General features: G+C 33.0%; 1 protein-coding gene across 1 annotated transcript; it reads left to right on the plus strand.

The window, feature by feature from the left end:
- Positions 1–35,342: 35,342 nt before the first annotated feature.
- LOC149899906 (uncharacterized) lies at positions 35,343–36,536 on the plus strand. The gene has a single exon (XM_090113281.1). It carries the CDS (start codon positions 35,522–35,524, stop codon positions 36,374–36,376), a length of 855 nt encoding a protein of 284 aa, XP_089969407.1. The 5' UTR covers positions 35,343–35,521; the 3' UTR covers positions 36,377–36,536.
- The last annotated feature ends 35,553 nt before the right edge of the window (positions 36,537–72,089 follow it).

Genomic DNA, 72,089 nt, shown 5'->3' on the forward strand with positions numbered 1-72,089 from the left:
CACGATTTAATAGCATCTACATTAATAATGGCGGTCGTTTAAGTTACCTAAATAATTGAACAACAATAGATTTCCCAATTATACTTGTAGAATTTCGTTTCGTTAGTAGTGCTTTAGTATTACTTTTACAATATTATTGTGTTAAGCCACTTTATATTGAATACTGAATATGAATTTGTGTTAATATCTTTTAAAATACAATCGAAGAATCTATTTAATTCGTTCTAACAATTTATTGCACGAATAAATATTAAAACATGCTAGTCATAGACAGCGTTTTAAAATTTAAATTTTGAAAAGCACTCAATTAATTAACACTAAGAAAGAGCCTTAGTGAATAACAGTGACGCTATTTGAGCACTATGGACTCATTTACATAGATTTTATTTCAGTTCCTAAACTGTAAAGTAGATTGTTTAAAACAGTCGTCGACTGAAACGTATTGTAAGTTTAAAGTGTGAAATAGGGTAAACTAACCTGTATGTGGCATTACACGACTCGACAAAAAAATTTTCGTTCTTTGTCCTAAAGTTTATACTATTATTTTCCAGTTAGTTATGCACAAAAACGAAAAGAAAATACCTTTTTGCGGTATAAAGTTTGCTTTTGTGATAGTTATAATAATAATACTCATTTTTCAATTTTTTCATAAATTTTAATTGATTTTAATATTTTTAAAAAGACCGCGCGGTGAGAGTGGGGTATTAACGTTTACACTGTGCCGCTAGATGGCACCCGAGTGATAAACAACCATCAGGCCCAGAATAACTTAAAATGTCGTCACGAAAGTGCAAATACGATGCTGATGCATTTTGTGGTCAATTTATTAAAGTTCGAGACGTGAAATATGAACTAAAGACATCCCCCGTTCTCTGTGAAGCCTATGAAGCATATTTTGACTGTCCTGTACGGAATCAAGATAAGCCATGGGCTCCACATGTTGCTTGTAGATATTGTAAAAGGTGTTTGGAAGGTAATGCAAATTACAAATTACAAATTTTAAGGCCATGGGCTGCAGGATGTCATTAAAAGTACATATGCTGCATGCTCATTTGGATAAATTTAAAAACAATATGGGAGCCTATTCCGAAGAGCAAGGAGAACGTTTCCATCAGGACATCATGAATTTTGAACAACGCTATCAAGGCCAATACAATAAAAACATGATGGGCGACTATATTTGGGGTTTATTGAGAGAAAGTAGCTATGAACATAAAAGAAAAAGTAAAAGTGTGCACTTTTAAGTTATTTTCCACTTTTCTGTAAGCTAATTTGATAGTAAAACTTAATAAAAATAATAAACATTTTTATTTCAATAGTTTTATTTTCAATCAAAAAATTAAAATCCGAGATTTTTAAAAATTTCCTTCAATCAGTCTTCTAAGCACAAAAGCAAAGTTTTTCATGCCATATATTTTTTTTCCGTCTAATTACGACCTAAACTACGAAATTTAATGCTTTGCAATCAAAGTCAAATTTCATGGTGACCCGTTGTTATAAATGGTTACTATTATTTAAAATATATTATGAGAACAAAATAAATTTTGTACAATGTGTATGTTACTTTTAGTAAAGTTTTTCGTGTGGACATCAAATCTGTTTATATTGTCGAAGTTTTAGATATGAACCGGTTTAATTGATATCAATACAAAAAAATATTTCGTAGTTTTACTGTACCTTCTGTTGTTAAAATACAAAGTTAATGTGCTCTAAATTTGAAGCTACAAAGCTATGGTGTTGTTTTCTTGAACAGTATGCAAAACGGTTGGTTTTGTAAATGGTTGCTCGTTAAGTTTAATTCTCTTGCAGAAATGCGAATTCCGCTTAAAATTATAGGCGGAGTCCATTAGTATTGTGACTTTAGTACAATATTGTATATTAAGAATAAAAACATAGTTACTTATTGTATTTTTGCTATATATTGTTAGTAATAAATTTTATATAAAATTACCACAATTAAATTAAATTATCTGCACTATAACTATATTTTAAGTAACCAAAATAATGTCATCATCTATCTCAATGCTCTATTTTCCTAACTTATGTTATGCCTTAGTTTTTCTAAATTAGTATTAGTATTTCAGTTATTTTAGAATAATTTTGTTCACAAATATTTGGATTCACAATAATTGATGTAACATCATTTAAAGGCTTGTAAGTATTATATAGCTTTACATAGTGTGCGCTTTGTTCCTCAAGAATAAGGATAATAACGAAATTGATCAGATTATAACAAAGTGAACATCAGAGACCAAGATGTTGGCGTTAAACATGGCCACAATAAGAGCGTTTACCCTAGCAGCATTTCTTCCCAAGTATAGCATAATGAAGTGTCGCAGAACAACCATTAATCGCGAACGCAGGTGCGACGAGAAATTTATTTCATGTGAAATGTTTCTTGTGCCAAATTGTTTGCATGCACTTTTCCATTTACATACGTTTAGTTTGTAATGTATTGAGTTGTTAGTTTGTCTTGCATTTGTGATACTGCTGTATGGAGCGGGACTTTGTCGAATTTCGTTTGTGTATTGGTAATGTTTGAGGAATAAATCTCGAGTCATTATTTATATTTATTTATTTTAAACAATTACATGACAGAGATCCATTAATGTGACTTATAGTTAGTAAATATTAAAAATACTAATTATCAGTTGACGGTGCAACTTATGCGTAGAGAGTATTTACCCACAAAGTGTCCCATGAAGGATGACATATTATATCTCTCCGAAATTACCATCATGTATAATATTTAGACTGTTTAATATAATTTCCATGTATTGATGATGATTTAGAACTATTGTATGTAGGTAGTCTAGAGACAAACATTTAAAGTTTTGCTTCGTACAGATTTTAGCACGTGTCTCTAATTCAAGACACGAGTGAACTTCTATAAATAAATTCGCAGAAAACACACTCAGCTGACCGGACGGATAAATTCGATTAAGCCCTGACATTTTAACCGGCTCGTGTTGTCAAGTTCTTCATTGTTTTTGTTTAATTATTATCTTTGGAACACTTCGTTCTTGTAATGTGGAATCTTACATGTAACTCGCACGTTAATATTATATTACTGTAGAAATGTACGAAATTAACACTCTAGGAGTTGATTTTTGAATAATTGTCTTATCTTCTCGACGTAATAATATTATGATCATTTTTATATAAGATATCTACCAGCATAAATACCTAAATATACTACTTACATGTAGCATTTTCAAAACCAATAAAATTTCACCCAAAAAAGAAGATTACCTTGCTAAGTGATTACCCCTCCATCATGTTTTAATTTCTCTCCAATCGCGCTGGTAATTACTGTAGCAAGCCCGTACATCCTGTCAAGCATTACTCTCAAAAACGCCATCAAAGTATGTCGTTACCATACAATCTCCGCTAAAGTACCTGACTTCTCACATCAAAAAGCCTTGATGAAGCCGGCATTAGCTCTAAATGAGCGTACGGAGCCTATTTACCTCCAACCATTATATATTTAACCCTCCCTCCCAGCACATTAAATATTGGGGTAATCGGTAGACGGGAGCAAACGGAGGTTGATATAATCTGGTTCCGTATACTCTGAAACTTAGACATTAGTAGGATACAGTTCTTTCTTTAGATATATAGCTATGTTCGCGACTAGTACTTGCTTTTTCATACTTTCGCTTTGAATACTTCTGCAACTTTCGTATTCTTTTTTTTTGTATTGTCGATAGGGAAGCGCTTGACCACAATCTCGCCTGATGTTAAGCTGAGATGTGGTCTAAGATGGAACGCGCTTCCCTAGAAGGTACCTGTTCACTCTACGTTTGAAGACCCCCATATTGTACTCGTCGGGGAACACTTCTTTCTCTATTTGTACTTTCCAGTAACTACAGTTACGATAGAAATAGATAAATGAATATATAGAAAGTACGAGTACCTATTAATCTTTTGTAAGTCATTTTTGTTACATGCGTGCCGCCTAAACTTGATTGGTAACACGCATAGGTAGTAAAATACAATTGTATAAGTTCCTAGCGCAATGAAACGCCATAATCTAGCACGTCATTATAATGAAATTTTTATACTCGACCCTAAAAGGTTTACAAAAGCATAATGCTACCTCTTTCGGCCGCCACTGAGTAAATTAAGACAAGTGGAACGCATTTAGCCCCGGAATAATTACATAAAGCCGAGGTGCTCCTGAATATTAGAAAATTTTAAAAATTTAAAACATTCTTGAAGCAGAATTTTAACTTAAACATGGAGTACCGACTACGGTATTATTGCGGCTTTCTTTCAACTTTCCTATGAATTTTATGAGCTATTCTATTTAACTTTAGCACAATGAAAACAAATAGTTAAGTAGCACTGTGGGTGTAATTAAATCTAAAGTTTTTACTGGATTTCTCGAATAGCCTTTTCGGATGAGAACAATAATTATTTGAATACACTGGTGTATTTGTAGCATGTTTTTATGAAGAAATTAAAATGAATTTTGTTGAACGGTTTTATAATAATATATTTTGATCGTGTTTCCTGGTATTCAATAACATATTTACTTATGATAATGTCATACTCGGTGTGGTCGTTATCCAATGAAAATAGAAACAAAACATACCCACAACCTTTTTCTATCGAACAGTATTATCCTACAAGGACATATTATTTTATATAACATTTCGCAAGTGTGTGCTATATTCGTATAGTGTATTCATTTACTAGCTGTGCCCTGCGGTTTTACCCGCATTGCTCCGCTCCTGTTGCTTTTAGCGTGATGGTCTTCCTCGATAAATGGGCTATCTAATATCTATCTCTGTCTAACACCGAATTTTTTAAATCGGATCGTTCCTGAGATTAGCGCGTCCAAACAAACAAACTCTTCAGCTTTATAATATTAGTATAGATTATGAAGAATAAAGTTACTAAGTACAAAATTCATATAATTTAACGATACTTTATGTAATTTAAATTTAAAAAAGCTCAAGAAACATATAATTTTACTTCAATCCACTTATCATTAAAAATAACAAGAGAAAAAGTGACGCCAATATAAAATATTTGACAAACATATCACTTAATTTTAATTGGATTCGAAGTTAAGTTTGGGAGTTATATACCTTGAATATTATAATAAATAAAAATATGTTTATTCTGTGTCACTTTGTCCGTTTATTACCTGCGTATAATTTATCAATCATTATAAATAATTGAAACTTGACTATCACTTAACAATTTATAAAGTACTAGCTGTGCCCCGCGGTTTTACCGGCCTTGCTCCGCTCCTGTGGGTCTTAGCGTGATGATATATAGCCTGTTGCCTTCCTCGATAAAGGGGCTATCTAACACCGAAATAATTTTTCAAATCGGACCAGTAGTTCCTCAGATAAGCGCGTTCAAACAAACAAACTCTTCGGATTTATAATATTAGTATAGATTCATAGGAACTTACCCTAAATAATAAACAACCAAATCACATAGCCTGTAAATCGCAAATTAATTTGATACATCAATAATTAACTCAACTCAAACTCAGGTAAGCGTATTTAAGGCTCGTCTTTCTACATTTCCTAAATCTAAATACAGTTACATTTTCAGTAGCAAGGAAGGCTCTCGAAATAAATTTGGCACGCTCGCTTTGACATGTGCACGGCATTACATGCCTTTTGGAAACGAAATATGATACAAAGAGCAAAGAAATTCATTGGCGTTCCTGGCAAGCTTTGATGGACTTGAGTGGAACGTGTTTTGTGTAGATTGATTAGCTAATTATTAAAAAAGAAAGAAAGAAAACGTTTATTCAATGGCACATACAAACTTATATGGTATTAAATTACAATTATAATTATTACAATAGTAATAATATTACTATTATAATCGTAATACATAGTATTATTACGATAGCTTATGAATTATTGTAATAACGTTGAATATATTTTCTTGTGACAAGTTTAGGTAGCAAGAAAGCAAGGAATATTCTTGGTTTTTATAGAGCAACAAAGAAATAGTTTTAACATAATATAATATTTAGAAAGGACTAGTTTTTATATCATATCTGACGTATTATTGTAAATTGCATTGTTCCAAGTAATCAAAGTAATAGAAATGTGTACAGCGTAGGTATCTTGGTTCTTTTCTTATCCATGTTACAAGTAGAGCAGTAGAGCAAAAATTATGTAGATCGCTTGACAAATATTGGTATAAGTATTATAATATAAAACTTATTATTACTGCGAAATTATAACTACGTTATAGTTGATATTAATATTTTATCGCTAGCGCGTGTTGGAATGCAACAGCACCACTAATCTCCATGAAAGAAAACATTTTGGTTTAAGTATTCGCAGATAAGACTTTAATGCAAACTAATAACAACGAGTTAAGCGGGAAATTATTAAATATAAAAAAAAACTGGTTAAAAGCTAATTTTAAACATTTACCTAAATAGTAAGTAGGTATTGAAACCCACAGTTTTTTACAAACCAAACAAATTGATACAATGTCCAAATTCAAAGACAATTTTGTTGGAACGTATGGTAAGAAACACATTCCTTATTGCATGTAATTTGATTCAGTCTGCAATACTTTAGGCGCAGTTTCCTGTGGCGGAAGAGCTGTCGGAATAGGGAATATATTTTATAAAATTGTAATTTTGCCAGTCTATTCTAACCTTTAAAGTATATTTGTGGGATAAGAAATGAAACCTAGCATAATCGATGACTGGTAAGTTGTACAATAAATGTAATAAAACAAAGTCTGTCAGTCTGTTCCCGAAAAACTCATAAACTACTGCACTTATATTCATTTTCTATGCGTCAATTCGTTATCTATATTTATGTAAAGCTATTTGATTAGATTACGACAAACAAATAACTTGATCAGTTACATAATATTTCTTAAGTAAAAAATCGATATTATGGTTATGGTCTATAGGTACTAATATAAAATACCTACTATCTAACATCTGGATCACTCTATCTACAAGATTACTGCCCCAAGCAGTGCAGACGAATTTTCCTGTAAAAATACAGTACCAAAGTTAATGTAAAGATACCGATCTGTTCCCATGTTGGTAAGTAAATATATTTGATTGAATCCAGACCTCGAGGATGCAAGGACGCTTGTAAATGTTTGTTGTCGAAACTTTACTTATACAAGCAAGTTTGTATTGGATTTCTTTTATTTTGCTTACCTCTGGGTGCATGGATTTTCATTTAAAATGTTGAATTATGAATAGAATATGTGCATAATAAAAGTGTAAGGTTTTATGTGTTGTTTGTTTTAAAACTGTTAGTTCTTATATCTGTTTTACGAAAATATTGTTTACCTCTTAATATTTTGTTAAAATATACTTACCTTCTTACCTTACTCCTTCCATAATAATATTGTCATAATATAATATCATCCTACATATTATTTTCGCTCGATTTTCTGAGATTTCAATGTATAATATTCCCACATGTAATACAATAATTATGTTAACAACTTTAATATAAAAGATATGGCAACTAATTTATTGCCAATATCCGTAATTGAAGCCAATGAAATTCCTTAAATCGTATCTATGCCTGAAATCTTATACCCTCAGTACTGTTATCCACACTCATCATCATCATCATCATCATCAGCCCATATATGTTCCCACTGTAGGGACACGGGCCTCCTATGAGGGTACAGGCCATAATCCACCACGCTGGCCAAGTTCGGGTTGGCGGATGACACATATCGTCGAACTTTTGATTCTTCGACATGTCGGTTTCCTCACGATGTTTTCCTTCACCGTTAGAGCATGAGTGGTGATGTTACAACATGCGCAGATAAATTGAAAAATCAATTTATTTCCTGCGCGCTCGCCCGGTCTCGAACCCCGGACTTATCGATTCGAAGTCCGAGGTCTCACCACTGAGCCACCACTGCTCTCACTGTTATCCACACTAATTTAGCAATATTATACTAATTCTGCGTATTTTCTAAGCTTACAGTAACAGGCAAGCATCCACGGTCGTATATTTTTATTCGTCGTATATTTTCTACTTTACAATTAATGTCTAAATATTTTGCTTATACTTAATCAAGTCAAGCACGACGTTTCAGTGCATACTCATTAAAATACCCGGCATTAAACGGATCAAAGCGAAAACGCCTTAAACACAAGCGAATTTAAACTTTTAAAATCTATTACCGTGGGAGCGTCAAGTCGGCTTATCGTGTTCCAACATAATCCGGTAAAGTTGCAAGTTTTCAATAGGTCAGTGATCAATATTCAGCGTGTCGGCTTGTCACGTTGAGGCACGCTGATAAATGGTCCCGTCAGTCACGAGACAACGAATTAACGAAGATGCTGGATAATGTAAATACGAAGAATTTGGTTGGATTTGGGCGGATTTTTAATGTAGTGGAGGTTAACAGGGGTGTTTTTTAATGGTTCTGTATTTTACGTACGATAGATTTGGTGTGACAGTGATTGATAAAACAAAAATTATTAATTATTAGTTTGAGATTGTACGTAGTTTTCTGTAATTGAGATTCATGTAAATAGTAAATTGGAATTCCAATTTTTACATTTACAATTCGTGCTTTCATATTTTCAATTTTTTTCATCGAAACACATCCCTAAAGTATTAGATCGATTCGAAAATCCACTGAAAAGCTTATCATATAAACTATCAACTATCCACAACCAAATCTTAAAAAACCATACTATCTATAAACATAGCAAGATTTCAAGAAAGAATACCAGTATCAAGAACGACGTCAAGTGTTGATCATAACTAAGACGTTCCGTGTCCAAAACAATAACAAACAAACAGTCAAAAGAGTGCTGCAATTATACAGCTCTTTGCGAACTCGTTATTGTCGAGTGTACACTGCGGGACAACTTTTACGGGACAACTTTTAATTTTTAATGAAACTTTTTTATTGATAGCGGTTGTGTTGATCTTTATCATTTTATGGCTTAAATTGTTGAGGGTTTAGTGTTTAAGTTGGATGAAAGTGAATTGGCGAATAAATTAATTAATGTACAAGAAGTTAACGAAATTTTACGATTTGTATTATTTTATCTTTTTGCTATTAAATATCAGAAGAAATACATAGTATACCACCATCTATAATTGATATTCAAGCAATTTTTAAACATTAGAATTTGCATTTCCCTTACAAATTTATATAAAGGGAACCCTATTTTTTCGTTCATTATACGGATTATCACCAGCACGTATATCTAATGATTTCTGCATCGTACTAATTTAAATAACAAAACAAACAATTATAAAAAATGATCCAATCGTCTATTCTTTTACAATAGATAACAAAAAATAAAAGATATTTCATTTCAGTTTGACAAAATATAAATGTATGTAGTACTCTATTATAAACACCATAAATTAGACACGTATCCTTCTCTCTATCCAGCAGTGTACCATCCGAGCCGTTGGAAAGGCGTCACTCGTTTCCTAATTGCATTTCAACTATCTCTGCAAGATTAATTCTGTTGCAATTTACACTAGCGAGCCATAATCCGGCTCTACGTTTGCGTTTCTTAATGAGGACTCGCTCGTTCTTAATTATCAATTATTGTTGTAAGTTGTTAACGTGTATTTAATATGATGCTTTTGTGCGTGGATAGTTAAGCGTTTGTATTGTTTCAAGGATGCGCATAGTTCTATCTAGTCGAATGTTTCAGGAGGCTGCATAGTACTCAGGTAATATATGACTTGTGAACTAAATTTCATACAGATCGGGTCAATTCTGTTTCAGTGTGAAAGAGAAACAAACATTCATCGAATTATTATTGAAAATTTATCACATTATGTTAATAGAATAGTAATAGTAGTAGATAATATGATAAAACCAAATTTGGGGTAAATTTTTATAAGCTGTATTGTAATGAATATTATATCAATGAAAAACAATCAAGAGAATGTGCCTCTTACAGAACCACATTACAAACTATGGCCTATTAAAGTAACCCACGCATATTGCAGCCCAACTCAAAATTAAACCAATTGCACAGTTATGATTTAGGGTTCCACGGGCTTCGTGTTTCGCATTGCAAGGAATTATTTGATTAGCGTCATGTGCGTGGAATGATATCAAAGATTTAACGTCCGAGGCGCGCCCGATGGCTGAAGTTTGTTACGCGGGGGCTGCATACATTTGTGCTGGTAGGAGAAGAAGCGTTAACTCGTGTCGTTAGAGTTTTGAAGTGAAACTTCTATAGGCGCGTTGAGAGTAAAATTTCTAGGTCATGGCAATACCGTCACGTCATGTAGTAAGGCGACGATATTGGTATCTTTGAATCTTGTCAAAAGAAGTTTCACTTCTGACACGTGTGTTCAGCACACACGCTCTTTTTTTTCAATAAATTGATAGCTTGAATTATCATTGGCTCTATATTTAAAGTAAAATTTCACAAACATATCGAAAATCATCTTTTCACATATTGAAACAATTATGAGTTCAGTGCTCAAATAAAAATGTGTTCATAACAGCTTGCTTTACTATACAAAAATCGCATCTATACTAAGATACTTACCTGATTCATATCATTTATTTGTTAATGCTGCAAAAATTCAAATTCATATTATATTTATTTGCAAGAATGTAGTTACAAAAAATGCAATGTTTATGTTAAAAATTATTTTTACTCTTATTGCTTAGTGTTACTAATGTCGAATTTTCACAACCACATGAAATAAGGCGGTGTAATTGATAACCAAAATGTCTGAATAATTAGTTTCCAAATTTCCCGGAAACAACCGTTCAAGACCACATCAGTTATTGATACTGAGAAATGCTTCTAATTCATAATTAATTATTAGTTTGCACATGCTTGCTATATTATACAAGAGAGATCATAGCTTGAAAATTGCGGTTTTGTAATCATCAAGGTTAAGTCGAGGTTAATATGCGATGTATTAAATTCCTAGAAATATAAGATTCTAAGAAAAACCGTTCGAATAAAGATATCTATGCAAGCCTACGATCATGATCAAGTGTTTCTATATTAATTTTTTTTTATGAAATTAAATCGTATAATAAAGTTAAATTGTAGCAAATTGTCTTATTTTATAACCTGTCTTTCATAATATTAAAATAACTATTATTTCTAAAACACTCTTCTTCTTGCTTAAGCTGAAAAGCTTACCAGCCTTTCTGACGGATTTGGATAGTTTAAACCTATTTTTAAAAGTATTTGAATGAATATTTATCGCTTTACACAACATATACATTTCCATGGTTTAGACACCTATTATCTGATTCCCATATCATTGAGATTTGACAACGTAGTCGCGGACAGGGCCACAATCACAAAACTGCCACAGATTTTGATTTGCAATTGTTTCCCGGAACAAAGGCTAGCATCTAAACAGCTCGACACAAAGGGTCGTCAGAGCGACCGCGGCGAGGTCTATCGAGTCCCCGTCAACGCTTACGTATTGAGCGCTCCACATACATATTCATGGCGTTGTAATTTGTGTCTTTGCTAGTTTGCCAGATTAATATTCTGATTAGGGGATTTCACAATTGTAATGTCCCAGTTAGCGTTAATTCAATTTCTAGATTGAATTACAAATGATAATGATTGTTAAGTTTAACGGGTATCCAATTTGGCATCGATCCAAGCTCTCGAATCATCTGCGGAATACCAAATTTATATTGATCTTGGTAACGTTAAAAATTTAACTGCGATCCGCCTTTGAATTTGGGTCGCTCATTGTTTGGATTGTCTCATAATAAATATTTTAATGCAAACAAAAATTAACACTGTTTTGTGAGACTTTCTCGTGTTCCGAAAATATCTTGCTTCTACAGTGAATATACCTAATTAGAAGCTCCTGATGCGGTTGCAGGCCCTAAAATACAAATGTGACAAATATAAAATCAAACAAATTAAACATTCCTAGTCATATTAGACTGTTTACTGAATTTTTATCCCATACCTTGAATAATTTTGTTCACTACCATTTATTGTTATATCTATAAATAGAAAAATATACTTCTCGATAGTCCAAACAAGTGTATGTGATTAACCCAATAGCGAGGAACAATAAGGTATTGTAACAAAGAGTCGCTCGGAGACGATGTGGGAACAATTTACTGGATAATAGAAAGAATTTGCGCAGTCCGTGAGCTATATTTGCTTTTTCTAATAGTTTCTCATCAGCTTTTATTGGAGATAATTGTTCTGGACAAGTGGACAGTGACATGAAAAATCTTATATATAGAAAGATATCAAAATTAATAGAAAAATGATTTGATTACTGGCTATTACTTTGTTTCACATATGGAAATGGTATTCTATCCGCAATAACATTGATTAGATAGTTTTGCAACAAAATGAATCTGTTTATGTTCTAATTAACTACGTCTATAAATTAATGTAAAGTTATAATTGACATCATTCTTTTCATAAACGCTAAGAAAATTGAGTGTCTAAATTTAACATACCTACTATAAAATATATTTCTTAATCCTCAAACCACAATTGAAAAGCACATTCCAATTAAACACAAAATAAAGCGACTTGCGAATTCATTAGACCGCTCCGTGAAATGTTTTAGAAAAAATACATTAACAAGAACTAAGAAAAAGAATGTAAATCGAAAGAAAATTATAAGCAAGTCGCTACAAAGGTTCCTTTGTAAACCAAAGAATATTCCGCAGTAAAGGCGTGATTAAGCTTAAGAAATAAAAGGCAAGGCTTATCTTATGCTTTAACGGGCTATTGAGGACCGGACTCGACTACTTTTTGTGGGATTTCGAGTGACTAGGTCTGTAAATTGAGGTCTGTGAGTTGAGAAATTTTTTGACCAAATTGAGCTGTGACGTCATTTTGATGGATGGGTTATACGAGTCTGTTTTTTTTCGGGGATGCTGTATTGTAATGTTTTTTACGTATATTATATTAATTGATAATAAGTATTGTAAGTTGCCTGATAGAGATAAGGTGGTCGTTTAAGTACCTATGATAGTATTTATTTAACTTGTGTTCTCAATAATAATATGTGAGGAGAGGAAAGTTAAACAGACAATAATTTATTATCACTAATTTATTGTAAAATAAATATTTAACTAAGGCATGTCTGTTTTTGTTTTCTTTGTATCGGTCTAAATATTATGAAACGATTTTAATAATATTAAAGCGAGTTATAGAACGATTTAAAACAGTTTGAATTGGTAAAGTTTATAAAACCTCAGTTTATTAATAAACTATATATTAAATACTATATTTCAAACTACTTTTCATACAACATTAGTTGTCAGTAATTATAATTTATAATTAATATTGACTACTACGACATTTGGCGTCTGTTGCTGTCGGAGGCAAAGACCCACTTTGGGGTCACTGCGCAAGATAGTAAGTAAGTAAGTACTACGACATTATTTTAATGTTAAACCATTAACGCATAAATGTATTAAACATCTTAATATATCTAGAGTATGTTCATTATATAGTTATTATAAGTAAGAGGGTTTAATGGCAAGTGTCAACTTCAGCCATTTATGCTTATTAAGACGAGGTTTCAACTAGCAGTGTGTAGTGAAATACATAATTATAGTAGCTATTATTTAGATTTAGAATATGTATTATTATAATTTACTAGAATTAAACAATTAATAATCTTTAACATTGTGTCGGATTTTAGCTAGTTCTATTCCCGGTCGAAGCAAGTGAATTTTCGAAAATATTTGAATCCAGTTCTATTTATTTTTAAAAATAAAACAATTTTTCCTATCAACAGAATCTGCTATCTGCAGTATTTAAAGTACTTTTCTTCCAGGGCCTATCGAAAAATTCCACACTGTATATAAAAAAAATATTTATCGTCAAATAAATATTAAGCTTCAAATTGTTGTTAAATATTTTATAACTTTTTAAAGAGATTAAGGATTTATTCTAGAACATTGTGGATTTTGCAGTTGAAAGAGTCATGTCTATTTTGCATTTTTGATTGCGTTGCTAAAGAAATCTTACAACTCGGAGGATAATTTTAACTACAGAAATATTTAAATTGTTAATTATTTATTAGTGTTATTTATATCAATGAATGTACAGAATATAATATAGTTATATACCATGAAGATTCGTAGCATGAAATATTTGTTTGTTGTATTATGTTTATAATTATATAAGCTACTGGATTTACGCCTCGGTTTCGCCCGCGATTTTTTTAATATGCAGAAATTTTCCTTGACAACTGCGCTATCCATTAGTGAAAACATAATGAAAATCGGTGCAGTCGTTTTTAAGGTTACCATGAACACACAGATGTGGCAGAGGACTATTTATGTATTCACTTGACTTTTGAATCGCACTGTGTTCAGTGTTCTATTTTATATTATGTAAATTATATATCTATATTTTTATCTGCGCGTAACAAGTTCGTAAATTCGCATAAAAAATCATAAATTTACTGAAAAATGTAACCATTTCCGTAAATGTAAAATCCATTAACATCAAAATAAGAAAATAATTACGTTTTTCAACAAAATTTACCCTTAAATTGTTCAACTATAATCCAAATGAAACGAATTGACCATCTTATACCGGGTACGGTCAAGGATACAAACGAATTATTATCAATTCGCGCCCGGATAACCCGGGTAATTAATTTATAGCTGTTTACAAATACGAGCTGCCCTAATTTATCGGTTTTATTTGCTTCGGATAATATTCGCTGAAATATGGACCTTTATAATGTTCGGGTATTTTGTTGAACATTTTCAGTGATATTTTTGTCGAATTCATTTTGTTAGGGACGCTGTTTTATATGCGGACGGTATTTTTAATGTTTTATAAGAACCATTGATGCACTAATAATAATTAGTAAAAGTACAAAGTAGAGTGTAACTTTTATTTATATAATGGATATTATCATCAGTTCGTATTGTATCAAAGCCTTCATAAAGTTTTAAGTTTATACTTATAAACTATGAGATTTTATATTACTTGAATTAGCACAATAAAGATCAGTATAAATATATATATTGTATGATCACAAAACTACATTCAAAGTATTTTATTAAAATCCTATCATATTATAAATCCAACCCATAATCCAATTAACAACAACCAATAACAAATAAACAGTAAATTTAAACTATCCCAATCCCATTAAGCCCGATTGTTTACGATTAAAACATAAACATGCGAACTTAGGATGCGGTATGAGAATATATCAAATGTTTAATATAGCTCAGTCGTTAGCTACACCGGTCGACAAGCTGCTGTATTATGAAGCCCACATAATCATCTTATATTATCTGGGTGAATTTAAATTTGATAGGAAATAAGGTATCCTACTAATATTATAAATCAATAAATAATATCCTACTAATATTATAAATTGCGAAGTGAGGAATGTATGTATGATTCGCGCAAATGCAACTGAACCGATTACAATGAAATTTAGCACACATATAGAGGATAACTTGGATTAACACATAGGATAGGTTTTATCCCGGAAATCCCACGGGAACGGGAACTATGCAGGTTTTTCTATGAAAACGCGGGTGAAGCCACGGGCGGAAAGCTAGTACCTATTCTATAAGGAACTAATTATAATACGATTAATTACGGACCAAATCCACCTTAATAAGTTTAATTTCTGAAGTCAATTTACCTTGTTCTTGTTTAAATCAAACAAAAATACAAACGTATAATGCGTGCGTTTAAGTTATGTAAACGAGCATAGACTTAAATTCTAGTTTAGTTTTGTATATTTCGTATTATTATCCCTACTAATATTATAAATGCGAAAGTAACTCTGTCTGTCTGTCTGTTACGCTTTCCCGCTTAAACCTCTCAACCGATTTTGATGAAATTTGGCACAGGCAATCTTTAGACCCTGAGAAAGAACATAGGCTACGTTTTATCAAAACACCACGCAGGCGAAGCCGCGGGCGGAAGCTAGTATGTATAATATAATTAATACCTTTCCTATATCATAGCTTTTTCTTCCGACACATTTATCATACCTTAAAAAAATAAAATCTTAAGTTCCCATTTATATTTCTTCTATTATACTGTAAGTACATCGTGTTATTTATTTTTAAAGCAACAAGCACAGCAAACTAGAGATAATGATGCCACGTGTATTTGCTTTACACGGAAAAGCGAGGAAATAGGAACATTGTAAGTTACGCTATTTATCTTTTTTCTAAAATAAAAATTGATAGGTTGTTAATTTCTTTCTTAACCCGCCATTGGTGACGTGAAAATGACTTACAGCGTTGGTGACCCCGGTCTCACGCACCGGGGTTTTTGACTACGAGTTTATCTGTAATTTACGGTTCATGCTACTTTTCATTGGGATAGATATAAAATTTGATCTTTTATTGTCAATAAAACATAGGTATTTAATAAATCAAATCTCTTTTATTAGCATAAGACAACATCTTTGAAATAACTAAAATTGTCAAGTATTTTAACAAAGTTTTTTTAAAACTCAAAAATAAAGCATCAATCTTAATTATTTAACAGTAAAATTAGGCTTAGTCAGTCTTATGACACTGAAAACATAAAATGAAGTAACATAAATGGTAATACTTCGACCAAAAAAAAAAAATATACAATACTAAAATCACTCATCTTCAACAGCCAAACAACTAGAGCAAGTTATTGGTATTACGTGCGATCTGGTTCGAAATTATCTGGTTCGAAGTCACTTCCAGATTCACTTTCCGATGACGTTTGTAATCTGTCCTCATCAGATACTGCTTCTTGCAAAAGAGCCTCGAGACGACACTGATTACTTTCGTAAGACATGCTGAAACAGTGTTCACAATTTGAACAAAAAACACGGAATTTCTTGTAAAATATCGATCAAATCTAGCAAAACGCTTACTAATAATAGAATTATATGATTAAACTATAAATTACAACAACAGCTTTATCAAAATAAGTAAAATAAAAAAAAATACACAATAACCATTTTACTTACTTAGTTGGTGACGCCGGTCTCACGCACCGGGTTGGGGCCAAAACTCAGTAACGTGCGCCCGCGTCGCTGTCGTGGGGTAGGGGTAGGTTAGGGGGCGCGAAATTAGGCAGCTACTCGAAACCACAGTACAATTCGATAAACGGTGACAAAAATATTTGGGTTTCTTTAACTGCCCGGTCTCACAGACATATGAGGTCACCAATGGCGGGTTAACGTTCCCGATGTAATTATTATAAATACTAAGAGATAGTCACTCAATTTTTCGTTAAAACATGTACGTTTGTGTTCCAGAACCTCTGTAATTAACGACGTAGTACAAAACTGTTTATTGGCAGGATTAATTGACAATTGCCGTTAATAAAATAAACAAGAAACCATATTATGAATTAAATTTAGAACTTCCAAGGGAACTAGAAAACGCCTTACCAATTTCCACACATATTTGTTTCTTCATGCATTTATCTTATCTAGAGGTATAGTTACTAATATTATAAAGAGGAAAGGTTTGTATGTATGTATATATGTATGTATTTATGGTTTTCACGCATAAACTACTGGAATGATTTTGATGAAATTTGAAACAGATAATCTTTTTTATATCCTGAGAAAGAACAAAGGCTACCTTTTATTGCGAAATATGTACCACGGGCGAAGCCGGGGCGGACCGCTAGTCGTATATAAACTCCATGAGATTCCACTGAAAAAATTCCCGACGATTTTCATTAAGCAACCCACGGTTCTGGCTACTTTGCGAATTCGACCCAAACTTCGATCGCTTTTATCAATATCATCTATACAATCTGACCCATTGAGAAAAAGGTTGCGGAATGAAGAAAGGGAATTTCCGAACCTTTCTTTTGTTGGATGTTTATCTTGTACGTTAAAGAACCCGACACTTACCGCGTATGAATTCACATGACGTTTTCGAGTTGAGTCGTGCATACTTCTGTTTTTCAAACCGTGTTCTTTTAATCACAGGAATAAAAGCAGCAATGTAGTGGAAACAAATTCTGTTTATAATTAATACAACGTTCGGTTCGTTGTGATCCGTTGTTGTTAATAGTGTTATTGGACCGATAAAGGTTGTGTTTTCTATTTAAGCGGGACCATGTGGTTCGATGGTTTTGGGCAGTATTACTATACCTAGTCATATTATTTCTTATGATTATATCGGTTATAGAAAATGAAATCCATTAGTATTTGAAGACGTGAAATTGTATCTGTTATTAGGTTCTCGATGATTTACAGACACATTCTTGAAATAAAATATGCAATTCAGTGCATTTGAAAACCGATCAATACTGAAAATAACACGTATTAAATCTTTATAATACAAGTAAGTATAAAAAACTTACCAAAATAACGTCTACAATATTTTCTGCAATTTTCTGTAAGTGATTTTTACAGAAATAGCCGAAAGCGGTCACTTAAGTTTTATTTGCATTAAAATAAATAGTTTTAATGTTCCGAGATGTTATCCAAGATAAGAGTCTCTACAGTAAAGGAAGAGGTCAGATCTTGAGTGCCGCTTTAAGCAGTTGGTCGAGTTTTATAAAAATATCTCTATTATTATGGAAATAGAATTCAAAATTCTATATTTAAACTAAAAATAGATACACGTGGGTGTTGCGTGTAACCTCGAATATAAGTTCTTTCGAAAATGTCGAACGAACCAAGCAAGTGTTTGCAATGTAGTAGTTAATTATTTATATTATTTGTTATGTATAATGTCTATAGTATATAAATAATATGACATTTTATTCTAAGCACTTTTATGTGCCATTGCTATATTAAAAGAAAATGAAAATCATACATTTTTATTTCAATTTGATATAAGTTAAAACCAATAACGTTTTAGGTTCTTATATCCGCCGAATCTATTGATGCAATGAACAGGTTATTAGAAAAGTCTCAGTATAGCAGAACAGACTGATTACCTGCAGAGTAGGTAAATAGATTGAGAACCGATGCATTTTCTCTTTATTCGTTATAGAGACATGAAATTTTACTTAAAATCGAAGCGAGATGTTGACGACTGGTTTATTATATTGGCTTATCCTAAAGGACAAAAGAAAACCATTTTGTTTAAAATTTAATAATAAACATTAAATATATTTTAATTTTTATCGGTATTAAAAACAAACGAAATAAAACTATCTTGATAATATATCAATACATACTCGTATTATGTCTTTATAGTACGAGATCCGGCTGCAGGATCAGTGCGTTCATCGGTTTTTTTGCTGAGAACCGAATTTTTATGTAACTATATGTATTTATAATTAGGAGAATATATATCGACTAGGTTGCCAGTCAAAATTTGGCCGCAAGCATGTTTACACTCAACCTTAAATATTCAACATCTTTAACAGCCGGCAACCCTTATTTGCGGCCGGATTTAATTAGGCAACCATATATGATAATAAATAGAAAAAAATTAGCTTTAATTTGATATATGATTCATAAATGTGCGTTATGAACGTAAAAATGAATCGAAATCATACCTGTTTGCACCAGGCTGCCAAGATGTTGCGGCCAGGTAAAAGCGGCAACCGTGATTTTTTAGAATTTTTATATCATTTGACGTGATGTAGACTACATTTTATTCAAAAAACAAGTGAACGAATTTTTTTCCCAAAAACCGATTAGAAAAATTTTAATTAAACATGCTTGCGGCCAAATTTTGACTGGCAACCTAGTCGATATATATTCTCCTAATTATAAATATACATAAAAATTCGGTTTTCAGCAAAAAACGATGAACGCACTAATCCTATATTTATAATTTTTAAAAGCCAGCAACCCTTATTTGCGGCGGGATTTAATTAGGCAACCATATATGATAATAAATAGAAAAAAATTAGCTTTAATTTGATATATGATTCATAAATGTGCGTTATGAACGTAAAAATGAATCGAAATCATACCTGTTTGCACCAGGCTGCCAAGATGTTGCGGCCAGGTGAAAAGCGGCAACCGTGATTTTTTAGAATTTTTATATCATTTGACGTGATGTAGACTACATTTTATTCAAAAAACAAGTGAACGAATTTTTTTCCCAAAAATCGATTAGAAAAATTTTAATTAAACATGCTTGCGGCCAAATTTTGACTGGCAACCTAGTCGATATATACCTATTCTCCTAATTATAAATATACATAAAAATTCGGTTTTCAGCAAAAAACCGATGAACGCACTGATCCTGCGGTGGGATCTTAGACTATTAATATAATCAACGTCGTTACTTATTTTTGTAGTGAAACTTCTTGCATTGAGAGTAAAATTTCAAGGTCGCGTCATGACAATACCGTCACGTCATGGAGTAATGTGACGATTTTGGTATCTTTGAATCTTGCCAAAAAGTTTCACTTCTAACACGTACGCTCTTTTTTAAAAAAGTCATGTTTAACTTTAAACAATCGATTTGTACCAGCTAAATCACCAACTGTTTTTTTTTCTTTTTTTTTGGAATTAGCACGCTATCTCTTATTATTTCAGATTTAAGTCAGACTGCACCCATAATGACCTTCCACAATAACAAAAAAAGACACATACATAGCTCGATAAGGTCGTGTGCTCACTCGCCGTCCCAGTGATTGATTGATGGCCTAATGTGTTCACGCCTTTAGGATATTGTTACCGATCCTTATGGCCGTGACCGATGGCTGCGGCTTTGTCATTATGTTTCTGGTATAAATCTTTTGCAGGTCCTTTTGTTGTATATATGTACCAATATGAATAACTACTGGCTTATACATGTAAACAGGATCAGTAACTTTCGCAATAAACTAATTCTGGAAATAAGTAATGACCCTTGATATGGACGATTTCGTTCTTGCACATTTTCACACATAAAGTGTCCTGTGTTAAATTCTCGGTGAATTAATACCAATGAAGTAACTTGGAAACATTTAAAATATATTTTCGATTCCATCTATTCATAGATAATTTATCTCGTTGATTACTATTAATGTCTCTATCGTATCACATAATAAGAATATCATCAATTTATCCATTATTTAATGTGTTGTAGAAACCATAATTAATAATCAATCTATATTGTTATATGTTTAAAAAACTATAACCTACGCTTATAATAAAGAAGAAAACATAAACAAATGTTAAATATAAACACAGTTAAAATTCTTCGTTCCTTTCTTTTCACAGCTTTTTGCCCAGTATATTTTTAACAAATAAATACAGCTATATTCTTCATTTCCTGATCAGTAAAGCACACGCGCAATGAAGTCGAAATGATTCGCAAAAACCGAATGCACCCGTAACTCGCAGATGGGTATAAATCTCTCGCATCCTCACTTAATAGCCAAGTCCACGCATTATTTCATCGCGAGCGGACTTTAAAATAAACTTCGTCGCAGCTGCTTTTGAAATATCACTCAACTTTACAACTTTTTTTTCCTTTCAATTCGACCTCTTTGACTGTTATACGTTTTAAACGTTGAAATTCGCCATTTTTGATTGAAACGCGGACGTTTCGTGGTCAGGTTTTTTTCGGCCTTTTGAAGCCTGCAGTTCAGCTTTCAAAGAATTTACAGCGGTTTAAAAGGTTTAATTGTGTTGGGGTTCTGCGAATTTGCTGACATTTTTGTGGTTGGTTTCGGTAAATATAGGTGTATGTGGACAGTATGATGTAGTTTGATTTTGATGACTACCTGTAAGTTGGAAAATGGATATTTTATTTCATACATTGTAGTTTTGCCATGCACCTTTACTTATTACCTACCTATAGTCCTTTAAAATATAAGGAAATAAATGCTACCTTTTTCCTATATAGATATTGTCGTATCTTTGTCAGAAAAAATCTTGTCTATGTCTAAAACCAAACCACTGCAAACATTCAATATAATATATGTATGACATTTAAAAATGTATGTTACTTTTATTAATTTCACAACATGAACAAACATCCAAGAACCTAAATTTTATTCCAAATATCAGCACAACCCATTCGCTAAGAACTACATTCGACCGTCCGGTCGCAAATGTCCCCAGCGCGCACTTAGCAGTCGCTGACATTTGGCTTAATTGTCGATTTTCTCTTACTTACTAATGCGGAACACTTAGCGCTAAGTAACTGCTTAATTACCAGACTCATGTTAGATAAACACGCTTAAGTACTTGTTGGGGATTATTGTGTTGTATGAAAAATCTATATACAACTAGCTATCCCGGAAAACGTTATTCTGCCGTTTTGTCACTTAGGGGAATGAAAAATAGATGTTGGTCGATTCTCAGACCTACCCATATTCACACAATATTTCATGAGAATGGTAACTAACATTGTGACACGAGAATTTTATATTTATAGGGATAGAGATACTATAAGTATAAAGTATAAACCTAAAGAGATTTTTTGTTTGACTGCGCTTATCTAAGGAATTATGTATTCGATTTGCAAAATTATTTCAGTATTAGATAGCTCATTTAGCGAGGAAGGCTATAAGACAACATAATATTATCACGTTAAGATTAATAGGATCGCAGCAATGCGGATAAAATGGCGGGGCACAGCTACATATTATAATCATAATACTATAAAGTTTTAAAGTTTGTTCATTTGAACACGCGAATCTCAAGAACTATACGACCGACGTGATCCTTGAGGTATATAGGCTATAATATAATTAATATACCACGAGTGAAGCTGGGGCGGACAGTGTGTCTTGCTGGATCTTCTGTATGAACTATTTTACGAACTGGTAGTATATAATTTGAATTTTATATTACATGATGATAATATGCGCATCTAAAAGAAGTCTGGTTGAATAAATAAATGGTAGAACTTTATTTGTTTTAGTTGGAGTTTTTTTTATATACATTTTTAACGTTTGTTATCAACAAAAATAGATATTTTTTCAAAATTTAAATACTGATAAAGTTATACATTTTAGCCTTTACATTTATTATTTCTTTGAATTTAGTTTAGGAGTAAGCCAAGGGCTTGAACAAATTTGATTAAGTGAACTTTCGAAAGAAATTTCTAAGAGAAAATTCATAAAAACGTACTCTTTGAGTTACTTTTAGAGATCTGTTGAATCGTCTTATTTATTAATCTACCAGCAATTCAAAGTGGCTTCTACTGAGAAAATTGACTATAAATGTAAATAAATAAGTTTTTTTTTCAACACCTAAGTATAACTATTGAAATTATTTTTTTATAAAAATCTTGCAGTACTTTGTTGTTTATATGGAAAAAAATAATAAATTTCATTTAAATTTCAGAGCTGCATAAATAAATTTTTACTTAATTATTTTTATACCATTATTATAAAGCATCATCACACAGTCCGTAAATTTTTGTGAAAGCCCTTGTTTATCATAATATGAATATTTTTACAATATTACAATAATACCCTTGTTTAAGTAATTCGTACAAAAACAACATTATAATTATTATGTCTGCTTTATTGTTATCATTGCTTTAAATATAATTATATTATGGAGAGTTTGTTTGTTTGAACTCGCTTATCTAAGGAACTACACAATTTGAAAAAAAAAATCAGTTTTAGATAGCTCATTTATCGAGGTAGGCTATAAATTCAAAATTCAAATTCAAATTCAAAAATTATTTATTGTGAGTCACAGGCTCTACCATTACGCTAAGACCAATAGGAGAGGAGCAATGCGGTTTAAATCGTTGGTTTACTAGCTAGTATGTATGTTTCTTTAAAAACAATCTTTACTATAAAATGCATTTCCATCAAGAGGTAACAATATAAAGTATACATAATTATAGTCACTAAACTAACAGGTCCATATTACAGAATCCCGCTAAGCCGAAGTACGAGCCAGATCTCTGGGAACGACGTTTACTGAGAATGTAACAATTAACAAGCAGTTCAACTGGACTTTTAACTGGCTGTGAAATGTAATGTTGATGTTTTTAAAAGCTTTTAAGAGATATTTGAAAATTCTTATTATGTAGTCTTCAGGATAAGTAATATTTGTTATCTTGTTAGGGAAGTTTTTAGGGAAGGAAGGTTGTTAAATATATAAGCAACGCTATTGTAGTGATATAAATATTAAGTAGTTTCAAAAATTCTTAGGACCGTTTTCGTGTCGATAATTAATGATTAAAGAAAGAAAAAAAAATATTAAGATCCATATTTCTTACTAGAAACAGAGTCAAAATAATTTAAGTAAAAAAATATAGGTAGTTCTTCTTCTCTTTCTTAAATGGCAATTCCCGATTCCAGTGAGGAAAGTCTTAAAAATATTATATAACATAGAATTGTAATAAATGACGAAATAACTACTTACCTACTACTTTTTGCTACTTTTTTCTTATATTGAAACAGTTATCTTATTTTTCATTTAAACTAACGACAGGTAACTATAGTAATAACTAACAATAAAATACGGAATTCTTTTAATTTTCCACCGAATATAATAAAATATTTCACATTCACAGAGAGCGCAATCACTCAAACAAATTATATCACGTATTTTGCTAAATTATTCGTATTAGAGCTTATGGCAGTAATTTGAGAATTTATTACTGAAATGGTCGCTGGGAGAAATCCACTCATAAAAGTAAATTATTAAGACAATCAACGATGCTTGAATTAACTTATAAAAATAATGATCGAATGGGATCCTCTGAGGGCGGATTTAAATAATATTGCAACTTAAAAATTGTATGTTTTATTGTTAATGTCTATTAACTTTTGTCTTCTTAGTAATTGGACAAAAAATAACGAGTTGACAAAATATATTAGGTCACTACTAGTTTTTTTCAGGCTCATAATCATTGCAATAAATGTGTCATTCATAATAATACAATACAATCAAACACTAAATATTTAAAATAAAAACCGGCCAAGTGCGAGTCGGACTCGCGCACCGAGGGTTCCGTACAAACCTGCAAGGTTTACAAAGTTCGTGTTTGATTTTGTTACAGCTTAAAGGTATTATAGACCTGAGTATTTGGTATGAATTTCAATTTAATACCTCTACGCGTTTATGAGGAAATGGGTAGTAAGTTTAAAATTATTAAAAAAAAAATATATTATGTGATGTAACTAAAAATTTATGGTTTTCGTAATTTTTCCTTTATCTATGCTATAAGACGTTGCTTCGTACCAAATTTCAAGATTCTGAGTTGACGGAAAGCACCCTGTAGGTTTTGATTCCCTTGCAAGTGTCGAAAATTTGCGGCATAAACGGCTGTATCTTTTGATTGCGTTGGCTTAGAAGTTTGATTTTTTCACAGCTTCAAGGGACAGTAGACCTGAGTAATTGATATAAATTTCAGCTTCATACCTTTACGCGTTCCTGAGAAAAAGTGTCTTGACAGACGGACGGACGGACGGACAGACGGACAACAAAGTGATCCTATAAGGGTTCCGTTTTTTCCTTTTGAGGTACGGAACCCTAAAAATAACAAAGTTATCTCGCTCGTTTATTTAATTATTATGTCTGAACTCAAAAACTGCTGCGCCGTTTTTCATTCGGTTTTCACTAATGGAGAAAGGTTTAGTACATACATAATTTGTTACGTGTTTGAAAACGGGAGTAAAGCTAGTAAATGATAAAATAATAATGAAAATAATATTTCTAGGAACTGGGATACATCTATAACTTATTTTTATAGCTCATCAGATTTTTAGAGTGGGCGTTTTCAATATCCTCTGTTTCCCTTCCGATACAAGTAAGTACCTAAATGTCGAGATGAAATTCTTGGAAAATAAAATGGCTCCTTTAATGTTTTCGATTTGAACAAATACCTGTATCTTTTTATGGTCGTAATATTACCTGAATAAATCTTTATTTTTTAGGGTTTCGTACCCAAAAGGTATGGAAACTTAAGTTGATAGATCATAATGATGATATTACTTATTATTTATTATAAATATTGCCAAAATTGGAATTATACGTCTTAATGTGTGAAACCGTATGAGTGGTATTTAATCATTTCATGTCAATATATTTTTAATTACTCACTTATAATACCACAAAAGCTTCAAAATTATCGGGTATTTTCCGATAGGTTCGTTGCAAACAAATGAAGGAGTCAAGTTTTTAGTCAAGGTTAAAAAATCAAGAGCGCGAAGCGCGAGTGATTTTTCCTGAAAAACTTGACGACTTTATTTGTTTGCAGGGAACCTTGAGCGAAATGCCAGATAATTTTGAAGCTCGTGTGGTATTCGGGAGATTATTTTTCCGTCCCAAATGTCGGCCAATAATTTCACAATTGAATTGAACCTGTCAGTTTGACGTCAACGACCAGAGAAAATTTTCAAAAAATTATCAGTATAATACCATGTAGGTCGTACCACGTGACGTCGAATGGTGCAATTCTATTGGTCGATATTTGGGTCGGAAAAATAATCAATAATATATTATTGACGTTAAAACTCAAACATCGTAATTACAACAAAAACGCCTATAAATGGTAAATATCATAATATTTGCACGAGGTTGTTGATGGAAATGCATATTTAATTGAGTAAAAACCCACAACTCGTAGTAACCAAAAATTACATAATAATGAAACTCATAATATAATGTTGCTATCTTTTAAACGACCGAGACAGTTTTTATGAAACACTCTTACATCGTTTGTGGGTTGAAACAATGCGAACACTATTAAATAATAGGGATAATACATAATATTATATAACTAGCTTTTCACCCGCAGCTTCGCCCGCGCAGTCAAAGAAAAACCCGCATGTTCCCGTTCCCGTGGGATTTCCGGGATAAAACTTATCCTGTTTCCCGGGGTAGAAAGTAGCCTATGTCCTTTCTCGGGTATCAAAATATCTCTTTACCAAATTTCATGCAAATTGGTTCAGTTGTTAAGGTGTGATTGAGTAACAGACAGACAGACAGAGTTACTTTCGCATTTATAATATTAGTATGGATTTAAAAAAAAAAACAAAGGATATCCACGACAACTTTCAAAATAATTTATTGAAATAAGTAAATCAATATCTTAAATCAAAACAACACACAACAGATTATCATATAAAATAGAGCTTTAAATAACACACAGAACCTCTTTTAGAAGAAGTCGGTTAAAAGGAGCGAAACAGTAGCTAAATTCAGTTCGCATTTATAATGTTCCCGTAGCCATTTGTCGGTTCCTTCCCGTTTGTCCGATGCCGACGCACGCCGCGGTAACAAATGAGCGAGATTCGTTCTCAGGCTGTTATGGTTCGCATACAAAGTGCTAAAAATATGCTACCCGCAGCGAATCAAATGTTTATGTAGCGTGAAATCACGGGGCGGCACGACACGGGTGCGACGACGAAGGGACGCTTAATTTATAGTGCCTAGTTCTTGTATTTATAGCGAGTAGTTCTTGTATTGATAGTGAATAAATCCTATTCATTTTCGTATGTGTAAGAATGCTCATAGTTTCATAATCCATCCATATTATATAAGAATTCATTCGCATTATTCATGATTTTCTCACATCGTTATCAAGAATGTAGATTAGATTTTATAACACCGGCGATGTGGTATATCTCTTCAAAATCAGTCTATCCAGTTGAAGATTGGCTGGAAAAAGAAGCAGAATTAATCATCTGGGTATTACATATCCACTTAAAAAAAATACGGGTTGCACTCCGGGAGTGCCGGCAGAAGTGAAAACTTGATTATTAACGTTGAGCATGTTTGATATGTTTGATATTTTGGAATGGTATCCGTCTTACGCTTTTTCGATCAGGTCAAGTGTCCTGACGCGAGTTTAAGATTTTATACCCAACGCCGCTAAAGAAGCTGTTACTCTACAAAATCTGCAATTATGTTTAATACATGAAATCTCATTGGTTCAGATAGGCTAGACAACAAGCATAAACGTGATTGTCTCGATTCAATCGGCCTAATCGAATGGTGCTCGTGTGCTCATGTTCTGATGTGATGAAGCATTGACGTGAGATAGCATTTAGCTTTGGTATAGAACACGTGTTGTGTAATGTGTTATAAATAATAATTTGTTACAATGGAAGAATTATGAAAGTACATATTTGATCATTTGGCTATGTTGTTTTCATCTAGATAACGGGTACATGGATACATGAGTAAATAGATAGTAGATATGCAAATAATAACCTTGATGTTAGCTACGCGTCCCTGTTTATAACTTTTACATTAATAATAATTTAGCTAACAAATAAAAGAGCTAAAAGATAAAGTAGATATATAAATAGTTAACATTTAAAGAAAGCAAAAAAGGCTGCCTTAAACACAGTCTTTGTCCTTCAAATTTATACCTCACGATAAATCGCATCGTGTCCGTCCCGTAACGACGTAACTCGCGTCGCTCGCGCTATAAACCCGCGTATAAATATGTAATGGCCCAGAAGCATTGTTCATTACCCACCTTGTGTTTTATGTCGGTGCCGAATAATGAAAACCCGACTTAATGCCTCATTGAACACACTTTCTAATTTACTATGAATACTAGAAAATTTACTCTTTTTTTATTATAAATAAAATAATAATTTCTTTTTTTATAATTGCTTTGAATTATGTACGTGTGAGGCCATGTGCCATTAAATAAACGTTTTTTCTTTCTTTCTTTCTTTCTTTCTTTTTATAAACTTATTTTAGTAGTAGATTGTACTAAATTTGATGGTCAAAATTCATGCAGTGGACATACCTTATACCTAATAAATTCAAATTATCTAAGTTTAAAATTAAATTTGTATCTATCATCGTGTGAAGGGAATACATACAACCCACAAGTTATTATTATATAATTATAGATTAATTATAAATTAATCATGACTAATTATATAATATATCGATTGCCTAATTCTCTCTGGATTAGTGTGATTATAGGTGTTCCAATGACTTCCTATCAAATTACATGTTCCATTATACATCTATACTAATATTATAAAGCTGAAGAGTTTGTTTGTTTGTTTGTTTGAACGCGCTAATCTCGGGAACTACTGGTCCGATTTGAAAAATTCTTTCGCTGTTAGATAGCCAATTTATCGAGGAAGGTTATAGGCTATATCATTACGCTACGACCAACAGGAGTGGAGCCACGGGGGTGAAACCGCGCGGAGCAGCTAGTATTACATAATTAGAATATTTATGTAACATTTTACTTACTCAGGAACATACATAAAAGGAATATCCCAACTAAACATTTTTATGTCAAATGTTCCAAGGCTCTTGTACTGTAAAAAATTATGAGATCAAGTGTCTATCTCTACACGTCTTAACTCACATACTAGAGTATGAAAGTTAAGGCCTTAGTTAAAAGGCGTGTCTTGCGTTTTGCGATATTTAATCATCTTAGTAAACTATAAAAAAAAACAAAATGTCATATAAATTTATAAAGAATAGAAAAAATTCGATCGTGAGGCGGGACTCGAACCCGCATCCTTTCGCGCCATTCCGGGGCGGATGCCTGACCAATTCAGCCACTCGTGACCCGCCAGAGCAATCGAATTTATTCTATTCTTTCAGTTTTATGTGTCTAAGGGACACACCGCGCACCATCTATTGGGATGATTAACAACCATCTCAACCAATATGAAACACAGTGAATACAATATTGTAACGATGGAGCACGACCTTTTTTGTTGAAATTGATATTTATTGTTTTATTGCATTCAAATGCTTTATAAAATGCAAATGCAGGCATCCGCAGTATGGATGTGCTATTTATTAAATAGGTTTGAAGTTGGTGCCGAACATTAAGCACTTAGGATTAAGCCCGTGCACCGACATCCAACCTTTTTAGTGCGTTTAGTTTTTTTTAGTGCGATTAGAGCTTTTTATGAAAATTAAGCTCTCCGTGTGATTAGAGCTTCTTGTGAAAATTAAGCTCTCCGTGCGATAAGAGCCTTTAATGAAAATTAAGCTCTGCGTGCGATTAGAGATTTTTGTGAAAATTAAGCTCTCCGTGTGATTAGAGCTTCTTGTCAAAATTAAGCTCTCTGTGTGATAAGAGCTTCTGGTGAAAATTAAGCTTTCCGCGTGATAAGAGCTTTTTGTGAAAATGAAGCTTTCCATGCGATAAGAGCTTTTTTGTGAAAATTTAGCTTTCCGTGCGAATAGAGCTTTTTGTGAAAATTAAGCTCTCCGTGCGATTAGAGCTTTTTGTGAAAATTAAGCTCTCCATGCGATTAGAGCTTTTTGTGAAAATTAAGCTCTCCGTGCGATTAGAGCTTTTTGTGAAAATTAAGCTCTCCATGCGTTTAGAGCTTTTAGTGAAAATTAAGCTCTCCGTGCGATTAGAGCTTTTTATGAAAATTAAGCTTTCCGTGCGATAAGTTTTTTGTGAAAATTAAGCTCTCCGTGCGATGAGAGCTTTTTGTGAAAATTAAGCTCTCCGTGCGATGACTTTTTTGTGAAAATTAAGCTCTCCGTGCGATTAGAGCTTTTTGTGAAAATTAAGCTCTCCATACGATGAGAGCTTTTTTGAAAATTAAGCTCTCCATGCGATTAGAGCTTTTTGTGAAAATTAAGCTCTCCGTGCGATTGGAGCTTTTTGTGAAAATTAAGCTTTCCGTGCGATTAGAGCTTAATGAGAAAAATTAAGCTCTCCGTGCGATGAGAGTTTTTTGTGAAAATAAAGCTCCATGCGATTAGAGTGTTTTTGTGAAAATTAAGCTTTCCGTGTGAATAGAGCTTTTTGTGAAAATTAAGCTCTCCATGGGATTAGAGCTCTTTGTGAAAATTGAGCTCTCCGTGCGATTAAGAGCTTTTTTGTGAAAATTTAGCTTTCCGTGTGTATGGAGTTTTTTGTGAAAATTAAGCACTCCATGCGATTAGAGCTTTTTTGTGAAAATTTAGCTTTCCGTGTGAATGGAGTTTTTTGTGAAAATTAAGCACTCCATGCGATTAGAGCTTTTTGTGAAAATTTAGCTTTCCATGCGATTAGAGTGTTTTTGTGAAAATTAAGCTTTCCGTGTGAATAGAGCTTTTTGTGAAAATTAAGCTCTCCATGGGATTAGAGCTCTTTGTGAAAATTAAGCTCTTCGTGCGATTAGAGCATTTTGTGAAAATTAAGCTTTCCGTGCGATATGAGCTTTTTGTGAAAATCAAGCTCTCCATGCGATTAGAGCTTTTAGTGAAAATTAAGCTCTCTGTGCGATTAGAGCTTTTTGTGAAAATTAAGCTCCGTGCGATGAGAGCCTTTAATTAAGCTCTCCATGCGATTAGTTTTTAGTGAATATTAAGCTTTCCGTGCGATTAGAGCTTTTTATGAAAATTAAGCTCTCCGTGTGATTAGAGCTTCTTGTCCAAATTAAGCTCACTGTGTGATTAGAGGATACAAACCAACATCACAAATCTTAGCAGATTCTAACGGTAACCTCGTAACTGATATGCCCACACTAAAAACTATGTGGCAACAATACTTTGAAGGACTCCTGAATTGCCCAGCTCCTCAGCAAAGAGTAGACGCTCCAGCCGAAATACAAGATGAAGAAACAGTTAATCCTCCAACCTTTCAAGAAGTACGGGAAGCCATTTATAAACTGAAAAATTATAAAGCCCCAGGTATTGACAAAATACCAGGGGAATTGTGGAAATACGGCGGCAAGACCACACAAATAAAACTATTTGAACTCATAGGAAAGATCTGGGATCTGGAACGACAACCAAAACAATGGAATACAGGAATCATATGCCCAATCCACAAAAAGGGAAGCCGAAAGGAATGCTGCAACTATAGAGGCATAGCGTTGTTACCATCGGCGTATAAAGTTCTGTCCTACGTGTTGCTACGGAGATTGCAGCCACTAGCAGAAAACATTCTGGGTGATTATCAGTGTGGCTTTAGGCGCAATCGTAGCACAGTAGACCAAATCTTTCTCCTAAAACAATTAATGGAGAAAAAGTGGGAATACGCACAGAGCATTCACACGGTCTTCGTAGATTTTGCTAAGGCGTATGACAGTGTAGATAGACCTGCTTTATATAATATCCTAAGAAACTTTCAGATCCCTCCAAAATTGGTCAGGCTTGTTGAAATGGCTACTAAAGAAAGTAATATAGTAGTAAGAGTTGGAGCTGAATTCACGAATGAGTTTGCTGTCATAAGCGGTCTGAAGCAAGGAGACGCTTTGTCACCTCTACTTTTCAACCTTGTACTCGAACACGTCATTAGAAAAGTCCATAACCTTAATGGTGGAGTAACTTTGAACGGACAGTACAAGGTTATCGGATATGCCGACGATCTCGCAATGGTAGGGGAAACGAAGCAGCAAGTGACGGAGGCTGTAGCATGCCTTAAAGAAGAAGCCGCTAAGATTGGGCTTAGTATTAACGAATCCAAAACGGAGTACCAGCACATGCGCCGTTATAGAAACACGAGACAAAAGCGGGAAGATCTAACTGTTGGAGACACCATTTTTAAGGGCGTAGCTACATTCAAGTATCTTGGATGTCCTGTAACAGACACTAATAGTAGAGAAGAGGAGATCGAACTTCGTGTCCAAAACACTCTTCGGTGTAACGCAGGACTTCATAAGATACTTGGGTCCAAATTATTGAGCAGACGTACAAGGTTTCGAATCTATAAAACCGTGATAAGGCCGATTCTTATGTACGGCTGTGAAACCTGGACGCTCACCCAAAAAGAAGAAAAGAAGCTTCTCGTAACGGAACGCAAAGTACTCCGTAAAATATTGGGCCCGATACCCTTAAATGACGGTAGCTGGAGAATCAGATCAAATAAGGAGCTGGAGGAACTTTTTGCTGCACCAAACATCATAGGCGAGATTAAAGCGCATAGGCTACGATGGTTGGGGCACGTTCTGCGGATGGGAGATGATCGGGCTGCTAAGCGGGTTTACTTGGGGCGTCCCTCAGGCCGCCGGCCGGTTGGCCGTCCTAAGTATCGCTGGGCGGACCAAGTGAATAACGATCTCGTGGCACTGCACAGAAGAGACTGGCAAAACATCGCACTGTGCCGGGATAAGTGGCGTCTTTTGTTGTCGGAGGCCAAGACCCACTTTGGGGTCACTGCGCCAGATAGTAAGTAAGTATAGTAAGTAAGTAAGTGTGATTAGAGCTTCTTGTGAAAATTAAGCTTTTCGTGTGATTAGAGCTTTTTGTGAAAATTAAGCTCTCCATGCGATAAGAGCTTTTTTTTTTTAAATTAAGCTCTCCGTGCGCTTAGACCTTTTTGTGAAAATTGAGCTCTCCGTGCGATTAGAGCTTTTTATGAAAATTAAGCTCTCCGTGCGATTAGAGCTTTTTGTGAAAATTAAGTACTCGATGCGATTAGAGCTTTTAGTGAAAATTAAGCTCTCCGTGCGATTAGAGTTTTTTGTGAAAATTAAGCTCTCCATGCGTTTAGAGCTTTTTGTGAAAATTAAGCTCTCCGTGCGATTAGAGCTTTTTATGAAAATTAAGCTTTCCGTGCGATAAGTTTTTGTGAAAATTAAGCTCTCCGTGCGATGAGAGCTTTTTGTGAAAATTAAGCTCTCCGTGCGATGAGTTTTTTGTGAAAATTAAGCTCTCCGTGCGATTAGAGCTTTTTGTGAAAATTAAGCTCTCCATGCGATTAGAGCTTTTTTGAAAATTAAGCTCTCCATGCGATTAGAGCTTTTTGTGAAAATTAAGCTCTCCGTGCGATTGGAGCTTTTTGTGAAAATTAAGCTTTCCGTGCGATTAGAGCTTAATGAGAAAAATTAAGCTCTCCGTGCGAAATTAAGCTCTCCATGGGATTAGAGCTCTTTGTGAAAATTAAGCTTTCCGTGCGATATGAGCTTTTTGTGAAAATTAAGCTCTCCATGCGATTAGAGCTTTTAGTGAAAATTAAGCTCTCTGTGCGATTAGAGCTTTTTGTGAAAATTAAGCTCCGTGCGATTAGAGCCTTTATTAAGCTCTCCATGCGATTAGTTTTTAGTGAATATTAAGCTTTCCGTGCGATTAGAGCTTTTTATGAAAATTAAGCTCTCCGTGTGATTAGAGCTTCTTGTCAAAATTAAGCTCACTGTGTGATTAGAGCTTCTTGTGAAAATTAAGCTTTCCGTGTGATTAGAGCTTTTTGTGAAAATTAAGCTCTTCATGCGATTCGAGCTTTTTTTTGAAAATTAAGCTTTCCGTGCGAATAGAGCTTTTTGTGAATATAAAGCTTCCCGTGCGATTAGAGCTTTTTATGAAAATTAAGCTCTCCATGCGATTAGAGCTTTTTTGTGAAAATAAAGCTCTCCGTGCGATTAGAGCTTTCTGTGAAAATTAAGCTTTCCGTGCGATTAAAGCTTTTTGTGAAAATTAAGCTCTCCTTGCGATGAGAGTTTTTGTGAAAATTAAGCTCTCCGTGCGATTAGAGCTTTTTTGTGCAAATTTAGCTTTCCGTGCGATTAGAGCCTTTAATGAAAATTAAGCTCTCCATGCGATTTTATGCGGTTATTAATTCGGCCGGTATATTTTTTTTTTATGTATGTATACGATTACTCCGAGGTTTCTGAACCGATTTACGTGATTCTTTTTTTGTTCGATGCGGGATGGTGTCGAATTGGTCCCACAATTTTTTTTTCGGATAGGCCCAGTAGTTTTTATTTTATGAGCATTTTTGTCTGTACTCGATGACTAAGTTGATATGTAGCAAGTAACTTTGATTCACTTCCCGGTAACCGATTGAGCTGAAATTTTGTATACGTATGTAAATTTGATAGCGATGAAACATTATCATGACATGAAGCTGATTTGATGATGGAATCGGAAGGTGGCCATAGGAACTCAGTAATATATTGACTCAACTTTATCGAGTTTGGGCTCGTTTGATTCGTGTTGAAAAATATACTAAAAAGTATTAAATAAAAATAACTGCGTTAAAAACAACCGACTTCAAAAACGGAAAAGTAAGAAATAAAAAAGATTTGATATTATTAACTACTACATAATATTATTGTACATATTTCGCAATAAAAAGTGGCCTATGTCCTTTCTCGGGTATCAAAATATCTCTATACCAAATTTCATGCAAATTGGTTCAGTAGTTAAGGCGTGATTGAGTAACAGACAGACAGACAGACAGACAGAGTTACTTTCGCATTTATAATATTAAGTATGGATTTTAAAAATAATCATATTTCAATTAAATTCACATTTTATAAAGGAAAACGACCGTTAAATCTACTGTTAACAATATAGTAAAACCAAGTCTGTCATTTACAAAAACAATAAAACGGGAACAAGACAATTTGTGGTTTAACTAGCAGAGACGGCTTGTAAGTAGATGCATCAGATTTACAAGCCAATTGAGTTAGGGATGTGCTATGTGATACCGATAATTGACTTATCGATACTAATACTTAACGACATAGAATTTTGGCCATGGTTGTTGTAGGGACACACATATGCAATTCGCTGACCGAGCTTTTGTATATGTGTGCGTCCACATTGTTTCCCCAACGCTTTCTACATTTTATTAGATTTATTATTTAGTAGTGCTTAACGGCTAGTTCTAACAACACATATATTGTGAAGAGTAATAAAGTGATTAAAGGAAAGGCATTATTATTTGGGACAACCTTGGGGGCAGCAGCACTACTCAACATTGGTGACCCCCGACAAAGAACATCAAGAAATTCTAATACAATTAAATATTATTTTGAAGACGAAGATTTATTAGAAGAATTTAAATTTTAAATATGACGATGCCTACATCAAACCTTGGAGCGATGCCGTCGTCGGAAGTTTTCGCCGTTACAGTTTCGTCCCGGATACCAGATTTTTGGGTGGACCAGCCGCGTGTGTGGTTTTATCGTGTGGAAGCAATTTTGGCCCCGCAGAAATTAGGTGACGAAAGCAAATTCGACTTAGTCATATCTAAGTTACCGAAAGACGTAATAGTACAAATCACAGATTTTTTAGAAAAACCGCCGGACACAGACAAATTCCAAAAATTAAAAAATAAACTTTTAACATTATTCGAGGATTCCAAAAACCGTCAAATAGAAAAACTAATTGGAGAAATGGAATTGGGAGACCAGAAACCCTCCCAACTATTGCACCGGATGCGTGACCTGGCCAGGGACAAAATTCCAGATGATACACTTCGAGTTTTGTGGCAGGGTCATCTGCCACCTACAATTAAGGCCGTCCTAGTGGTCGCTGAAACAAAAGACCTTAACAGCCTAGCAGTGATCGCCGATAACGTCGCAGAAGCCACACGTTCCAATCAGGTGGCGGAAGTGAGACACAGGAGTTCCAGTCACGAAGACGTTGAAGTAGCCACCCTTTCAGCGGAATTGGCGAAAATAAACGTGCGCCTTGCTAACATCGAGCGCTCGCGATCACGAGCAATACATCGGCGACCCAGAACACCGTCACGCAATCTTCGAGAGTCGTCAAGGTCATCTTCGAAGCGACGTCGTCCCGGCGGACCCGACTGGTTGTGCAGCTACCACTTCAGGTTCCGGCAGCGCGCTCACAGGTGCATCCAGCCGTGCGCGTGGAAGAGGAGCCACAGCCCCAGCGCAGCAGCCGCCCAGCCGGAAAACTAGACAGGCAGGTGCAGACTACGGCGGAGGTCTGTACCATCACGCCGTGCAGCCGTCTCATGGTAATAGATTTAAACACTAATTTAAAATTTTTAGTAGATACCGGTGCCAATGTTTCCGTTTTGCCCGTATCTAAAAATCCATTTAAATATCATAAATTATGTCGATCAGATCTTAAGTTATACGCTGCTAACGGTACCGGTAAAACCTGCTAGCTTTGCCAACGGTTGCAGACTTTGCCATAGCCAACTTCTGAGGAAAAAAGTGTAGTCACATCTTAATATCAGTTTTTTGTCATTGATGCATGCCTGTATAGTAAAATTTAGGAGTTAAATGGCAATACCGAATGAGATGTGGCAACCCAGCTTGTTTTTGAGATGTCATTTTCGGCGGTTACTTTTTTCGAATGTTGGCGGTATGAAACTTAGTGCTCCGGAACTTTTACAAAAACAAACGGGAAAAGCATTGCCTACGTAAGTATTTTTTTGATATTATGTTAACATAATGTTCTTTAGCTAAATAAAAGCTGATTTACTGTGCTACAAGCTACCTTTACTTCGCAATTGATATTGGTAAATTCAACAACCCCAATCACAACGTCTGTGATGGTGACTTTGCCATGTTTTGTTGGAGGTTAGGGCTGCCACAAAATTTCTGATGAATATTTTAATTAAATTGTCATTGTAAGAACCTACTGACTGGTGAAAAAAAAAATATAAATAGTTAGGTAGCCAGGTATGAAATACACAGTGCATGTGCTTAAATGAAGGTTGTTTTACAAAAGGTATTTATTTATTTAATTATTTATTGCACACACAAAAGAAATAGAGACACATAAAGTACAGCTAATAGGAAATAATGTGTACAAACGGATTTTAAAACTTGATTGGATTGGTTCCTATCAAGTTTTAAATAACAACAATTTTTATATTCAATCAAGATCATATAAATAAGAATTTGTCATTGTTTAAATCTTTTAGGAATGTCGTGTAATGTGTGATATTAAAAAAAAGTTAGTTAGTTTAATGAATACTATTTTTTTTGTTTTATTATGTAAAACAATTCAAAGTTAAGAAACTAACTAGAAGTAATTGATTATGTTTTTTTTTTACTTTTACTAAATTGTTCCTACTACGAAAACATTTTTATTTGACAACCCTAACCCTAACTTCTTCTTATATAGGAAATATTTTGGAAAGGTTGGTGAATTTGCCACCTTCTTAGAGAGTTAAATTACCAGTGCTAAATAATATAAAGTTTTTACTTTATTTTACGGGATATAGGAAGAGTGCAAATATATTACTTTTTAACCTCATAAACTCCAAAAATTTCATTTTTTCTTTCATATGGCAAATTTACCAGAAGTGATAGCTAACTTTGCCATAATTGTTTTTATGCTTAAAATATTATATTTTACAAAAATGAAATAGATATTTGGTAATAATGTAAATTTTCATGAAATTTACTACGTCTAGGTGCAGGTTACTCATTACGTTTTCATACAATTATATTTTTTTAAAGCGAATCAAACTTTTTGACACATGAAAAAGTGGCAAAGTAAGCAGGTTTCACGGTACAGAAATTGCAACATATGGCACTAAATCAATTGTTTTAAACCTTAATTTAAGAAGACCGTACCGTTGGGATTTCATTTTAGCAGACGTCAAACAGCCAATATTGGGAGCTGATTTTTTAACACATCATAAATTATTAGTTGATTTGTATCGAAAAAAGTTAATTGATCAAACTACCGATTTACATGTATTAGCCTCCTTAGTTTCGTGTACGCAACAATCGCTAAATTCTGTGTGCAAAAGTCATCCGTATTACGATTTCATATGTGTATTCAGTATTGCATTGTTATCTCATTTGTATTTTACGGTAATTTCTGTGTTTGTCTTTGTATTTTTTGGAGTGTATAATTTTTTTGAAAAAGGGGGGGAATAATGTAGGGACACACATATGCAATTCGCTGACCGAGCTTTTGTATATGTGTGCGTCCACATTGTTTCCCCGACGCTTTCTACATTTTATTAGATTTATTATTTAGTAGTGCTTAACGGCTAGTTCTAACAACACATATATTGTGAAGAGTAATAAAGTGATTAAAGGAAAGGCATTATTATTTGGGCAACCTTGGGGTACAGAAGCACTACTCAACAGTTGTCAATATTTAAAATTATTTTTTGGGCTCGAGCGCGATATTTTTTTATAGCTAGATGGAATGTAAAATGTTATGGTTATGGTTTTGTCGTTAAAAAAAAAACTTGGAAGCAATGAAAATTTATAAAGTCGATAAGCCTATTTGGGAGGAAAAATGTTCTATCCATCGTCTGATCTGGAGAGCAAAAGTTAAACAAACGCTACGAAAAAAGACATCTCATGTTGAGCTGTATTTTATTATTGTTCATTATAATAATCCACTAGCTGTGCCTTGCGGTTTTACCCGCAGTGATCCACTCCTGTTGGTCTTAGCGTGATTATATAATATAACCTTGAATTTTTGAAATCGGACCAGTAGTTCCTGAGATTAACGCGTTCAAACATACAAACAAACTCTTCAGCTTTATAATATTAGTATAGATATTATTATGTGATTATAGACAGAATATAGTACATGTTACCAAATGGTATATAATTGAAATGAAATCTTAAAAACTTGAAGTTGTCTGTTCATATCGAGGGCGGAGATAAAATTAGTTAGAGTACATTAATTGTTGTTATAATATTGTGCTACTTTTTAGGGTTCCGTAGCCAAAATGGCAAAAACGGAACCCTTATAGTTTCGTCATGTCCGTCTGTCCGTCTGTCCGTCTGTCCGTCTGTCACAGCCGATTTACTCGGAAACTATAAGTACTACAGTGATGAAATTTGATGGGAATATGTGTTGTATGAACCGCTACAAAAATATGACACTAAATAGTAAAAAAAAGAATTGGGGGTGGGGCCCCCCATACATGTAACTGAGGGATGAAATTTTTTTTTTCGATGTACATACCCGTGTGGGGTATCAATGGAAAGGTCTTTTAAAATGATATAAAGTTTTCTAAAAAACATTTTTCTTAAAGTGAACGGTTTTTGAGATATCAGCTCTCAAAGTCGTAAAAAGTATGTCCCCCCCCCTCTATTTTTATAACTACGGGGTATAAAATTCTAAAAAAAATAGAGGTGATGCATGCTAATTAACTCTTTCAACGATTTTTGGTTTGATCAAAGTATCTCTTATAGTTTTTGAGATAGGTTGATTTAACTGTAATTTATTATATTTGCTGCTACGGAACCCTTTGTGCGCGAGCCCGACTCGCACTTGGCCGGTTTTTAATAATATAAGCTATGTAATATAAAATCATTTAACAGATTAATGTAAAACATTATGAAGAACACTTGTAACGTAATATTGCTTTACCAAAGTTATTATTAGAATGGAAAATTAATGAAAAACCGATAGTAACATCCCTAAAAGGGAATAAAAAGTGTTTTGTTTGCTGTGATCTTAAACTACATTAATTTATCGCGAACTTTCTCTATTTGCATTCTTAATAGCACGTTCAGCATTTCCATAGACTTCAGCTATTTATATTTATTTGTGTTTATGTTATACACGCAATTACTAAATAAGTCTTGATAGATTTTTATATTAATAGATTATAGGCTTATCACTACATAGTATAAAACAAAGTCGCTTTCTCTGTCCCTATGTCCCTTTGTATGCTTAAATCTTTATAACTACGCAACGGATTTTGATACGGTTTTTTTAAATAGATAGAGTGATTTAAGAGGAAGGTTTTAGTACATAATTTATTGGGTTTTAGACAAAGCGGGCGAAGCCGCGGGCGGTAAACTAGTGTTTCATAAAAAATAGTTTAGTTACCTACTTAATAGCACAATAAGTATAATACAATATTAAATATAACATACAGGAAAAGTGCCTAGTACCTTAATAATTCTTATTATTATATTTAACTAGCGGTCCGCCCCGGCTTCGCCCGTGGTACATATGAAAAATAGATGTTGGCCGATTCTCAGACTTACCCGATATGCACAGAAAATTTCATGAGAATCGGTCCACCCGTTTCGGAGGAGTATGCAGACTAACATTGTGACACGAGAATTTTATATATAAGATAAGGAGACCAGATTTTTAGTATATTTATTAAAATACGGCGGACCTAAAAGGTGTGAGAATTTAAAGGAAAATTTAAATTAACGCAACCGGGTACGTAATTAGCCTTCTGTGTATTATTAGACTTAAACTAAATTTTCTCGTAAAGCGAATCCTGCAACCACGACCTTATATACAATAAATAAACAAGAAACGCATAAATACCTTCTGCTTAACTTTGGAAGATAAAATAAAATATTGTTAAAAATTATTAGTCCCTTTACTCACAAGTCCTAATTTAGATCTGAGTTAAAGCGGGCTTCGGGGGCCTTTTTAATGCTCAGGGTCGTAATTATAACTTCTAAAAATAACGCCTTAAATATCGGGTACTTTGTGGATGTTTTGGCTTAGTCTTTTCTATTTCTTTTGACATTTTGTTAAGTACTTACGCTTGTCTTACGACATACTCGGTAAGATGTTGTACTCAGTAGAGATAAAATAAATATTGGGTTACTCATAATCGATATTATAGTTAAAAGAAAAACATCACAATATTATCTTTAAATGAAAGTTCAATAAAACGTATTTGTAATTTTAATGCGCTAACGGTAATTATTTAACCATACAGTAGCTCGTCTTTATGGATAAATAATCAGATTTAATCTTGCGAGATGGAACAATAGAAGTCGAGATATAATTAGATATGAAATCATAAGAACAATATTAATATTTTAGGTACTGTTCTTTGGGGCTATTCAATAATACGATTTTTGAGCACTAATATTTTTTAATTGTCCATCAATACAATAGCTATCGAGCGAATAACTAAATTATAAATGACCTGCATACGTATCTTATGTTACATAACAATTGCATACTCGTCATAATCAACACAAATAATATTATGATATTTGGAAAATGTTAGAAAATTTAAATCAAACAGAATAGAGAAAGAAACCGAAACATGGAGTCCTAAATAACCTAAAAGAAAATATCGCAACCCTCTCACTCAGGCAGCCGGTTAAAGCGATTTATTGTGGACTATTAGAACCTGCTTCAGTTATTATTACAAGAAAACTTACTTAGCTACTTTAATATTGAGGAAATATTCGCGGGAATTTTTGCGAAGTAACCCCTAAAGTTTGTTCTCTTGTTCCTTTATAAGTCCTTAATTACACCCCTCTTTGTGAATTCATCGAATTTTCGATTTTCTTTATTAAATCGTGAATTACTTGTGTAACTAATTTATGGTGAGGAAGTAATTTAAAATATTATTTATAATGAACATCGTGAAAGCGAAGTTTCAATTCGTTGATGGGAATGAAATTGGCTGTAATATTTGATGCTAGTTCAGTCGAGTTGTTTGAAGGAATTTATTAGAGAAATATTATTTATTAGTACCTAATGTAGATATAATTTGTAATATGACACTTTGTTACATCGATGAATATTTTCAAAAATACATAAAATAAATATGATACTTATCATCTGAATATCGTTAGTGCTTTAATGTTAGATATTATTAAAGCTTATAGCGCTAAGAGTCCGTACAAGTAGGCAGTTTTTAGCAAAAAATAAATAAAGAAAATGGAATAATTCGAAAATCTAGAACGTTATTATTCCTAAGTCTTCACTTATATAAGAGAAAACTTCCCAATCAGTCTTATAAAAACTTTTCTTTTAACAATAACATCGCCAACACAAGTCGACGACGATCCTACAAATAGAAATTTTATCTTAAAAATATTTATCTAGCTATCAGACACAGGCAATACGATCCATTGTTTTGTAGAAAAATTTCTCGTTACTTGTGCTTTAGTTTGCGGACTGTTTCCAATATAATATTTTGTTCGACAAATGGGCCAAGTTAGTATTGTTACGGACTCTTAAATTCTCAGTGGTTTATTGCTGTATCTGTATTGTGCCGCATTGGTTGCCATGGCGACGCAAAGTTTCTCTTGGCAACGTGTTTCAAGGTTCGCTTTGTCTTTATTCGATTATCTGTCAAACTTTTTGTTTAAATGTCTTGAGTCAATACAACTGTGAGCTCTGAGAAGGAAGCTTTATAATCGTGTAACATAGGCTCAAATAATTTAGTAGCATGATTACATTTCGTATGATAAACTAAATTATTTTTAAGTCTTTTATATTTTAGATGCGCAACTACCTTAGATCATTTACTTAATGATCTAAGGCAACTACAGTTATCTGTAACATTTCAAGTCAAAGAACATGCAGGGTTTACACGTAAACATTACGAATGACCGATTTATCCTCTCACTCATAACATTATCTTTCATCCTAATCCGAAGCACTCTATGAAATTATCTCGAAATGGTTAATATTCGGTGCTGCGTTACAGATGGTGCCACAAATCAAACGGTATCAGATACGCAATTTTCGGGCGGTCAGAACATGCAGTGCATGTCAGCGGACACGGTGATAATTCACTGTTGCTACTGATGTTGAATAACTTGCATTTACGGGTTAGGCTGGTTGTACTTGAGCGGTTGATTAATTTTTTAACACGCTTTTTTTAGCTTCTCATCTAGGTTTGTTCAACTTTAAACGGACAGTTTTAAAACTTTGTACACTTATTATGGATCGCTGACAATACATTTATTTCAAGGGTATATTTTGGTTTTTATAAATTATAATATTTATTATTTAACCGTAATTCGTCTTTCATCTTGCATCTGCATAATTATTTTAATAATCAGCAACATTTTTTATGTACAATTGTTTGTTTATGTTCCCCAAATTATATTTAATTAAACCTGATTTGCGTGAAAAAATTAAAAATTCTATTTATTTGAATCTAGAAACTTTAACAAGAGGTATGATAATAACACAATGTTTAAAAATATCTAGTCTACAAAACCAACTTGTACTTCCAACATAACAGTCAATTACAAATTGTTCTTTAGTTTCAGATTACGAACATTTGAAATTTTGAACTATACGCTAGCTTGTTAACGCCTCGTCGCTCACGGACCTAACGCGTCTAACCTATGATTGATTTATGAGAAATATTGTTCAATACGCTTATGTTGAACTGTCGATGTCTGTGCATTTATGAGCTGTCTTTTGTGACTTTTAGTTAATGTTGTATTTACTAAAAGTACCTATAAATCAAAAATAATATCTTAGGAGTCGTCGTGAGTTATAAAAGCAATTTAATGCTGTACCTATAGAAAAATTTGGAGGAGGATTTTGAGGCTATGTAACAGGTCTTTACATGCAATGCGTCTTAATTGAGTCGAAGACTCCTTGGATTTGTGTTTTTTTTATGTTGAAAACTTTCACAGAGAAGTGAAATGACAGTACAAAAATCTCCATGTTCAGTCGCATCCATATAATACCTAAAATTTTAATGAAAGTTACAATACATGTTTTCGCAAATTGGATTAATTAAAACTACGGAATTCGGTAAAAAATAGCACACTGTTTTATCCATACGAAATAATGTTACATTTTCAATCTACACAGGATTAAATAAGTATCAGTTACCTCACCTTTTATATCGTTAATTATTATCAAAAATGTTCCACTGAATTCTGCGTAATTCATTTTACGTAACTCTCGAGTATAATAAACCCACGCAGCTGGTTATATTTATAAAAGAAGTCAATTAAATGAGAAAACTTCACAAATAAAATAAAAGACGAAGAAAGATAGTAAAATTAATTAATAAGATATAAATAAAACTCCATTTCATAACTCAGTAGTGCATGAGATTGAAATTATCTATAATGTTTTAATTCAGTTAAAACCGGTCCAGCAATTTTGAGCAACAGGGAACTTACGGACAAACATACCAATACTAATTAAATAATTTAAATCTAAATAAAATGCTGTTGATTTAACAAACGAATACATAAATTTTAATTTTAGATAATCTTAACTCTGTCTGTCTCTTCCTTATGCCTCAACCACTGAACCGATTTGGATGAAAATTTGATTTAGATTAGAGATTTAGATTGGGACCCGAGAAAAGACACAGGATAGTTTTTATCTCGAAAATCCGACAGAATCGACAACTATGCGGGTTCCCCGTTACTACGAAGTACATACGATAGGCGAAGCCGCGGGTGAAAAACTAGTGTAAATACAATTCATTATTATAAATAAATATAAAAGAGCGTGTACCGAGCACACATGTCAGAAGTGAAACTTCTTTGTAAGATTCAAAGATACCAAAATCACCGCCTTACTCCATGACGTGATGGTATAGCCATAAAATTTCACTTCAAAAATAAAAAAAAAGTCATTTTTTTATATCTCCTCATATCCAAACAATAGACCGTCCCTTTAAAATTTAATAAGCGAAGTTATTAATGAATCTATAACTCAATAGATAAACTTTAGATACAAAATAATCCGTTATAATGTATGAGATGATAAAACAGCCGCCGGCGAAGCCTCCAACTCCAACTATGTGCTAACTGTACGATAATTAAGTGCAGGTTAGGCTCTGTACATGCTATTTCAATATATTAGTTTGAATATATTGAAAATAGAAGAATCTATAAAAATTGATTAAGAAGTATATATAAGTGCCTTGTGCTAAGTAACTTGTGCCTTATGGCCCGCGTTGTTAAAGTCTTGGAAATTGGAATAAATCTTGGAAATAATTCCATGAGTTATCTCTTATGGGAACAGCCATTTTTATAAATGAGATGTTTGAGCTTTCTAACTATCTCCGGACACAAAAAATCATAGGTACCATATTGCTCAAAGAAAGATTAACACTATGCTATTTTATAATATTATTTTGTGTGATATAAAATGATAAGGAAGTAAGGACTATAATAAGAAGATAAAATATGAATAAAAAATAAACGGCATGTATTGACAAACTTCGTCGTTTCAGGAAAATGGTTAAATACTCCAGTCAGTCTAGACATTCAATTCACAATAATTCCAAAAGTTATCAAACTTCGGTCAAGTGAATGGTACATTGGGACGACAATAAATCCCATTTTGCAACCTTGTCCGCAGTCCGGAACTGCAATTAAATTATTTTTTGCTGTATGGTCGTGAAAAAAATTCCAAAAGTTCTGCAAACTTGGGGAAGTTTTCGATATAATATTTCATATCACGTATTAAATTTGCAACCAATCTCAGTGTACGGAACATCTTTTAATATTGAATATTAATGTTTTTTTTTTTTATTAAACTGAATGAGGTTGCAAATTTGTAAATGCACCAGAATAGATGTTTTCGAAGTTTGCAACCAAGTTCCAAAACTTTTGTAATTATTCCGAGACCACCTTACTCGAAAAAATGACCACGAATTAAAAATAATTATAAATAAACATTTTCCGGTCAACGAAAAAGGTTGCAAATTTATACAACCGTTCGGTATATATTTCCGATATCTGTGTTAAGTTTGCAGAACTTTTGGAATTTTTTTCACGACCATACAGCAAAAAATAATTTAATTGCAATTTTAACAATGTTCCGTACACTTAGATTGATTGCAAATTTAATACGTGATATGAAATATTATATCGAAAACTTCCCCAAGTTTGCAGAACTTTTGGAATTTTTTTCACGACCATACAGCAAAAAAATAATTTAATTGCAATTTTAACAATGTTCCGGACTGCGGACAAGGTTGCAAAATGAGATTTATTGTCGTCCCAATGTACCATTTACTTGACCGAAGTTTGAAAACTTTTGGAATTATTGTTAAATTCTCGATTTTCAATGTCGATTCTGACTGATCTAAAAATACGATTGAGTTCTGCAAATGTTATAAAAATAACGTATGACTGGGATATATGAAATGTCATATTTGTCGAAAGGTCAAACGTATTGATATTATGTTATTCATCTAAAAATAGGAGAGGTGAGTAGCTGAGCTTGAATGAAATATATTTCCGTACTATTTGAGATTAGCGACTGGCTTTTCGCGGTACAAAATAGAATAGAAACCGCAATTGGAAATATAGTTTATTTTAAAATATACGAATGAATATAGAGACACAGAAAAAAGTACATAATATTATAATATTAACTCAAGTGAAGAACAAATCCATCGTATCTTGGTTCCTTAGGAGTAGTACCTAGTCCGATCACTTAAAGTTTTTGACTTGGATTGACACATTGTAAGAAAAATTACGCTTGACGAAAACCAGCAAAAAACATTATAGAAATATAAATTAAAGTGTATTAAAATTGCTTTATTAATTACAATAATCAATGTTTCATTTCAGCGTCATGAACAGAATATTACGAGCATAATGAAAGTCACTCGATTGTAAAATCGTTCACAAAATAGAAACCAATCGTGTGCACTAGGTCTTACACATAAACGCTAAACCGCGGTCCCGATACGAAGTTTCCAATGAAAATTATAATCCCAAATTGGCGTATAAAATATGACGTCATACTTGTATCCTTGACACAATACATCATGCTGACAACCACGGTTTGCTCGGAGTTGCCGAAGTTCGGGTATTATGAAAATTAGGCACCTCCAAGATGATTGGGTTCAGCTAAGTTTGTTGCCTAACTGTTCACAACGACGTCCAAATTAACATATTTCATAGGTACCTACGTGTATCATGTATTTTGAATACGTGTTTATGCTAATCGGCTTTATAATTTAGGTTTTATTGAGCCCATTTTATGACGGATTTGAGGCCGGGATGAATATATAAAATAAATAAATAATAAATAAATAATAATAAATATTATAGGACATTATTACACAAATCGACCTAGTCCCACAGTAAGCTCAATTAAGGCTTGTGTTATGGGTACTAGGCGACGATAAATATAATATTTAATAAATACATATATAGATAATAACACCCAGACCCAAGAACAAATAATTGAGCTCATCACACAAATATTTGCCCTGACCGGGGATCGAACCCGGGACCGTCGGCTCAGTAGGCAGTTACCTTACCACTGCGCCAACCGCGTCGTCAAAATGTGAATATTATGTGGAAAGGTCAAGCGTATTTAAATGTTATAAATCTAAAAATAGCAGAGATGGTTCTGATTTTCTTGAAAACGTGGACTTTAATTTCCTTTTGGATAATTGCCAAATAAATATTTTCTAAATAAATATTTTTAAGAAGTGGTTGATCAGATTTATTTAAAGAACGAACTTTTTTTTTATAATTGTTTATTTGTATTTAACCTATAACTATCCTTGTTAGAGATAAATAAGTTTGTTCGTTTTGAATGAAACATACAGATTTCTCTCACATAGAATATAAGAAAACACAAACGAAAATCCTGTAGTTCTCTCATCAGTTACCTTTTTCAGTTACACGAAAAACACACCAACTTATTCCAAGATTTGCATCATAAATAAGTGAGCAGAATTCCACTAGAGCCGTAACAAATCACGACACAAAGCGTAACCGAAAGCAGGTTTTTTGAACAAAAGGGAATATAGTAAAATGCACAACTCACGAGGAACGTAACGAGGCGAATTTTAGCGTGTTTGAATTAGAACGAAAAACAGGTAGCGGATAAAATACAAGCTCTGTGACCCCGCGGCCTATTTCCGTGGGACTCCCAATTTGTTTGGCACAAATATAGTAAAAAGAAAGAAGTATGTTATCTTCGAACAAAGGTACATCGTGCTGCTTCTATATACGCGGAGTGCTTGACCACGCCCCCCGTTCATGTACGTACGCACACACACAACGCCGCTCGGTTTCCACTCTGGTACCGTTCTCTTGCTGGCCACCATTGCTGTGAACGGTCGATGTTTGTTTATATAATTATTTTAAATATCAATGTGACAAGTGACAACCCTTCGCCCCACCAGTTTAGGTAGCTACCGTGCGCTTCTAAACGCAGGGAGTTAGCCTACTGCTCTCTTTTTACTATGACACAAAGATGCTTCGTTATTTCTCGCTGTGGTGATGAATGTGACAACGATAGATGTCGTTACGCATTGAGCAAACCGCAGCCTTTGACGAGGTAAATGAGATTTTGGTAGCACAAGGTGGTAAACCTATTGCTTTAGTTTATTGTTTTATATTTTGTATTGTGTAAATAAATAATTATTGATCTTGGTATAATATAATAGTTTGATAATAGCGATAATGTGATGATAGCGAATACAGTTCTGCCTTTTTGGTGAATGAATGTGTGATGTGTGTGTGTGTGTGAAGTGGGTGAATGTCAAAGCCTATTTGTTGTCACAACGATACTTCTTTGTGAAGAATTAAAAAATATAAAGTAATATAACTTTGACGATATTTAAAACAATTAAAAACATGAACTAGACGACAGTGAATTTTCCACTTTAGTTTTGACATTCAATTTACAATTTATAAAGAAGTGAAGAAGCTACCAATCCCTACTAATCCCTAATAATAGTCTGTCTGTCTGTCTGTCTGTCTGTTGCGCTTTTCCGCTTAATACCTCTCAACTGATTTTGATGAAATTTGACACAGACAATTTTTAGACCCTGAGAAAGAACATAGGCTACATTTTATTGCGAAAAAACACCACGCGGGCGAAGCCACGGGCGGAAGCTAGTAGGTTCATATAAATTATCTAATCATACATAACAAATCCACTGAAACCGCTCTTTCATGGTCACAATACACTGCACAATTAAAACGAACAGTTCGGCCCGGGCTGGACTCTTACTAATTTCGCGGCAGTGTTAACCCGCCTAATATAATTAGCTTTGTACACTCCTGAGTTTTCTACAAAAATACATGCTTTCGTACGAGGGCGGTTTATATTATGTATACCGGATTGGGATGGACATGGTTGCGTTAAATGTTTAGTTGGTTGTTATATTATTAGGTCTGTCTGTGGTGGATTTTAAATGTTATCTTATACGAATGGTATTATATTGATTACAATTTAACTTGTCAGTTCATAATCTACTTACAGTGTGTGGAGGAAGGAAGGTGGAATTCCTCCATCGAAAAAGGGAGGATCCTCGACCAGTCTACTCGACTGGCCGGCCGTGAAGGCCCCAATGGATGATGTCGGAAAGTTGTATAAATAGCTCTGTAGCGAAAACATTTCGCTTGCGCGATTCAGAGCGAGGTGTCGCTACACAGTGTTAATAGATGTCGTGGGCTTCTCTTGATTTTACAAAAAAGGGGGAAGAAATATGAGAAACACTGAGTTGGTTAGAATTACATTGCAGTGCAGATAATTTTAATATGTATACCTACTTTTTGAAACTGAACTAAAAGTTCTTATAGTAAATTCTTAAATTAGTATATGACGATTAATTTAGAACACAATTTATTATTCGTACAATTTCAAATATCATTATTTATGAAAGCAAAAAAGGAGTCATGAAATTAGTTTCATTAAATAGGATAAAAATTAAACATAATAACTGATATTGTGTAACAGGCCGATGGGACACTACAATTAAAAACGAAATTTCATAAACTTGTGTTTATATGAATGTTAATTTAAAATATTCAATTTGACAAACGACACGAAATAACTGTGTCAATCAGACCGGAACGGACAAAGGAAAATGCATTTTTAATAGCTTTCCAAATTGAGTTAAAAATGGCGGACAAACGTGAATGCGGCCATGGGGTTCCGTAATTTATTCTACTAGCTTGTCTAGACTTTGGCCCGGAAATAGATCCTTGCCTATTTATTTGGTGATGTTACTATTCATATTTGTACAGGTTACAGGTTTGTTTGTCACGAGAGGAAACCTAGTAGAAGTGGATCTGCTACTACACATGGTCAAAACAATAATACATAAAAATAAACATGAAAAGAAATAGATTGATTTAGGTCCACCATAAGCTAACAACAAAAAAGCTACTGAAAATTTTTAACAAGAACAATTTAAATTCCAATTTCTTCAATAAAATATAATTAAGCGCAAAGAGATGAGATAAAATATATTTTAAATTGATTATCTGAGTAATTCCTTGATTCCTAGAAGTGAAGTGATAAACGATATTACAGCTAATTGTAATTAAAAGCTTGTTTTCTCTCATCATTTATATCAATAAATTATTATACCTTTAACAACACAATATAACTTTATATTAATTTATTAAGTAAAATATTTGCAAAATATATATCACTATATATAAAGATATTATCTACACTAATAATATAAAGAGGAAAACTTTGTTTGTTTGTTTGATTGTAATGAATAGGCTCATAAACTACTGGACCGATTTTAAAAATTCTTTCACCATTCGAAAGCTTCATTATCCACGAGTAATAATATATGCTATATTTATTATTATCACGCTAAAACCAACAGGAGCGGAGCCACGCGGGTGAAACCGCGTGGCACAGCTAGTAAGGCTCGAAAAAATATTGAATTGTAATGCATACGGAACCCAAAAAATCGTCAATAAGCAGGCGGGTATTACGTGGCATTACGGGTATTAATTCGGTTACTGTTCATAAAACGGAACGTATAGTAAATGCTCGATTGAATGGTAATCGCTAATTGGTATCGCGTTCTCGTTAAATATATTTTGCTTTAAAATCGCGTTGTAAGGGCATGCGTACAGTGAATGTGTAGTATAGATATATTATTATTAGATTTATTTATTTTAATATGAATGCAGATATAACACAACAGAAGTATCGAAAGAACAAAACGGGGTAAATATGGAAGTGATCTTAGTTATTGACGTGACAACGTCTTATAATTCGATATAGCCGGCTGCACGCACGAAAAAACATGACTCATGCGGCGTTACCTCGCTCTGAGGCGTTCCATGTAAGGCTTGAAGTGCAAGCGAGAGCGCGGAACGAGCGACAAAGAAGCACAATCGGACGTTGTCACGTTCAACTATCGTCTGTAAACCGACTTCACAGACAACCAATTTTTTTTTAAGAAATCACAAGATTGCAGTTTTATTGATAATTTTCTCAATGTTCCTTTCTGAGCTTTTAAGATAATTGTCAATTCATGCACAATATTATTTATTTATTGATAGAAATAAAGATTTTAGGAATAGTATTAATGTAGCATGAAATACTATTATACCACGACATTACTCTTTCTCATTTAAAATATAATCTTTCAAATTGCAATTTTCTCAAGAGGGTTTCAATGAGCGGTGATCCTTACAACAGTAATCGAGTGATTGAACCGTCCGCGTCGGATAGATTTGACGATTGCACAAAATCGTCTCATTTCGAATGATTGGTTCGTTCCGAATTATAATTCAGCTCTGATACTTATAGACTGCAATGTATGAAATGTTATTTAGTTCATTAGTAAGGAAATAACTTGTATAAGACAATTTTTTCGACTTCGATTTGTTCAATTTAGTAGCACTTTGCCTTATATTATAAGTAACTAGCAAACCGGGCGAACTGCGTTTCGCCACCAGAGACACCTTTTCTTTGCTATGATCCTCACGGAGCCCGAGACCTTTCCAACGAATGCACAACCGTGGAAATCGGTTCGTGCGTTCTGGAGTTATAGCGTCTGGAAGGAAAACCCGACTTATTTTTATATAGTAGACTAGGTACGGATCTTAAAAATAGTTTCTAAAAAAAGCCTGGGTAACGGTATTTACGATAATAATTCCAAGTAAACTATGAAATGAAATTGACATAAATTCTAAATGAGCTATATTACGATATAAGCTGTGCCGCGCAGTTTTACTCTCGCATAAATAAGTTTCAGATTGATTTTAGGAGAAAACAGCAATTATATTTCCTCTAATAGTAAATATTGTATGTTCTTTAGATGCCCTTCTGGGTATGTGAAATAAATAAATATAAAAGACGTATGGCACTCGGGGACTGCCGCGGTAAAGCTATTGCATGCTATGCCTTCAAGCCACACCTCCGTGTCCGTCGGAGTGGGGAGCGTGAGGTTTTTCGTTACTAAATTTCTGGATTCGGTCCCCGCACTCAAGGCCCGCAATAGAAGCTATGCAATAACTTAAAATAAATAAATGTAAGTTATTCTATATCTTTATAATAATAATAATATAAATGGTTTAGTATTTGTATCCGTTGTTTAGTTCTAAAGTCTATGAGCAAAGTTCAAGCTTTATTTGGTTTAGGTCTAAATACCACTGTTAGAATGTCTGCAAATATTAACTTAGATATTTAGGTTAACTAAACTAGCCTGAATACAGGTTCCCGTTATTTTTGGATATTTCATCAATTTTTTATAACATTATCCTTACAATGTAAATTAAACTTTGGTACCAATCCCTACTAATAATATAAATGCGAATGTAACTCTGTCTGTCTGTTACGCTTTCCCGCTTAAACCTCAACTGATTTTGATAAAATTTGGCACAGACAATCTTTAGACCTTGAGAAAGAACATAAGCTACCTTTTATCAAAACACCACACGGGCGAAGCCGCGGGCGGAAGCTAGTGATTATAATATTATAATATCTCTTCTACATTCCACGAACTACGAACGCTACGAACGCGTGCTACGCGTAGAGACTACGGCGTAGCAAGATGCACTTATTATTTGAATCAATATTCATAAAATATTGATAAAATATAAAACAACATTTAATTATTTATATTACCAAAAGAAAAAAAAAATATTTTTGCATATTAATTTCTTTCTTCTCATTTTAATTTTCATACAAGGTTTGCGGATTTAACAAAAGAAATGCGGTGAAGCCGCGGGCAGAAGCTAGTTTATAAAAATATTATTAGTATAATATTGTGTTCTGTGTACATAATATAACGAAAATAGGCCGTGTTAACATAACATATATTTACAGATATAATGTAAATAAATAGGCTAAAATATTTAACTATTTTATAGGATTCTCATTTATGTATTACCGTATTTGAATTTAAAATAAATTTGACCCATTCCACCCTACACACAGTTACAACGAATTAATATTGTAGTACTAAATTCAATTCTAAATGAAATTAGCTCGAACCGGTACTATACCATCAAACTCCTTTCATACAAGCTGCTTTTAATCTTTTCAGTTTAAATTCGGTTTAGATTGCGGTCAACTAAAATTGAGTTTGCTTAACGTTTCCCAGCTATGTTGAAAGAAATAAAAGAAGGTTGTAATGAAAGAATATTAAATTAATACACGGAATTTTTGCGGAGCGACTTCTGTGCGCATTTTCGTCATAATTTAAATGCAAGCAGTTTTTAGTTCTACGGGAGTAATTATTTTATTATAATTTTGCGTTCTTTATTATGTTTCCGTGTGCTACGTTGGTCCAGTTCTTAATGTTTCGAATGGTTTGAAGATTTCAGGTTAGAAAAAAAAGATACATTGAGTCATTGTAGTTAATACAGATTCTATTAAAGATTTATTTCATTATAATTATTTACTTACATTACCTTCTATTACACTACTTCTAGTACCAGTTGACTACTAACTATTTAGTTTAGGAATAAAATTGCAATTGATTTGTTTATATTTTTTTTAGTTTATTTTGTTTTCTATGCGCTTTGGAAAGAATTTAATTTTTATGTTTTGTATTACTTTTTACAACAATATGATTTTACATTTTTTATTTATCAAGCTAACTGTAGTCGCGAGATATGTTTAGAAGAAAATTTGAATTCATTTTTTAAAATAAAAGTTTAGGAGCAGAATTATGTAAATGATACATTTGTACAGTATACGTAGACAGATCGACAGACAGATACTTGTTTTATATCTCGAAATCTAAAAAAAACTAACATTTTATTTTCACATTACATTCTCGTTTTAAAGAAACTCTGATAACGTAGAAATCGCTTGGGATTTATTCGTCTTATTTCTTTATACTTTTTATTACGTTTCTCTTAAATCGAAATCCCGTTTTCTTATTTAACTTCTATACCAGTTTGAATGTCAGAATAATGTCTGTAAAATTGTAGAGGAGATTAGAATGAGTCAGGTTTTATATTGGATGTTTTTCAATGTTTTCAGAATACCTATATGTACATTTATATGTGGGTTTATAGTATGTGAGTTTGTTTAATCAATAAATTGCTATTTTATGTACTAAATATATTATATTGAGAATAAATACATAATATCTGATGTACCTATATACTTAGAGAAGTATAAGCGTGCCTTATCTATCTGTATGTTGTTTTCCAGCGTTAAATCATTAAAATATAACCATTATCATTAAATTTCATGGGTTTTAATAATATCATAATCATTGGCTTGATTAAGGGCCTTTAAAATATTACCTATATAAAAGTGCTATTTCATATATTATGTAATTAAAGATAACATCAGTTCGTCTGAAAGTTATCGTAATATGCACTTAGTTATTTACACAAATAATATGGATGCAAAAAATAATTATCTGTTGTTGTGTTTATTAATCTGGAAAGCACTAGCTTACAAATAATAAAAGAATCATCAAAACCAGTTCAGTCGAAAGTTCTGAGGTAACAAACACAAATATACAGTAGATTTGAGAACCTCCTTTTCGCAATCGGTTTATAAACATCAATACAAAATAAGGTTAGATTAGTCTCTAGATTAGATGAGCAAAAGTTTCCAGAATTACTCACACATTCTGGGATTTGGGAATAACTTTTCAGCTTTACGTATAAATATAAAACGTTTTATCAAAATTATTGTTAAACGAATTTCAGTGAATTGATTTCAACTACAAATTGATCATCCCAATTACAATGTTTGCGAACTTTATTATTAACTGACGTATAATGAATCTTTATTATCAAAAGTTCATATTATTTTATATTTTTCACCATGATACTTTAATACAAGGTTAAGACAAAGCATCCATATAAATATTATGTCTTAATTTTACGTCTAAAGCACAGCACTGATCAGGATGAAATTTGTAGAAAACTGCTTGTAGTAAACCACGAGAACATTGTTAAAATACTGGTTGGCTTTTGGTTAGAAACATACTTTATAATAAATAATATTATTATGTTTATTACTTCCAACTAATCCGTTGGGTTTGAAATAAACAAGTACCTACTGGTAGACTTTCATCGAAAATCATAATTTATAATATGAGGGAATCCAGCTGAAATTGTATTAAGACTATTTTTATGATTACATAATATCTCTTCTACATATTTTCACGAACTACGAACGCTACGAACGCGTGCTACGCGTAGAGACTACGGCGTAGCAAGATGTTATTATTAAGATATTATTATTTGAATCTATATTCAGTAATAAAACAACATTTAATTATTTATATTACCAAAAGAAAAAAATATATTTTTGCATATTAATTTCTTTCTTCTCATTTTAATTTTCATACAAGGTTTACGGATTTAACAAAAGATTCTCTTTCAAATACAGCCAACCTAAAACCCTTTATATCAATACAAGTAAACGTCCATTGTAAAGAAATATGGTAGATAGCTGGTCAGTAGCTCGTTATCCCTAGCTACGCTATCAAAACTAGGGCTGCCAAACTCGATATAATATCATAATTATTAATATTATATTTATGAATGTATGTCGATATTTTTAAAGTGAGTTATGTTAAAATCTGTTAACATTTCTTAAGTATATAATTTTACCATGATGCGCAAAAATACATTTTAAGTAATGATGAAATTTTGTTGCGAGTAGCATCATTATAAAATAAGGCCCTTGTTGCTTGCTTATTTTTTTAGCTATGTTTCAAACATTGTTAAATGTTATAAAGGAAATCGAAATACCACTCTCCTAATTATGTGTTGAATTTAGTTTGTTTACTTTTAAACAGTAAATATAAAACAGCAAATATAACTACATACAATACAAATTAATGTTTATTCAAACTCAGCAGCGACAACCCTAATCATACGTGGCTCAAACAATAACCGCCCGGGCTCGACTCATCGCACGATTTTTTGCTGGCATTGAATAAGCGCCTTTATTCACCATGAATACCGTTCGTTACAAAGATGAGATGAATGCTCTTTGAAAAGTTAACGTATGATGTTAGCGATTAGCTGTTGCTTTTCTTGTTTAGATAAATACGTAACTTTTGTGGAATAAAATTTGTTTAAAGCTGACTTTGAAAGAGGGATTTTTACGATGACTATTAATTTACTGGCTCTACCTGGAGGTTTTGCTCGCATTGCCCCGCTATTGGTCAAAACGTGATGATTTATATAGCCTATAGTCTTCCTCGATAAATGGACTATCAAAGACTGAAATAATTTTTCAACTGGGACCCGTGGTTCCTGATATTAGCGCGTTCAAGCAAGCAAACTCTTCAGTTTTATTATGTTTGTATATATTAATCATTTTAATAACACATATAAAACCTCATAACTTATTGAGCAGCCTAATGACTTAATAAAGTATCTGTTAGATCTAGAAGAAGTGATTATTGTAAATAGATTATTTAAAATTACTGGAAAATTAAATTTTCAAGATTTAATTATGTAAGGTTTAAATACACTTTTCAATATATAATCATGTATGTGAGTAGAGAAGACTTAAAGCATATTATTAACTAAAATTAAACGTATTGAAGACGCTTTAAACGTGAATTATAATCAAGATTTCGAATCTCGCGAGCAGATTTCAATTTGTTGCCTCTATACATTGTAGCCTTTAATTTAGTATAAAGTAATTAAAGCCAAGTTCAATAGCCAAAATAATATGAAAAGCCTGATTAGGAGTTAATTTCCAAATGGGTAGGCACAGCATATTGTTCCCAAATATTCTATTGAAATAGACAAGCAATAATATTGAGAGCTATTTGATCATTTTCTGAGATAGTGGGGAGCGAAATGATATATCTATTTCGTTAATTAAAATCGACATTGCATGGCAAATAGTTCAAGTGAAACAATTTTTTTGACCAACAAATGAAGGAATAAACCAGACGCGATAATTTATTTAAAGCGTATTTTTTTTCTTTTACTAAGAATAGAAAACCTAACAAATTATATACTTGCGTTGTTTTAAAAGTTTAAGCATACTTAGAAACAGATAGACAACAACAACGACTTTATTTTATACCATGTAGTAAATTTTTAGTACCACAAAAATAGACTTTTTATATAAAACAAAATATTACAGTCGTAATCAAGCTACATATTTACATACCATACCATTTTATCTCTCCTAGACTTATCTAATAATTTATAAAATTAATAAAATCTCCATCAATTAAATTTATCCCAATGATTAAACTCTCGAGTACGCAATTACATGAATAGCTACACAAGTGTTAATATCAGCTGTTTGAAAAGTACTTGAGCTCGACACAGCATTACAAAAACACGTAATGCGATCGTATATATAAGAGGGTAAACAGTGATGTTAGTGAACTTAGCAGATCATTTTTAGCAGATCAAAAAAAATGTGAGTTCTTATCGCGTGCAGTTGAGTTCTACAGTTCCTGATACTTTTTAGAAATAGTTCTGGCGTTTTTACCTTAACAAACGACATTTGAAAAAACCCGACCTGGACCCGGCTTAACGTGATGCTAAGACGTTATGCTACGGCGTAATGCTACGGCATATGTTACGGCGTGATGCTACGGCGTGATGCTACGGTGTGATGCTACGGCGTGATGCTACGGCATGATGCTACGGCGTGATGCTACGGCGTGATGCTACGGCGTGATGCTACGGCGTGATGCTACGGCGTAATGCTACGGCGCGATGCTACGGCATGATGCTACGGCATGATGCTACGGCATGATGCTACGACATGATGCTACGGCATGAAGCTACGGCATAATGCTACGGCATGATACTACGGCGTGATGCTACGGCGTGATGCTACGGCATGGTGCTACGGCGTGATGAAATATGACATAAATAAATTTTCTAGTGTTTCATTTTACGCGAGTATTTCTAAAAAGTATCAGGAACTGTAGAACTCAACTGCACGCGATAAGAACTCACATTTTTTTTTGATCTGCTAAAAATTTAAGTTGGCAGATTATTTTTTCAAATGTCGTTTTTTAAGGTAAAAACGCCAGAACTATTTCTAAAAAGTATCAGGAACTGTAGAACTCAACTGCACGCGATAAGAACTCAGATTTTTTTTTTTGATCTGCTAAAAATGATCTGCTACGGGAAGTTGGCAGATCATTTTTTCAAATGTCGTTTTTTAAGGTAAAAACGCCAGAACTATTTCTAAAAAGTATCAGGAACTGTAGAACTCAACTGCACGCGATAAGAACTCACATTTTTTTTTTGATCTGCGAAAAATGATCTGCTAAGTTCACTAACATTAAACAGTGAACGTTTGTAGACAGTTATATGGTATTGTTTAAACTTTTGCTCCATCTTTGGAAGCTCTAATAACATAAATGCTACCTATTTACTACATATTTATATATCATACATAAATGCTACATATTTATATATCTATTTATGTTGTTTTGATGAATGATATTTAAATTAGTTTTAAGATATTTAAATAAAGTATTGCTATGACGAGTGATTAGTGTCCGTTTTTCAGGCTTTTCTTTGAAAGTGCTGCATGATTTTAAAATGGTTTTCAATTATTGAAAATAAAATATCGCACGCTGAGAACGAAAGTGACCTAACTCAAAATTTTGCAAAAATGAGTTATACCCATAAAATGACTCAGAATAAGGTATTCTATCATTTAATAAATCAAAAACTATCCTATGTCACCTAGAAATCGAAAAACACGTATGTTGCGTCTCTTTATAATTTGCGTATTTTAAACTTCCCTCCGCTAAAATAGTGACCGTTTTAGTATTATGTCGGCACGGTGATTACATTTCTTAGTTTTAAAGTGATTCAATCCTGATTGTGGAGTTTTTTTACCGAAAGGTAAGTAAATATTTTGTCAATTTTCTAATCTTAAAAAGACCGTTATTCGTATTAGGTCACTTTCGTACTAAAATGCAGTTTTTGAATTGTGACTTAAATCATATTAAGTCATTTTTGTATTATCAACTATTCTAAAGGTAACGACATATTTCACGTTATGCCTGTACTTTATTAAATGCTTTCTTTGTTTAAGTGTATTATGTATAAATAGGCCGTTTTAATAATATTTTGATATGTTAATTTTATGGCGTATTAAAGTTTATGTCGCTGTTTGAATAATAATTTGTTTAAATATTTATGATTAGGTCATTATATGAAGAGATTAAAGATGATTTTATATTACAAATTGTTCAAGAAAATGAAAAAGAAAACGAAAAATTCATACCCAAAAAGTTATCATGAAATACAAGACTTTCCTTGCTGAGTGATCATCATCATCTGAGGCTCTACAGCTGCTAGTGGGCCTTGACCTGGTCCAGTATTTTCTTCCAGATCTCTCAGTCCTTTGTCTGAGTTCTCCAGCTTTTCACAGTAATCGTTCGATGCCATCCAACCATCGGAGCTTCGGCCCATCTGGTTTTCCATAGAGAAGACGCAGAGGTGCCTTGTTGTCGTCCATACTTTTCTTAGTTAACTTTCGGACCCGTATGTTAGTACTGGTCTTAGTAGGGTCTTTTATAGCAGTATCTTTATGTTTCGGGATAGCAGTTTCGATCGAAAATATTTTAGAAGGCCGAAGTAGCCATAATTCGTTTACATATTTCTGCAGATATTTCGTTCTGGTTTGTTATTAATTATGCCAGGTACACAAAGTCACGTACAGCCACGAACTTGACTTGTAGACCGAGCTTTTGGGCAGTTTGGTCTATAGCAAGATATGCGTTAATAGCAGTAGAGGATCACTGCTGGTAGCGTCCTCCCGATCCAGGTCTATATCATCCGCGTATCTCAGTATTTGTATCTATTCAAAAAATAAAGTGCCCGATGTCTCAATTTCTGGAATCTCGGATGCATTTTTCTAAGGCTATGTTAATCAGAAGGCTGGAGAGCGCATCACCCTGCCTAAGGCCTTCCATTGCCCTAAAAGGTTGCAAGATACTGAATGGATCCGAACGACGCTTTTTTATTTTTTTAACGTCATTGCTGTAAGTGACACCAATTGTGGTGGAATGCCGATCTCAGTCAATGCTTGGTACAGGAAATTTCGGTGAACATTGTCGTATGCAGCCTTAAAATTCACGAAAATAATATGGTGTGTTATGACATTGAACTCAAGTGTTTCAAAATCTGATCAGTAGTCGAACGGTTAGGGCCCCAAGCGTACTGGTAGTCGCCTAGTTTGTCTTCTGTGTATGGAGATATTCTATTGAAAAGGACATAGGCGAAGATTTTATATGCCGTGCTTAAAATAGATATACCGTGATAATTCTGGCAATCAAATATGTCACCTTTCTTGTGCTGTACACACCGCTGTTATATATACCCTATGTTACTGCGATGTTCCACTCATCGGGCGTATTAGATTATATTAGAAAAACTTAACTATATTTTTTCTTATGTCATTGTTGTGGCAACCCTGTACTTAGTATGTGGTTCATGTACCTATGCAATATGTAAGGCAATGTGCTTTTAGAAAGAATAAAGAAAAGTTAACAGGGCGTCGTTTCAGACTACCACACCTGGACTATCAGCCCATAAAATTTCTCCTTAAAGCTAGTTTCAGCATATGTAAGCAATTCCACAGAGATGTAATCAGTTCCTGGTGGCTTATGATTTTTGAGTTTCCTAATGGCCAATCTAACTTCGTCTATTTGTAGGCAGCGAGATATCTGGGATGTTAGTATAATTTTGTATGGCAGAAGGTGTTTCAGCAGTTTCTGTGCTATTTAGCAGTTCTTGGAAGTACTAATTCCATCTTTTAATAATATCGTTCTTACTATTTAGTAGCTTCCTATCTTTACTTTTACAAGCTGAGGTTCTAGGTTTGAGATCTTTCCTACATCTACTCTATTAGTTTGGCTGTAAAAGTTTCTCGAGTCCTTCGTTGAGAAACTTTTAGCAATCTCTTCAAGTTAGTTGACATCAACACATTTCTTCTTCTTTCTCTTGTGTAGTTATTTTTTTTCCTTCGTCGCGCTTTATGCTCTCTCTCGTCTGCAAGTGTAGGTCTGCTGTAACGATAGGTATGCTTCATTCTTTTCGTTAGTAACCTTTTGGCATTCGGCCACTTGTTTCTGCATCGTATCTCATTACCTAGATTTTCACTCGCAGCTGTTAGTAGAATTTTACTTAGTACTTCCCAGGATCTTACTTGCGTTTTGTTCGCTATTTATCTATCTGCTCTGAGCCAAAATTTTTAGATAAACTTTCACTTTAAGAGGTGCGAAATAAATCTATACTACATAGTATAAAACAAAGTCGCTTTTTCTGTTCCTATGTCCCTTCGTATGCTTAAATCTTTAAAACTACGGAACGGATTTTGATGCGGTTTTTTTTAATACATAGAGTGATTAAATAGGAAGGTTTTAGTGTATAATTTATTAGGTTTGAAGCAAAGTAGGCGAAGCCGCGGGCGGTAAGCTAGTAATATTATAAAGAGGAAAGGTTTGTATGTATGTATGGTTTTCACGCATAAACTACCGAACCGATTTTGATGAAATTTGGCACAGATAATCTTTAGACATTGAGAAAGAACATAGACTACCTTTTATTGCGAAATTATGTACTACGGGCGGAGCCGGGGTGGACCGCTAGTTCCTGACTAAAACTGCACTTTTGTATTACTTTTTTTAATTAATTATACTGAAGTAAGTATAATTTTTTGTTGATTAATAATACCAATATTAGAGTTGATTGCCCATAGGTATTAAGTAAATAGTAAAAATGAGTCTTGAAACAAACAATAAATATAATTTCTTAGTTAACATTTGGTTTCATTAGACTACTTCCCATTAATATTTTAATACTAAGTTGACATAATTCAGGTTACGTCCAAATCAAGTCCAAATGCATGCATAGAACAAAAATACTAAAGTGACTCATTCCCAAACTAGTCAAAGATGATTTACAAGTTTTCAGTACTAAAGTGACGCAATATCTAATGGTAATTTTAAAAAAAGATAAAAAATATTTAAATTTAATTAAATTTATTTTTTATAGATTGTATGGGTGGACAATATCCTCTAAAATGATATCAGACTTTAATATCTTATATAACTTTGCATGCGAACAAGTTATGACATGATTTGTAAATAGTTCTGTAAATTACGAACACTTTTTTGATGATTCCCAAAAAACACGAATTTCGTATTAGGTCACTTTCGTTCTCAGCGTGCGATATAACACCATAAATTAGTGTAAGGACGCATTTCTAAAATATGTAGAATTGGTATGACATAAGGTTGCCATCGATTCTTTTTAAATTATTGAGATTGCTAGCTTAGAGTTTTTAAAGTTGTATAGAGTTTCATTAGATTTGTGTCTACCATTTTATATATCTCTGTCTTGTAGGAAAAAAAAAACAAATTTAACTTTAATTTCGCTGCAAAAGGTATGATTTTCCATATATTAAATTAAGAATTAAACTGCGGATATATTAGTCCAATAATATTAGCATAATTTAGAGTGGAATTATCCGATATGAATAGTTTGAAATTTGCGGTCGTATCATCGCTGAATTGTCATTTTAACGCGGTTGTTGTGCTGAATAAAATTATTAGTCTTTAGATTCGCTATTTATGAGTAAATTTAGAATATTTACCGTGGGTTTTATTGGCATAAATAAAAATCTGCAACTATAGAGATACAAAATAAAGTAGTCACAGTGATACTATCACTAATTTTTCATTTTCATTTGCAAATGACAAAGATTTAATTTTTTGGATATCAATATAAGGTCATTATTTAAACACTGTAAATATACATACAGTTTGTTTTAATACGAAATAAGTTTCCCCTCTATCATTAACGCTGATGCTTGAACCGCTGGTAATGAAGTTTAGATCGAGATAGTTATTTATTTTAATGAATTATTGTTATAAAGTCTCATCCACCAATAAATTAACTAAAAAATATTTCCCCAAATCTAGCAAATTCCTTTGACACAAACGTCATTCGAATCAAAGAAAACCCTATCAACCGTAGATATTAATCAAACCCCCAAATCCGAGCACTTTCTTGATAAGGGCGTGAATGGCATGTATTAGAGTCAGAAAAAACGCACGTCTCAGCTATTTTTAACCAGTTTTATGTGCTATGGGAATTTCGACCGTATTGATATATCAGTAAGGGAATAAATGTGGTGCGTCTATCTCGCCGATATCATAGGATCTATGGCGGTGAGTGATAGCCGGCATTTGAGTGTAGTTGAGCAATATATTTAGGGTTTAAGAGTGGATAGAATGGTCTAGAATGATTATTAAATGTCTGTGTTAGGTTTTGTTTCAATAGAGATTTGTATTCAATAAATAAATGAATTAAATGACGAATTCTGATATTGAAAAACCAATAAAAAAGATTAATGTATCTATAAAGGTATTCTAATGATATTTTTAGATAGTTTTAATTGTTTATATTTACTAAGCACTGTGCAGTCTATTGTCATAGTAGTCACTATAACATATTTCTTGACGAACATTGCATTCAAATCTCGTTGTTATTTTTTACTTCTATCCATCCATGCTCACAAACACGTTTGTAACACTTTTCATATAAATTTTTAATTTCAAACAGTGCACAATTAATTTTTCCCAGTACATAACACTATTTGTGCAAAACCACAACAAATAAAGCTTGTTACGAGCACACGTCATGGCGGGACCACTACAAAATTGTATTTACAGTAACAATTCAACAGGTAAATATTGTTTCTTTTCGTTTTTGTGAAGTAATTAACTGTTTCGCAAATTAAGCTTGATTTTCCACAAAATACAAATGGCATTAAACATTTTTAAGCTTCTCTTGGCGACAATAATTTTACTCATATAAAAATTATAACATTTTTGTTTAATTTCTGAGAATTATTTTTATATAGGATTTAAAATCTATAATTATACATGCAATGTTAGTGGTAATATAGATTAGGTTTGTATATTTAATTTAAGTACATTTCTATGTGTGTTTAAATGCAGTGAATATATTAATTTTTAATACGTTTATTCTTACTAAGAACTAGCGAGCTTTTTACTAGAAATAGAGTTATATTCAAAAGGATTTCCTCAGAGTATAAAATAATATCTGGTATGTATATTACTTTTCCTACAGAAAGATTTATACCTTCCACACACGCTTATAACTATGAAAATGTAGGTAAGGAATATTAAAGGAATCTATACTAATATTATAAAGCTCAAGAGATTGTTTGTTTGCTTGCACTAATCTCAGGAACCACGTAACCGATTTTAAAAATTATTTTACTGTTAGTTAGTGGACTATCCATTTATCGAGGAAGGCTATATTATAATATCGTCATGCTAAAACCAATAGGACCGGAGCAATGCGGGTAAAACCGCGAGGCACAACTAGATATAAATGTCACATGTATCCGTTTGTCTGTCTAGAATTCTAGAGTGGTCTAGACGTGGAATGTCTAGCAAATAAGTACTAAAAAGCAATGGTATCGTTTATTGTGATCTACAAGTTAAATCACTCGATTCTCTGAGTCAGCAGTAAAAATTCTGTGGTATTTGGTACGTACCACTTAAGTGCAAAATGGTGATTTTTGAGTATGAGCGTTTGAAAGTTTTCACGGTTGCTACCCTGTTGCTACAGATCGGAATAAACTCTTGAGTAAAACAAATTTATGATATTTAAATGTCTATTATGTTCAAGTTTTGAACACTTACAAAAAAAATAAAAAAAATGTTCTAGTTCAAGAGTAATTGTTACTTAACATGTTTGTACCAAAAGAAAAAAATGTGAAAATGATGTGAAAATGTCTAAAACGTGTGTACTTAAGTGGATTAGAGCATATTTATTTGTACTCTTAATTAGTATTTATTCCTATTTTTACCCTAATGGAAAGGATTTTTCATTTTTTTTTCGACGGAGACATAAACAGACATTAAAAAACAAATATTATGGGGAAACGTCTTCCACACAAATAGATTTAACCATATATAAAAATAAAAACGAATAGGAGTGTGATTTGCCACAAATAAGTACTCATAAAAAAGCCAGGAAATATTGTGATTTTCGTGCAATATGCAATTCTCTGATACTCTCTCTACAAAGTAAAATCCTAAAAGTAGTGTGTATGTGCGTGTGTGGTTCAGAAGTCACGGTAGTTCGCTTGCCTGCCGTGCTAGATGCTGCGGGATCGATCCCATCAACCGACATCTACGAATGTGTCTTTTTCGGATGCATAAGTAGATTCTCTAATAACCAGAGATACATCTTCTATAACAAGAAAACATCATCATTTCTAATAACAGGAAAACATCGTGATGGCAACCGGGATTTTGGTCTGATTTAAAATCTACGTCATTAGACTTTTCATACATCAACCAGAAAATACAGTTCTAACCAAATGTAGTTTTGTCTGTTGCAGTATTTCTTTTGATAAAATGAGTAGGCAGTCAATAGTTTAGAAAATGGAAGATCAGATTCATTCGTTAATTTTACATCATGGCGATTGCTGGTCATTTTCATTTATCTCGGGGAACGGAGATGGTGCTGTTTCTTTTTTGAAAATGAATCTTTCAATATCTGCTTAACAGGCAAGATATTATACCGATTTTGACCTGGACAACACTGAATATAAAATAAGCTACTCTATTTCTTCTGCCAAACCGTTAATAAAATGCCATAAGCATGATGCGATTTCATCCGCACCTCTTTGAGCTATTCCTTCATAAATAACATAATGGAATGTTCGTTTAGTAATAACTTTGCGGATTTTTAAATTAAAAGTCCAAAGTTTCTTTTATAAAAGGCTACAGATGCAGTTAAATTTGGAATCTGTAAACAAACAGCTTTTATCTTTTAGTTTCATAGTGAAATGTTGCCTTATGCTCCGATTTTTCTAAATCTATTCTAATCTGACACGAAAGAATGAATTTGAAGAGACAAAGAATCTAACCTTGTGCATGTAGGTATCGTTAATTGGCTTTTTAAACGTTTACCAATCTTTAAATCGATTTAAAGATTGGTAAACGTTTCTGAACACAGTAAATCTAAGAGATCTTGCATCACATGCTTTATAGATAATAGGCTTCAGACCTAATGTCTGAAGATTTAAATTATGTGCCAAATAACGTTATATTTAAGTAAGGGAGAAAACCTGTTAAGTTCACAAATAATTTTATTTGATTTGGTACAAATAAGTTAAGTGATGTTAATAATTATTCAAGTTTGGTCTAATTATGTTAAGTGCTCTTACGTTGTAAATGGCCGTTCGTTGATTGAGTATTCGTTTTACAAGTCTATGTTAAGTTATATTAATATATTTGTATCAAATAAAAATATTTTTTTTTGTACTTAAGGGGTTTTGATACAACCTATTTAAGGTATTTCTACTATCAGTAGGCTTATGTGACATAGACCAAACGAAAGAGGACGTTTTTATCAGTATAGATGGCCAGAAAACAAAAAATGGCCATTTTTGCACTTACGAGGTATATACCAAACACCACAGAATTATACGTTTGATAGCTTGATAGTGTGATAACTGAGAGACTGTGAAAGAATAAAAGCAAATAGAGAATAAAATTTAAAATGATTCTTGTCTATTTTAAAATTTCGATTTTACAGTACGAAGAAAATGTGAAAGAATTTCGTTTTTTGGAGAGCTATGGCAAATGTGACTGAATTAAATAACTTAAGTAATGTTGTAAAAAAGTTGTAGAGTATGAAATAGGCACCTTCTAGTTTAAACTTGGACAAAAGCAGTAAAGCAGCGACATTACGTTAAAATATAAGAACTGATCTTATATATAAAAATGAATCGCAAAATGTGTTGGTAAGCGCATAACTCGAGAACGGCTGAACCGATTTCTATAATTATTTTGTTATTATATTCCTTGAAGTACGAGGATGGTTCTTATGTAGAGAAAACGTAAATATGTATTATGTACCACGGGCGAAGCCGGGGCGGACCGCTAGTTGTGAATAAAATTGATGAAATGTAATGAAGTAGGTAATTTGAGTTACATCAAAGCCATGAGATAAGAAAAGTTTATTAATAAATGTAAAATTTATTGTTTCTCAAAACAAATTAAACTGGATCTTCCGGCACTTGATTGATAATATTTTACATTTGTTAGTGACTCTGAAATATTATGGCATTCGGTTTGATGAGGCCGGAAGATGGAAGCCAATTTCGGTCGGATCGGTTTATTACCCGTTTCTTTTTTGAATTTTAAACACTTTCAGTATAAAAAATTGGTATTTCTGATGTTTCTTTATCAAGTGAGATAAATTTTATCATTGTATTTAGTAGTAAGATAATTTGAAGTTAGAAAACTTGGTTTTGCGTTCGTCTATTACAGATAAAATACGGTTTAATATGTAGGTAGGTAAAAAAATTCAGTATATTCGGACATATACTGTATTTTTTTTCTTTATGTGCCTAGAGCTATGTTGTAAGCTGTTATCTGTTAAACATTATCTGTTTTAACTGTTATGTGGTTTGAAAAATTCATAAACTGAATAATTTAATAATGGGAAATGTATAAGTCCTAAGAAATTTGAGAGAATGATGTTAATGCAAGCAGAAAGGTGCAAAAATATTAAAATATTAATACCTTTTTAGGGTTCCGTAGCCAAAATGGCAAAAACGGAACCCTTATAGTTTCGTCATGTCCGTCTGTCCGTCTGTCCGTCTGTCCGTCTGTCACAGCCGATTTACTCGGAAACTATAAGTACTACAGTGATGAAATTTGATGGGAATATGTGTTGTATGAACCGCTACAAAAATATGACACTAAATAGTAAAAAAAAGAATTGGGGGTGGGGCCCCCCATACATGTAACTGAGGGATGAAATTTTTTTTTTCGATGTACATACCCGTGTGGGGTATCAATGGAAAGGTCTTTTAAAATGATATAAAGTTTTCTAAAAAACATTTTTCTTAAAGTGAACGGTTTTTGAGATATCAGCTCTCAAAGTCGTAAAAAGTATGTCCCCCCCCCTCTATTTTTATAACTACGGGGTATAAAATTCTAAAAAAAATAGAGGTGATGCATGCTAATTAACTCTTTCAACGATTTTTGGTTTGATCAAAGTATCTCTTATAGTTTTTGAGATAGGTTGATTTAACTGTAATTTATTATATTTGCTGCTACGGAACCCTTTGTGCGCGAGCCCGACTCGCACTTGGCCGGTTTTTATCTTAATTATCATCATCAGTCGAATCTTTTTCTTTCAATTCATATTCAGTTCAGCCGTTCTCGAGTTATGCGCTTACCAACACATTTTGCGATTCATTTTTATATATAAGAAGACTAGCGGTCCGCCCCGGCTTCGCCCGTGGTACATAATTACGTTTTCTCTACATAAGAACCATCCTCGTACTTCAAGGAATATAATAAAAAAAGAATTATCGAAATCGGTTCAGCCATTCTCGAGTTATGCGCTTACCAACACATTTTGCGATTCATTTTTATATATAAGAAGATGAGTATTGAAATAAAATAATCTATACCACAGAATACATAATAGTAGCTAAACGCTATCTGTACTATATAGGGTAACGGCACCAGTGGTCAGCCTCATAACAGCTTTTTGAAGTTTTGACAATTGCCATTTCTACAACAATCGTCGAATAAAAAAACGTACAACATGTATGGATTTATTGTTTATTGTAGTTTTGAATCAGCGTTTATCAAAAACAATAATTCTCTTAGTAAAATATATAATTAATTTTAAACAAAAAATGGCCCAGTGTCCCAGTGAACAGCCTCTAAAAACCAATAAACAGCCTTGTTGAACCCAGTGTTCAGCCTTTAGTAAGTATAACTAATTATGAGATCAAAATAAACAATGTTATATCAAAATCAACTATATTAATCACATTTTTATAGCAACGATTCACTTAGCACAAAAAAATGTATATCGCACATAATACAAATATTATTTTAAACATACTATTACAATCTCTTTGTGTCTTCTTATTTTCTAGGAACTTCTTATTATTTATCATAAAAACAGCAATAATTATTTAAAAAAAAATCTAATATTAGTTTATAATATTATTGATGTATCTATAATCCACAATATATATAATTATAATCAACCACAGGAGGATCTCTTTCGAAGGATTTCTCTGGAGGATACTGTTGTCTTGGCGGCATTTTTAGCTAGAAAAAAAGGGAACAATAATAACTTTTGGATATGAATACACATAATACCATTATTTCAGGTAAAACTTAACTAACATGAAGTATTACTTATAGATTTAAACACAAACATTCGCATTAATACTTAAAGTATTATTTCAATAACATCGTGGCTGAATACTGGATCATTGAGACCACAGAATATTGAGACCCAGTGGTCAGCCGCTTGAAAAAAATATTTTAAAATGCGGCTGACCACTGGGTTTTCTAACAATTAGGAATAATCCCAGTAATCAGCCACAGGGGCTGTCCATTGGATCTTTCATAAAAAATCAGTATCCAATGGTCAGCCCCTCAAATTTTTAAGTAAAAAAACAATATTTTTTATCAAATTTCATAAAATTAAATACTCTAAGTAATCTATAAAGTTATTATCTATAAAACACAATCACATTTCATACTAAAATATGTTATTTCTCACCTTTCAAAAGAGCACCACGTGGAACAAAAAATATTGCAGACATGACACTAATTCTGCTCTTGTCGGCGGACAGCACCTGTACGAACGTGTTTATTTCTCTCCCCTGACCCCCTGCTGCTCCTATCGCGTGGTGCATGAACCAATAACGAAACAGAGCTTCTATTTAAGTGCGCGTGATTTGGTTATTTTGATTACAGCGATATATTTTATGGCCGATAAACAACGCAATAGGCTGATCACTGGTGCCTGGCTGACCACTGGTGCCGTTACCCTACTAATTATACTATAATATGTATTATTAAACTGAAGAGTTTGTTTGTTTGAGCGCGCTAATCTCAAGAACTACTGGTCCGATTTGAAAAATTATTTCGGTGTTGGATAGCACATTTATCGAATTAGAGGAAGGCTATTGGCTATAATATATTACCATCACGCTAAGACCAACAGAAGCGGAGCCACGCGGGTGAAACCGCGGAGCGCAGCTAGTTTAATTATAACCCGTGCTTACATGAAAATATATATACATAAACATGTATTATTTCACATCGGGTCCGGAAATATCAAACTGCAATATCCAAGTTAAATAACATAAGTTACACACAGATCATATAAAAACAGAGGCAGTGGAGTATAAAATTCAAATAATGACCTATATCGGTGCTGACATTTCCGCTGCCTCGGGACGCACCTCCATTATAACTTGAACTTATGCCTCTGTTTCTACACTACCCTGTCTCTGGAGCCAGTGATTTGACGAAGGTATTGTCACTAACCTATAGATTGGAGTTATTCGAACTGATGTATAAAGTTTAATGAGGGGATTGTTGTGTTCCTGGTTTAGTTAGTCAATTATAGAGCATAATATTGGCTTTCCGGTTGAGCGTGTAATTAAGGTTATTTCTCGACATATTTGTGATTGAATGTCAACAAATCCTTTATATTCGATATTAATCCATACTATTAATATTATAAATGCGAAAGTAACTCTGTCTGTCTGTCTGTTATTCAATCACGCCTAAATTACTGAACCAATTTGCATGAAATTTGGTATGGAGATATTTTGATACCCGAGAAAGGACATAGGCTACCTTTTATTGCGAAACATGTATCACGGGCGAAGCCGGGGCGGGCCACTAGTATTTAATAAAAATAAAATTTTCAACAAAGTACCTATAAATTTGTTAGATTCCTCATTCATTCTATCAGTTTTTAAAATATATTGTGTGGTTTGATAATATTATAATAATATTATCTTCATTAGGAAGATAATATTATCTCTAAGAAAGGGTTACATGAATAATTTTACGAAAAAAATATCACACAAAAATTGCACTGTCGAATATTACAGTGAAATTAAAAGCCAGAACTGCTAATTTGGGTGCAAATCAGCAATAATTGGTAAAGTTTGTCTGGCGGTCCTCCAATACAGCTGCAATGAGAGCAAAGTATGGGAAAGAGGGCCGCGTGTGAGGCTGTGATAGCTTGTACTTAGTTTCTTTAATTGGAGCTGTTATTGCTTGTCAGTTTTAAGTGGTTTCAGTGTTATTAGTAATTGTGAAATGTGTTTTGATTTTTCCATTAATTGATGAATATTACTCGTATGAGGACCAAACTATAGTGAACTTTATATTATTGTAAATATGAAAGAAAAGAGATTGTGTTATTCATACTTCAAGTTGTATTGGACAATCTTTTGTATGTTTGTTTTTCATATCAGTTTTATATTGTAATATTCAATTATTTACATCTATGTAGGACATAAACCTAATCATGGAAAATTAATCAATATAAACCGTGTAACTGTAAACAAAAAGAAAACATAAGAAGACGTATCCTATCCTACTAATATTATAAATGCGAAAGTTTGTATGGATGTATGGATGTTTGTTACTCTTTCACGCAAATACTACTGAACCGATTACAATGAAATTTAGCACACATATAGAAGGTAACTTGGATTAACACATAGGGTAGGTTTTATCCCGGAAATCCCACGGGAACGGGAACTATGCGGGTTTTCCTTTGAAAACGCGGGCGAAGCCGCGGGCGGAAATCTAGTATTTACATATTTTAAAGTACAAACATCTTTTAAAGAATACGGTCTATATTTTATCGTTTAAATACACACGTATTCATGCTAGAATAACTAGAAGTAAGTGAATAT

This window comes from Colias eurytheme, chromosome 19, assembly GCF_061535395.1.
Source record: "Colias eurytheme isolate Ceu_HAF_F1 chromosome 19, ilColEury1 Martin Lab GWU primary, whole genome shotgun sequence".
In the NCBI taxonomy this organism is placed as follows: Eukaryota; Metazoa; Arthropoda; class Insecta; order Lepidoptera; family Pieridae; genus Colias; species Colias eurytheme.

What these genes read in the sequence shown, in the direction of transcription:
- LOC149899906 (XM_090113281.1), top strand. Translation starts at nt 35,522, where the DNA reads ATGACGATGCCTACATCAAACCTTGGAGCGATGCCGTCGTCGGAAGTT.